The sequence below is a fragment of the Balaenoptera physalus genome (genome assembly GCF_965194825.1).
Source record: "Balaenoptera physalus genome assembly, contig: HAP1_SCAFFOLD_1612, whole genome shotgun sequence".
In the NCBI taxonomy this organism is placed as follows: Eukaryota; Metazoa; Chordata; class Mammalia; order Artiodactyla; family Balaenopteridae; genus Balaenoptera; species Balaenoptera physalus.
In genome coordinates, this window is record NW_028125187.1 from 84,834 (window position 1) to 154,517 (window position 69,684).

Genomic DNA, 69,684 nt, shown 5'->3' on the forward strand with positions numbered 1-69,684 from the left:
AGCAGAAATCCAAAGAAATCTATTCTTTGGAATTATGAGGAAGGGAAGAGTCGAAAATTTTATAGCATACTCTGTACAAGGATACACGTCACCATTCTTATCTATGTCATGCCATTCATGGAGGGTCAGTAGGTTCAGGGGATTCTGGAAGCACCAAGTTCTGTGGGGTTAATCACAGCTGCGTTCATGGGCAGTAAAAGAGAAGGGCCTTATCTTGGTCACTTTCTCAATGCTAGTAGCTACAAAAAGAAGAGGACAGCAGACATCTTAGGGAGAAGAGCCAACATTAAATGAAATGTCCTAATTACTCTAGGCAACTTCTCATGATGGACTCCCATAGCTCCTCAAATCCCTACATACTTGCACAAGGGATAGTGTAATATTACTGGAGTGTCTGACTGCATATTAACATTATTTTTGTTGAAAAAAATAAAAATAGGTTCAAGTGATAGGGTTTGAAAAGGGTTCACAGTGCGAGGGAAGCTATTGTAACAATGTGGACAGAACTCTTTGGATGGATTCATCATGTTTTGTTTTGTTTTTTTGCTGCTTCAGAATCTGTAGTAGAGATTGGTGTGTTCCATGATGCATTCCCGTTTCTTATAAGTTTTACATGGAATACCCCATTAGGAAGAAGTGCACGTAAGGAAGATTAGTGAATCAAACTCCTCTGCCCTCTGTCAGCAGTGGGTGCAAAGGGATTTAGACCAAGTGCTTTCATCCTTTTATGTGCAAAGTTTTCACTATATGAATGATGTTTTGTTTGTTTGCAGGTCAGGAGCCTTGGTCTCAATATCCCTGTTTAAAGTGTTATCACGTGTCTGCCAGAAAGAATTGCTGATGATACTGGAAAAAATTGAGAGTTATCCTTAACAATTAAGGGTTTTGTAACAACATGGATGGACCTAGAGATTGTTATACTGAGTGAAGCAACTCAGACACACAAAGACAGATATCATATGATACTGCTTATATGAGGAATCTAAAAAAAAAAGGTACAAATGAACTTATTTACACAACAGAAATAGAGTCATGGATATAGAAAACAAACTTATGGTTACCAGGGGATAAGTGGGGAAGGGATAAATTGGGAGATTGGGACTGACATATACACACTACTATATATAAAATAGATAAGTATTGATAAAGACCTGCTTTATAGCACAGGGAACTCTACTCAATGGTCTGTACTGGCATATACAGAAAAAGAATCTTAAAAAAAAACAAGGGTTTGGGGATTATATAATAAATATAAATGTGCAAACCTTTAACATGAAAGGAAAAGTCAGTTAACTCTGTGGTCCCTGTTATGGTGTAAACAATTTGTACCTCTAAATTTAAAATTTTGAAACCTAGCTCCCATGTTGATGGTATTAGGAGGAGGAGTTTTTGGGAGGTGATTAGGTCATGAGGCCAGAGACCTCAAACATGGGCTTAGTGACCTAATAAATGTAGCACACAGAATATCTTATGCCCATTCCATGATTTCATTGCCGAGCGAGAAGACCCATATTATGAACCAGAAATTGGTCGCTCGCCACACACTAAGTCAGCTGGCAACTTGTTCTTTTTTTAAAAAATTAATTAGAAAATTAATTAATTAATTTTTGGGCTGTGTTGGGTCTTTGTTGCAGTGTGCGGGCTTCTCATTGGGTGGCTTCTCTTGTTGCGGAGCACAGGCTCTAGGCGTACGGGTTTCAGTGGTTGTGGCTCACGGGCTCAGTAGTTGTGGCCTGTGGGCTCTAGAGCACAGGCTCAGTATTTGTGGTGCGTGGGCTTAGTTGTTCCATGGCATGTGGGATCTCCCCGGACCATGGCTCGAACTCTTGTCCCCTTTATTGGTAGGCAGATTCTTAACCACTGCACCACCAGGGAAGCCCCTGGTAATTTGTTCTTGAACTTTTCAGCCTCAGCAATTATGAGAAAACAAAAATATTCTGTTGTTTATAAAATACCAAGTCTCTCATATTTTGTTTTAGCAGTCAAAGAGCTGGCTGAGGAGAAATATCTGTGAGCTTGAAGAAACATCAAGAGAAACCTTTAAATCTCAAAAGAAAAGAGAAAATGGGCAGGAAAGAAATCAACAGAACAGAGTAATCAATAATTGTGGAACAATGAAAAATGCTGCGACCTATACATAATGGGTATAGCAGGAGGAGAATAAAGATAACAAAGAACAGAAAATATTTTCTAAAAATGACTGAGAATCTCCCCAAATGAATGTCTGACACTAAATCCACAACATCCAAACTTAGAGGAACATCCGAATAGTAAAGAAAACTGACCAATATCTCTCAGGAACATCAGTGCAAAAATCCTCAACAAAATATTACCAAATCGAATCCAACAATATTTTGAGAGAATTTTATATCATGAATGAGAGGGAATAATCCCAGGTATGCAAGCCTGGTTCAACATTCTAAAATCAAATAATTATAGCCATCATATCAACACCCTAAAGACAATCATTAGCATATCAATAGATTCAGAAGCCCTTTGAAAAAATCTAACACCCATTCTTCATAAAAACTCTCAGTTAAAGAAATAGACTGGAGCTTTCTCAAGTTGATAACAAAGATTTACAGGAAACTTTTATCTTACATCATGATTAATGGTCAAAAACATGAAGCTTTTCCACTAAGTTCAGGTAAAAGCAAGGATGTCCTCTTTCATGGCTCCTTTTCCATATTTTACTTCAAGTCCTTGCTAATGCAATAAGGCACAAAAATAAATAAAACAAATACAGATTGGGTAGAAAAAAATGAAAGCAACCTAAATAAAATGTGGACCAATATACTTTATGGACACCTCACCAAAGAAAATAGACACTATGCATATAAGTATACAGAAGAATAATCCAGATTACATGCTGCCATGAAAAAGCAAATTAAAAATACAATTACATACCACCATGTAACACTTAGAATGGCTAAAATGTGAACAATGACAAGAACAAATTCTGTAGGAGATGTGGAACAATAGGAAATGTCATTTGTTATTGGTGGAAATGAAAAATAATACAGCTACTTTGGTAGTCTGATTCACACTTGCTATAATATTGAACATTCCCTTACTGTACAATCCGGCAAGTGTTCTCATGGATATTTACTGAAAGTAGTTTAAAACATACTTCCAGAGGAAAACCTGCATATGGATATTTATAGCACCTAATTCAATATTGCCAAAATGTGAATGAAACTAAGGTGTCCTCCAGTAGGTGAATGAAATGATATAGTATTAATATATTCTGGGAATGGGATAATATTGAGCACTAAAAAAGTAAACTATCAAGCCATAAAAATAGATGGGGATTCTTATTTTCTTTTGAAATATAGGTGATTTTCTTTATCTTGTAATTTAAATTTTATTGGAGTATAGTTGATTTACAATGTTGTGTTCATTTCAGCTGCACAGCAAGTGATTCAGTTACACATATGCATATATTCATTCTTTTTCAGATTCTTTTCTGATAAAGGTATTCTCAGAATATTGAGTAGAGTTCCCTGTGCTATACAGTAGGTCCTTGTTGCTTATCTATGTTATATATAGTAGTATTCGTATGTTTACCCCAAGTTCCTGATTTATCCCTACCCCCCACCTTTCCCCTTTGGTAACCATAAGTTTGTTTTCCAAGTCTGTGAGTCTGCCTCTGTTTTGCAAGTTAGTTCATTTGTATCAATTTCTAGGTTCCACCTAGAAGTGATATCATACAATATTTGTCTTACTCTGTCTGACTTACTTCACTTAGTACAATCATCTCTAGGTCCATCCAAGTGACTGCAATTGGCATTATTTTCTTCTATTTTATGGCTGAGTCATATTCCATTGTATATATGTATCACATATTCTTTACCTATATTCATATGTTGATGGACATTTTGGTTGCTTCCATGTCTTCGCTATTGTAAAGAGTGTTGCAGTGAACATTGGGGAAGATGTGTCTTTTCGATTTATGCTTTCCTCCAGATATGCGCACAGGAGTGAACTTGCTGGATCATCTGGTAGCTCTATTTTATTTTATTTCATTTCATTTCATTTCAATTTCAATTTTTTTGGAGAAGAGTTGATTTACAATGTTGTGTTACTTTCTGCTGTGCAGCACAGTGAAGCAGTTATACATATATCCAATCCTTTTTGGATTCCTTTCCCATACAGGTCATTACAGAGTATTGAGTAGAGTTCCCTGTGCTATACAGTAAGCCCTTATTTGTTTTCTCTTTTATATATAGTGGTGTGTATATGTCAATCCCAATTTCCAGTTTATCCCTGCCGCCTCCCCTCACTCTGGTAACCTCCATTCTGTGCTCCATAGTGGCTATTACCAATTGACATTGCCACTGATAGCGTAGTATTGGTGGCACAGTGGTTAAGAATCTGCCTGCCATTTCAGGGGTCACAGGTTCGAGCCCTGGCCCGGGAAGACCTCACATGTCACAGAACAAGTAAGCCCGTGCACCACAACTACTGAGTCTGCACTCTAGAGCCCACGAGCCACAACTACTGAAGCCTGTGTGCCTAGAGCCTGTGCTCCACAAGAGAAGCCACCGAAAAGAGAAGGCTTTGTACCACAACGATGAGTAGCCCCCGCTTGCTGCAGCTAGAGAAAAGCCACATGCAGCAATGAAGACCCAATGCAGATTAAAAAAAATAATAATAAGTAGTAGGTTTCTCTTTTTCCCACACCATCTGAAGCATTTCGTGTTTGTAGACATTGTGATGATGGCTATTCTGAGTGGTTCCAGGTGATACTTCTTTGTACATCTGATTTGCATTTGTCTAACATAAAGCAATGGTGAGCATCTTCATATGTGCTTTTCTTTTTGAACAGTGTGAGTAAAATTTACCCCTTGAAAAAGGGTTATTGAAAGGTTGCCTTGTTTTGAAGTCTATTTCGATTACCTACCCTAAGACATTTTTTGAGGGCTGTTGTCATTTACAGCTCCCCAGGCATTTTGAATATGAAGTGCCTATAAGGTCCAGTTTTTAGAGTTGTTGTTATGGGAAACAGAAGGCGGCAGGATTTCTACTGTCCCTGTCTGGTTGCTGACACAACCTTAGATGTAGGGAAAGTCCTATTCCTGGGTTTTAAATTAGAGTGGAATGTGCCTGACCAAACATGTAAGGGCTTCTGTCCCATTCCTTCTTCCCCCTTACCCTTCATCCCCCGAACAAATACAAACCCCTGCAAAATCACCTGTTGAGGGTGCTGTCTTGCAGAGTGGGATGACCCTAACGAAGAAGTCTGGAGGTCGGAACCCAAACACCAGGATATGTTGAGACCAGGTGATTTTCCAAGTGTCATCCAGCCCAGAGAGTCCACCATCCTTTGGGTGTCAGAGGGTTGATTTAGTAGTATGAGGGCACACTTAGATCTGGAGATTGTGATCCCATGCAGAGGGGACCAGGTACTACATGTTCAAGGGGGGTGAATTAGCTGGCATATCCTCCCGAGGTCCTCAGGCCCACAACAGTCCAGTCTTGGGACCAAATTGGGTCTGTGTCCAGGGATGTGACACTAGCACGTTCACCGCGACTAAACGAATTTAGTGATCATTTTTCATTTCTGTAATTTAATTTTAAATTTATAATGGAGTATAGTTGATTTACCATATTGTGTTCATTTTTGACATACACCAACATGATGCATTTATACAGAGATGACTATATATTCTTTTTAGAATTATTTTCCCATTGAGGTTACTAAAGGGTGTTGAGAAGAGTTCCAAGTGCTCTACAGCGGGTCCATGTTGATTACAAGTTTTCTCTCTGTAAATATGTATATACTAACTCCAACCTCATGATTTATGCCTCCAACACACCTTTCCAGTTTGGTAACCATAAGTTTGTGTTCTAAGTCTGGGACTCTGTTTCTGTGTTGTAAGATAGTACCTTTCTATCAATTTTTAGATTCCCCTGATAAGTAATATCATATGATATTTTTCATTGTCTGATTTATGACACTTAGTATGAATGTATCTAGGTCCTTCCGAGTGGCTGCAAATGGCCTTATTTCATTCATTTCATGGCTGAGTAATATTCCATTGTACATATCTACCATAATTTCTTTATCCATTCTTCCTTCCAAGGACTTTTAGGTAGCTTCCAAGTAGAGGCTCTTGTAAACAGGGCTGCATAAATTTTGGAATGCCTGGGTCCTGTCAATTTACGTTTTTTCCAAGATACAGGCCCAGGAGTGGTATCGCCATATGCTCTGAAGCTCTGGTTTTTAGATTTTTAAGGAATCACCACCCACTTCTCCAGAGTGGCTGTTAGCAATTTACATTCCCACCATCAGCTTGTCAGGGTTCCCTTTTCTGCACACCCTGTCCTGCATTTCAGGTTTTACACTTTGTGAGGTTGGCCATTCTGACTGGTGCGAAGTGATATCTCTTTGTAGTATTAATTTACATTGCCCACCTGTTCTGTTGGTCAAAAATGGAGTAAGAGTTTTTCCTGAATATATTAAGGAATAACGCATGCGGCCTTTTTGGCAAACTGCATCATTGGCGATGTTCAGCAGCTTTGCATGTGCTTTAATGGCGAGTGCAAACTACCTCTTGAAATTCCTTTCCTGCAATTCTGCCTTGCTTACAAGGCCTTTAGGAATACTTGGCTGAAGAAATGGCTCCATTAGAGGTGTCAATTACAACCCTGCATGTTTGTGAATTGCAGTGCCCCTGAGCACCGGTTTTCAACTTGTTGTTTAGGGAAGCAGACACAAAGGGGCTGGATTTCTACAGACCCATTCCGGTTACTGGGGCACCTGAAGGCTAGGGAAATTCTTCTTCCAGATTAGGAAACTAGAGTGGCATATGCCTGTCCAAACATCTAAGGCTCGTGTCTCATTCCATCCCCCCATTCCCCTTCTTCACCGGAAAATTCCAAGCCGTGAAAAACTGGCTGTTGAGTGTGCTGCCTTCCCAAAGTGGGGAGACTCTAAGGAAAGGAGCTGGGGAACCCGAATACCAGGAGAAGTGGAGATGGGGTGACGTTTGCAAACTCTTCCCGATCAGACGGTGTACCATCCTCTGGATGTCCCATGAATGTTTTAGCTGTAGGAAGGGTCCCCTGCATCTGGAGATATGGGACCCATGGAATGGGGGCCAGGCAGTATTACTCTAAAAGTGTTGCATTTGCTGTCCCATCCTCACGAAGCCTCTTAGACCAACGAGTGTAGAGCCTTAGGTCCCATCCAGCTCTGTGTCTAGATGTGGTCAGTCCAGGTTGCATCACAGCCCTTGAACAAATTTTGTAAGAATTTCTCTCTCTCTCACTGTCTTTTTTTTTGTTCTTGTTATTTAATTTTATAATGGGGTATAGCTGATTTTCAATACTGTGTTTCTTCCTACTCTGCATCTATCCACTTGATTCACTTAAAGAGAGACATCAATAAATTGTTTTACAGATTCTTACCAGTCTTATATATCCTTTTCCGGTGACAACAGTGTGCTGAGTCCAGCTCGTTGAGCTATACAGTAGGTCCTGTCGAATACCTATTTTGTTTATGGAACTGTATCTATGCTAATTTCAACCTCCTGGTTTATGCATCACCCCACCCCACCTTTCTTCTTTAGCAGCCATAAGTGTGTTTTCTAAATGTGTGACTGTTTCTGTTTTGTAATTGAGTTCATGTGTAGCCATTTTTAGATACTATCTATAAGTGATACCTTATGGTAAGTCTCCTTTTATGTCTGACTTAGGTCACTTAGAATGATCATACCTCAGTCTCCACGAGTTGCTGCAATTGGCCTTATTTCATTGATTTAATTGCAGAGTAATGTTCCATTGTACAGAAGTACCACATCTTCGTTATCCATTTATTGCTTCCAAGGACATGTAAGTTGTACCCAAATCGAGGCATTTCTAAACAGAGCAGCACTAAACGTATGGGGTGCCTGTGTCCTGTCGATTTTTGGTTTTCCCAAGATATGCGGCAAAGAGTGGAAGAGATGTATGCTCTGTAGCTCTGTATTTTAGACGTTTTAGGGAACACCATAGACTTCTCCAGAGTGGCCGTTGGCTATTTACATCCCCGTCATCAGTGAAACAAAGCTCCCTCTTCTCCATGGCCTGTCCAGCATTTTTGCTGTCTACACTTTTCCAGGATGGCCTTTTGATGAATGCGAAGTGATACTTCTTTGTAGTATGGATTTGCATTGCCCGCTTGTTTGATTGGCCAAAAAGGGCGTATGCGTTTTTTTCTGAATATATTTATTTTTATAATGGGGTTTAGCTGATTTTCACTGCTGTGTTTATGCCACTTTACACCCACTTGATTCATTTACAGAGAGAAGTCAATACATAGGTTTTAAGATTCTTACTAGTCAGATATATTCTTGTGCGATGAATAGGGGGAGTTGAGTCCAGTTCACTGAGCAAGCAGTAGGTCTTGTCTATTACACATTTGGTTTATGGAACGGTATCTGTGCTAATTTCAAACCCTTGTTTTATGCATCACCCCACCTCACCTTTCCCGTTAAGCAGCCATAGTGTGTTTTCTAAATGTGTGACTCTCTTCTGTTTTGTAATACAGTTAATGTGTAGCGATTTTTACATGCCCTCTATAAGTGATATCTTATGATGTGTCTTTTTCTGTGTGACTTATTTCACTTAGAATCATCGTACTTAAATCCACTCATCATGCTGCTACTAGACTTATGACATTGATTTCATGGCTGAGTGATATTCCATTGTACATAAGTAGCACAACTTGTTTATTACATTTTTCTCTTTCCTGGGATATTTAAGGTGTACCGAAGTGGAGGTTCTTGTAAACAAAGCAGCCCTAAACTTTGGGGTGCCTGTGTCTTGTTGATATTTAGCTTTCCCTATTTATACGCCCATGAGTGGAAGTGCCCTATGCTCTCTAGCTGTGTTTTTTAGATGTTTTGGGAAACACCATACACTTCTCCAGAGTGGCCGCTGGCAATTAACATCCCGCCCATCAGCGTAACAAGGCTCCCATTTCTCCCTGGCCTGTCCTGCATTTCTCGTTTTTACACTTTTTTAGGATGGCCATTTTGACCGCTGGGAAGTGAGACTTCTTTGTAGCGCTGATTTGCATTTCCTGCTTGCTTGGTTGGCCCAAAAGCACGTATGCGTTTTTTTCTGAATATATTCGGGAAAAAACGCATACGCCCTTTTTGGCTAAGGGCATCATTGTCAACGTTTTGCCGCTTTTCATGTGCTTTTAAAGCGATTCGAATCTACCTCCTGAAATCTGTTTCCTGCAATTCTGCCTTACTTTCAAATCCTCTTCGTTGCCTTCCTTCAATATATTTTTGGATGATAGTTATCATTTATAACTCTGCAGGTTTGTGAATTACAGTGCCCCTGAGCTCCATTTTTCAACTCGCTTTTTTGGGAGCTGGCTGCAAAACCACAGGATTGCTTCAGGCCCTATTCTTGTTCTGGGGGCAGACTGAGCCTGTGGTTAATTCTTCTTCCTGATGGCAAATTAGAGTGACCTGTGCCTGTCCGAAGAGCTAGAGCTAGTCTCTCATTGGTTGTCCCTCTTCCCATTCATCCTCAGGACAAATTGCAAACTGTACGAAAGAGGAGGTTAAAGGTGCTGATTCTCCAAGTGGGGAGATTGTTAGGAAAGCGGCTGGAATGGCGAACCCGAGCACCAGGAGATGAGAAATGAGGTGCGTTTTAGAAACCTTTCCCGATCACACGGTGTCCCATCCTCTGGGTTTCCCATGCATGTTTTCGCTGTAGAAAGATTCCCTTGAACCTGGAGATTTGGGACCCATGGAATGGGTCCCACGCAGTATTACTTTAAAGGGTCTGCATTTGCTCACCCAACCTCACCAAACCTCGCAGCCCCAAGAGTGTCCAGCCTTATGTCTCATTCAGTTGAGGGTCTAGATATGGTCAATCCAGGTTGCATCACAGTCCCTGAAAGAATTTTGTAAGAATTTCTCTGACTTTCACTGTCTTTGTATTTTTTTTGTAATTTATTTTTATAATGGGGATTAGCTGATTTTCACTGCTGTGTTTATGGCACTTTACACCCACTTGATTCACTTACAGAGAGATATCAATACATAAGGTTTCAGATGCTTACTAGTCAGATATATACTTGTGCAGTGAATAGGGGGTGTTGAGTCCAGTTCACTGAGCAAGGAGTAGGTCTTGTCTATTACGTATTGGGTTTATGGAACGGTATCTGAGCTAATTTCAAACCCTTGTTTTATGCATCACCCCACCTACCTTTCCCGTTAAGCAGCCATAGTATGTTTTCTAAATGTGTGATTCTGTTCTGTTTTGTGATTCAGTCCATGAGTAGCGATTTTTACATTCCCTCTATAAGTGATATCTTATGATAATTGTCTTTTTCTGTGTGACTTATTTCACTTAGACTCATCGTACCTAAATCCACTGATCATGCTGCTGCTAGCCTTATGACATTGATTTCATGGCTGAGTGACATTCCATTGTACATAAGTACCACAACTTCTTTATCCATTTTTCTCTTTCCTGGGATATTTAAAGTGTACCGAAGTGGAGGTTCTTGTAAACAGAGCAGCCGTAAACATTGTGGTGCCTGTGTCTTGTTGATTTTTAGCTTTCCCTATTTATACGCCCATGAGTGGAAGTGCCCTATGCTCTCTAGCTGTGTTTTTCAGATGTTTTGGGAAACACCATACACTTCTCCAGAGTGGCCGTTGGCAGTTTACATCCCGCCCATCAGCGTAACAAGGCTCCCATTTCGCCCTGGCCTGTCCTGCACTTCTGGGTTTTACACTTTTTTAGGATGGCCCTTTTGACCGCTGGGAAGTGAGACTTCTTTGTAGTGCTGATTTCCATTTCCCGCTTGCTTGGTTGGCCAAAAAGGGCGTATGCGTTTTTTCCTGAATATATTCAGGAAAAAACGCATACGCCCTTTTTGGCCAAGTGCATCATTGTGAACGTTTTGCCGCTTTTCAGGTGCTTTAAAGGCGATTCGAATCTACCTCCTGAAATCTGTTTCCTGCAATTCTGCCTTACTTTCAAATCCTCTTCGTTTCCTTCCCTCAATATATTTTTGGACGATAGTTATCATTTATAACTCTGCAGGTTTGTGAATTGCAGTGCCCCTGAGCTCCATTATTCAACTCGCTTTTGGCGAACTGGCCGCAAAAACGGAGGATTGCTTCAGGCCCTATTTTGGTTCCGCGGAGCAGGCTGAGCCTGTGGTTAATTCTTCTTCCTGATGGGAAATTAGAATGACAAGTGCCTGTCCGAAGAGCTAGAGCTAGTCTCTCATTGGTTGCCCCTCTTCCCATTCATCCTCAGGACAAATTGCAACCTGTACGAAACAGGAGCTTAAAGGTGCTGATTCTCCAACTGGGGAGATTGTTAGGAAAGCAGCTGGAATGGCGAACCCGAGCACCAGGAGATAAGAAACGAGGTGCTTTTTAGAAAGCTTTCCCGATCACATGGTGTACCATTCTCTGGGTTTCCTATGCATGTTTTCGATGTAGGAAGATTCCCTTGAACCCGGAGATTTGGGACGCATGGAATGGGTACCACGCAGTATTACTTTAAAGGGTCTGCATTTGCTCACCCAACCTCACCAAACCTCGCAGCCCCAAGAGTGTCCAGCCTTATGTCTCATTCAGCTGTGAACCTCGATATGGTCAATCCAGTTTGCATCACAGCCCCTGAAAGAATTTTGTAAGAATTTCTCTCTCTTTCACTGTCTTTGTTTCTTTCTTTGTAATTTATTTTTATAATGGGGATTAGCTGATTTTCACTGCTATGTTTATGGCACTTTACACCCACTGGATTCACTTACAGAGAGATATCAATATATAGGTTTTCAGATGCTTACTAGTCAGATATATTCTTGTGTGGTGAATATGGGGTGGTGAGTCCAGTTCACTGAGCAAGGAGTAGGTCTTGTCTATTACACATTTGGTTTATGGAACGGTATCTGTGCTAATCTCAAACCCTTGTTTTATGCATCACCCCACCTCACCTTTCCCGTTAAGCAGCCATAGTGTGTTTTCTAATTGTGTGACTCTGTTCTGTTTTGTAACTCAGTTCATGAGTAGCGATTTTTACATTCCCTCTATAAGTGATATCTTATGATAAGTGTCTTTTTCTGTGTGACTTATTTCACTTAGAATCATCGTACCTAAATCCACTGATCATGCTGCTGCTAGCCTTATGACATTGATTTCATGGCTGAGTGATATTCCATTGTACATAAGTACCTCAACTTCTTTATCCATTTTTCTCTTTCCTGGGATATTTAAGTTGTACCGAAGTGGAGGTTCTTGTAAACAGAGCAGCCGTAAACATTGTGGTGCCTGTGTCTTGTTGATTTTTAGCTTTCCCTATTTATACGCCCATGAGTGGAAGTGCCCTATGCTCTCTAGCTGTGTTTTGTAGATGTTTTGGGAAACACCATACACTTCTCCAGAGTGACCGTTGGCAATTTACATCCCGCCCATCAGCGTAACAAGGCTCCTATTTCTCCCTCGCCTGTCCTGCATTTCTCGTTTTTACACTTTTTTAGGATGGCCCTTTTGCCCGCTGGGAAGTGAGACTTCTTTGTAGGGCTGATTTGCATTTCCCGCTTGCTTCCTTGGCCAAAAGGGCCTTTGCGTTTTTTCCTGAATATGTTCAGGAAAAAACGCATACGCCCTTTTTGGCCAAGTGCATCATTGTCAACGTTTTGCCGCTTTTCATGTGCTTTAAAGGACATTCGAATCTACCTCCTGAAATCTGTTTCCTGCAATTCTGCTTTACTTTCAGATCCTCTTTGTTGCCTTCCCTCAATATATTTTTGTACGATAGTTATCATTTGTAACTCTGCAGGTTTGTGCATTGTAGTGTCACTGAGCTCCATTTTTCAACTCGCTTTTTTGGGAGCTGGCTGCAAAACCGCAGGATTGCTTCAGGCCCTATTCTGGTTCGGGGAAGCAGGCTGAGCCTATGGTTAATTCTTCTTCCTGATGAGAAATTAGAGTGAGCAGTGCCTGTCCGAATAGCTAGAGCTAGTCTCTCATTGGTTCCCCCTCTTCCCATTCATCCTCAGGACAAATTGCAACCTGTAGGAAACAGGAACTTAAAGGTGGTGATACTCCAAGTGCGGAGATTGTTAGGAAAGTGGCTGGAATGGCGAACCAGAGCACCAGGAGATGAGAAATGAGGTGCGTTTTAGAAACCTTTCCCGATCACACGATGTACCATCCTCTGGGTTTCCTATACATGTTTTTGCTGCAAGAAGATTCCCTTGAACCTGGAGATTTTGGGCCCATGGAATGATTACCACGCAGTATTACTTTAACGGGTCTGCATTTGCGCACCCAACCTCACCAAACCTCGCAACCCGACGAGTGTCCAGCCTTATGTCTCATTCAGCTGTGGGTCTAGATATGGTCAATCCAGGTTGCATCACAGCCCCCGAACGAATTTTGTAAGTATGTCTCTCTCTTTCACTGTCTTTATTTTTTTGGAATTTATTTTTATAATGGGGTTTATCTGATTTTCAATGCTGTGTTTATGCTGCTTTACACCCACTTGCTTCTCTTACTTAGAGATTTCAGTACATAGGTTTTAAGATTCTTACTAGTCAGATATATTCTTGTGCGGTGAATAGAGGGTGTTGAGTCCAGTTCATTGAGCAAGGAATAGGTCTTCTCTATCACATATTTGGTTTATGGAACGGTATCTGTGCTAATTTCATACCCTTGTTTTATGCATCACCCCACCTCAGCTTTCCCATTAAGCAGCCCTAGTGTGTTTTCTAAATGTGTGAGTTTGTTCCGTTTTGTAATTCAGTTTATCTGTAGCGATTTTTACATTTCCTCTATAAGTGATATCTTTTGAAAGGTGTTTTTTTCCTTTTGACTTATTTCACTTAGAATCTTCGTGCCTAAATCCACTCATCACGCTGCTACTAGCCTTATGACATTGATTTCATGGCTGAGTGATATTCCATTGTACATAAGTACCGCAACTTCTATATCCATTTTCATCTTTCCTGGGATATCTAAGGTGTACCGAAGTGGAGGTTCTTGTAAGCAGAGCAGCCCTATACTTTGGGGTGCCTGTGTCTTGTTGATTTTTAGTTTTCCCAATTTATACGCCCATGAGTGGAAGTGCCATATGCTCTCTAGCTGTGTTTTTTAGATCTTTTAGGAAAGCCCATACTCTTCTCCAGAGTGGCCGTTGGCAATTTCCATCCCACCCATCAGCCTAACAAGGCTCCCTTTTCTACTTGGCCTGTCCTGCATTTCTGGTTTTTACACTTTTTTAGGATGGCCCTTCTGACCGTTGTGAAGTGAGACTTCTTTGTAGTGCTGATTTGCATTTCCTGCTTGCTTGAGTGGCCTAAAAGGGCCAGGAGGGAGAAGGGAAGGAGTTTCAAGGAGAAGGACAGAGAGCAGGAGAAGGAGGGGGTGAGGGAGAGAGAGGGGGGAGTGGGATAGAGGGATAGAGGGAAGGAGGGAAAGACAAAGATATCTCTCCCTCACTCCCTCTATCCGTCTCTCCCTCCCTCTATCCCTCTCCCTCGCTCCCTCTCCTCCCTCTCCCTGTCCCTCCAGCTCTCCCTCTCCCTCCGTCTCTCCATCTCCCTTACTCCCTCCCAGAGATGGAGAGATGTAGGGACAGGCAGAGACAAGGGAGAGGGAGAGAGGGAGAGAGAGAGGGGAGAGAATTAGAGAGGGAGAGAGAGAGAGGTCTCTTCCTTCCTCTCTTTCCCTCTCTCCTCCTTCTCTCCCTCTCTGGGAGCGAGTGAGGGAGCGGGAGAGACGGAGGGAGAGGGAGAGACAGAGGGAGAGGGAGAGACAGAGGGAGGGAGAGGGAGAGGGAGGGAGAGAGGAAGGGAAAATGCGAGGGAGGGAGAGGGAAGGAGGGCAAGACATCTCTCCCTCTCCCTCTCCTTCCACCTGCCTCTCTCCCTCTCCCTCCCTTCCTCTTCCTTTCCTAGAGGGAGGGAGGGAGAGGGAGAGACAGAGGAAGAGGAGAGGGAGGGAGCAAAGGAGAGGGGGAGTCGGAGAAGGAGGTAGGGAGAGGGAGAAGGACAGAGGGTGCCTGCTTCCCTCTCTGTCTCCCTCCCTCCCTCCCTCTCCGTGTCCCTCTCTCCCCTCCTCTCCCTCTCCCTCTGTCTCTCCTTCTCTGGGAGGGAGAGAGGGAGAGGAAGAGGGAGGGAGAGTGAGAAGGAGGGAAAGTGATGGAGGGAGGGAGAGGGAGAGAGGGAGGGAGAGAGGGATAGAGGGAGGGAGGGAGAGATGTCTTTCCCTCCGTCCCTCTATCACTCTCTCCCTCTACCCCCCTTTCTCTCCCTCTCCCCCTCCCTCTCCTGCTCTCTGTCCCTCTCCCTCCACCTCCTTCCCTCTCCAGAGAGGGAAGGAGGTGGAGGGAGAGGGAGAAGGAGGGAGGGAGGGAGAGGGAAAGAGGTAGAGGCAGAGCGGAACAGGGAAACAAGGACAGGGAAACAGGCACAGGGAGAGGGAGGGAGAGAGGGAGAGAGGAGAGGGAAGAGGGAGATGAAAGAAGGAGAGGAAAGAGGTAGAGGGAGAGAGGGAGAGGGAAGAGGGAAAGGGAGAGGGAGCGAGGGAGGGGAAAGAGAGAGAGGGAGAGGGAGAGAGGGAGGGAGAGAGGGAGAGACAGATGGAGAGAAAGAGAGGGAGAGGGAAAGAGGGAGAGGGAAGAGGGAGAGGGAAGAGGGAAAGGGAGAGGGAGCGAGGGAGGGGAAAGAGAGAGAGGGAGAGGGAGAGAGGGAGGGAGAGAGGGAGAGACAGATGGAGAGAAAGAGAGGGAGAGAGAGAGAGGGAGAGGGAAAGAGGGAGAGGGAGAGTGGAACAGGGAAAGAGGGACAGGGAGAGAGGGAGGGATAGAGGGAGGAGAGGAAGCAGGGAGAAAAGAGAGAAAGAACACACCATCTACACTTCTGTCAAATGACACCGGGGATCCTTACACAACCAGGAGAAAATAACACAGGGAGGCTCTTTCTCAGCTGGAACTGGAACTGCAGACGGGGCCAAACACCACCAGGCTGGCCACAAATGTCCAGCCGCTGCTCCAGCCCCGTCAGCTGTGAGTCCGGTCACCAGGGCTCTGAGTGTCTGCTCCAGGGAGCTGGGGTTCACCCTCTCACCCGGGAGGCTGGGCCAAGACAGCAGGGCCCCGGGCTGGAACATAGGTGGGAAAGCATCCCCACAGGATAGCTTGTGTAAGCAGATTCAGCTGCCAGATTCTAGAGGCCCGGGACCACCCTGTGGCCCGTGAAACCCAGGAGCCACGAGGGTCTTGCATCGTGATTCCTGTCCATTGGACTGTAAAGTTTATGTAGGGAATCTTGGAAACAGTGGTAACAAGGCTGAATTGGAACGAGCTTTAGGCTATTATGGACCACTCTGAAGTGTGTGGGGTGCTAAAAACCCTCCTGGCTTCGCTCTTGTTGAATGTGAAGATCCCCGAGATGCAGCTGATGCTGTCCGAGAACTAGATGGGAGAACACTATGTGGCTGCCGAGTAAGAGTGGACCTGTCGAATGGGGAAAAGAGAAGTCGAAATCGTGACGCCTCCTTCTTGGGGTCGTCGCCCTCGAGATGATTATCGGAGGAGGAGTCCTCCACCTCCCACACATCTCCAAGATGGAGAGCCTTCTCCGTCAGCCAGAGCAGGTCCCTTTCTAGATATAGGAGAAGAGAGAGATCCCTGTCCCAAGAGAGAAATCACAAGCCATCCCGATCTTTCTCTAGGTCTCCTAGCCGATCTAGGTCAAATGAAAGGGAAATGGAAGACCACTTTGCAAGAGGAGTGGTGTACAGGCAATAACTTCATTTGGCAGGAGTATGTACAGAATATTCAAGTTTTGTTTGAGACTTCCGAAGCTTGGTGCACTTTTTAAATGTTTTAGTTGTTCACACTTGTTTGTCTCTTGGGACAGTGACACATAAAGGTGTCATTCTCTATGGTTTGAAATGGATCCTATGAGGCATGTAATATGAAGAATTGTTACCTTACAATGTTCCCTTAAGCAAAATTGAATTTGCTTTGAATTTTTGGTCTTGCCTAGACTGATAATGAAACTCTAACTCCTGCCCACCTAAAGTGTGATGTTTACTATTATGGAAACAACACTGGCAAACATTGAAAAGACTTTCTGTAGCTGGGATATGGTATGCAGCTGTAGTTAAGCAAGCAGTCTTTAAAAGGTGCTGTGAATCCAAGCCAGCAGGTAAAAATGAAAGCCGCACCCTTACCCTAGATTAGAGGTTTAAAAATTCCACTAGTCTTCACACTGGACAAGAGGTTGTCCAGGGAGTTTAAAATCTAAGAAGTTTCAAGGAAGTTAGTTTACCTTTGAGTTAGGTCATACGTCCCCTCTGTGTTTGCTGTACATGAATACATAGCTCTTTGTAATATTCTTTGGAAATTTGAGATTATCAAGATACCAATGTCCTGCCAGATTAAGAGTATATTGTAGAGCTGAACTTTGAGTTACTGTGCAATTTTTTTTTTCATGCTGTCATTTGTAATATGTTTTGTGAGAATCCTTGGGATTAAAGTTTTGGTTGCAAAAGAAAAAAAGAAAAGAAAAGAATCCGCCTGCCAATGCAGGGGACACAGGTTCAAGCCCTGGTCCGGGAAGATCCCAGGTGCTGCAGATCAACTAAGCCCGTGGGCCACAACTACTGAGCCTGCACTCTAGATCCTGGGAGCCAGAACTACTGAGCCCCCGTGCCACAACTACAGAAGCCCACACGCAACGACGACCCAACGCAGCAAGAAAAAAAAGACGATACTGGCCAGGTGATCAAGGGTAAAATCGTTTGTCATAAGTCCCGTTGATGGTGTGTATCCTTGATGTGACCTGAGGAAAATGGCATTTTTATCTCTGTCTGGGTCTTCCGCCCCAAACCCCATAACTCCAGACCAACCATAAGAAAACATCCGAAAACAAACAGACAAACAAATTGAGGGACAAAATACCTGACCAGTCCTCCTCAAAACTTTCAAGGTATCAAAACCCAGCGACGTCTGAGAAATGTCACAGCCCAGAGGAGACTGGGACAGAAAAAGGATGTTAGGGGAACACTAGGGAAATGCTAATAAAGTTTGGACTTTAGTTAATAACAATGTATCCATCTTGGTTCCTTAGTTGGATAAACATGTCGTACTAAGGTACTAACCAGTTGGAAATAGGGGTACTGGGTCAGGGTCCACGGCACTCTGTACACTCTGTACAGATCTTTGCAACTTTTTTGTAACTCTAAGCTCTAAAATTAAGCGAGTACTGAACAGAGCTAAGAATGTTATTTCCCTGATTTGAACATGCCTGAGTTTCTTTTCATGGTCACATTTTTGCTATCTGGATGTGTCTTGGCATCAGTAGCAAAGGAGAGTTGCCAGCCCCTGGGAAGATGTGGGTGGTTTGCAGGTGGCTTGCTCTGGAGCTGAAGACCACGGTGGGAAGTCTGCAGCCTCGGGCTGCACTTAGAACCATGGGAGGGGATGGGCCAGCTCAGTTAGGGATGGAACCTATAAATAAAACTTTTTTCTTTTCCGTTATGGCTTATCACAGGATACTGAATATAGTTCCCTGTGCTAGACAGTAGGACGTTGTAGTTTATCCATCCTATATTTAATAGTTTGCATCTGCTAACCCCAAACTCCCAATCCAACCCTCCCTCACTGTTTCTCCCCCTTGGCAACCACAAGTCTGTTCTCTATGTCTGTGAGTCTGTTTTTGTTTTGTGGACGAGTTCATTTGTGTCGTATTTTAGATTTCACATATAAGTGAGATCATATGATATTTGTCTTTCTCTTCTGACTTACTTCACTTAGTATGATCATCTCTAGGTCCATCCACGTTGCTGCAAATAGCATTATTTCATTCTTTTTATGGCTGAATAATATTCCATTGTATATATGTACCACATCTTCTTTATCCATTCATCCATCAGTGGACATTTAGGTAGCTTCCATGTCTTGGCTACTGTAAATAGTGCTGCAATGAACATTGGGGTGCGTGTATCTTTTCTTTCTTTCTTCCTTCTTTCTTCCTTTCTTCTTTTCTTTCTCTCTCTCTCTTTCTCTCTTTCTTCCTTTTTTTCTCTCTCTCTTTCTTTCTTTTTTCTTTCTTCTTTTATTGTCACACGGCATGTGAGATCTTAGTTCCCTGACCAGAAATGGAACCCATGCCCCCTGCACTGAAAGCGCGGAGTCTTAACCACTGGGCAACCAGGGAAATCCCAGGGGTGTATGTATAGTTTTGAATTAGAGTTTTCTCCGGATCTATGCCCAGGAGTGGAATTGTGGGACCCTATGGCAGCTGTATCTGTTCCTGCACGCCTCACATCAACCACCTGCACTCCAATCCTTGCTCTCAACGTCATCTTCGGGGAACCCAACCTGCGACAGGGACCTTGACAAGAAGAAATGGCTCAGGGAAAAGCTACCTGCACAGGGAGGAGATAGAGGCCATCGCCCCTGGGGTGCGGCGGGGACAGTGGGCACAGAAATTTGTCATTTCACCCACCCCCGATACTCATCTCAGCCCTCCTGGCTGCCCCACTCTAGGTCACCTCGGGATACAGAGGTGACCCGGTTAGAGTCCCTGCCTGTGCAGGAATCTGGGGGCACCAGCGGGTCTGAATAATATTAGTGCAGGGTATCCCCCATGGCACTGGGTTTATTCGGAGCGGGTCATCCTCTGCTGAGGGCCTCTCCTGGTCACTGTGTGGGGTTTAGCAGCATCCCTGGCCGCACCCATTTGATTCCAGGGTCCCCTCCCCCCCAGTTGTGACAACCACAGATTTTCCACACACATCACGGAAGAACTGGGTGAGGCGGGGGCAGGATGGCTCTGGGCGAGGACAGCTGTGTTGAAGCAACCAGCCTGGCCCAGGGCAAGGTCTGTCCCAATCCCGTCAGCGCCTGAATTTAGAACTGCCCCTTTCCTCTCCCACCTCCCTTGCCCTGCAGTGGTCTCCGAGACATCATCCCCATGTAATAAATCACACCTTCTCAGTTTACTGTTTGCTGCCCTCGCTAGAACGTGAGCTCTTTGAGGACAGGGATGCTGTTATGTCCCCAGCACCTAGAATAGTGTCTGCTCTGTAGTAGATGCTTCATAAATACTTGCTGAATAAAGGAGTTGAATACAGGGATAAGTGGATGAATGAATGAAGGTTACAATGGAAGGAGGGGGGAGATTCCCTTTCTGGCTCTCGGGGGTTGGGAGATCAAGTGAAAGATCTGTTCTAAATAGGCTGACCAGCCTTCTGGGGTCCCCTGGGACTGAGGGTTTCCCCAGAATTCCAGCGCTCAAACCTGAGCGGTCCTGGGCAAACTGGGGGCGGGTGTTGGTCACCCTATCTAAACACAGTAACAATTCCAGCTGCAATAGCAATGGCCAATGACCTCTACGGTCTTATTGACCATGCACAGTTCTCTACCTGGCAGGGAAGGGTGGGCCGGGATTGGAATTCTGGTGATCCAGGGCGGGTGAGGGCACACCCCGGGCTTGTGGAGTGGAGTCCAGGAAGGTTCTGGAGGAAGTGACAGTGACACAGGAGGGAGGGAGGAGTCTAAGGAAGAACGTCCCACATGACAACATGTGCCAATGGCCCTGGGCCCAAGGTCACACCTGACCAGGGCTTGCTTTTTTTTATTTTCTAATTTACTTTTTCCCACATGGATATGCAATTGTCCTAATGCCATTTATTGAAAACTCCTTAATTTCCCCACTTTCTATCATATCAAGTTCTCATATATCTGTTTCTGGACCTTTATTCTATACCATAGAGCTATACGTCCCATCCTTGCACCACTAGGGCTGTTTCATCACTATAACTTTATTTATCCATTTTTTTGGCCGTGCCGTGCGGCATGTGGGATCTTATTTCCCTGACCAGTGATCGAACCCGCGTCCCCTGCAGTGGAAGCTCGGAGTCTTAATCACTGGACCTCCAGGGAAGTCCCCAGGGCTTGCTTTGACATCCATGGAATGGTGGCAGGTGGGCACAGGGAGCAGCTGTCTGTGAGCCATCCTGTGTAGAAATGCAGGGTGGAGGGGAGGACAGGTGGAGCTGGAGGGGGAGAAGCGGAGGAGGGAGGGAGGAAGGGAGGGAGGCCGGGTGAGAGACAGACAGAGAGTTTCCTGAGACAATAGCTCTGGCCGTGTCCTAGGGCATGAAAGCTGAAAATAGCTCCTAGTGCCGGGAGCCTTGGAGCCGGAGCCTGGGAGCCACGGTGACTGGCTCTCCTCCCTGGTGTGTGTGTGTTGCAGCGGGGGGGTGGGGGGGTTGGCTCTGGGCTTCTCAGGCTGGGAATGGGGTGCACAGAGCAGGGACGGAGCAGGGACCCTTCTCTCTGGGACCTCGTGGGCCATCCTCAGCTCACAAAGCTGAGCCACTCCTGGCCCTACGAGTGGGGGGCTTATCCTCCCTGTCCCCTGGATCATACCCCCTCACACACAACTTCCCCATGTGTGTTCCCAGCAACCAAGAGAATCTGTTTTTAAAAGATTTGGGGGAGGGGGGTAACCATACAAACAAGAGCAGAATGGATACTTTTTCAGAATATGAATGGCTCTGTGTAAGCCCACCCCCAGGGTAACCACAGTCCTGACCTCTAACACTCTTGACGAGTCAGCCTTGGTCTGGGCTTGCGGACCCACGGAAGCTTCCTCATCCCCTCCTTCAGATCCCGACTCTCCCTCGGCGTCTTTGTGAGAAGCACCCGGGGAAGTGGGACTGCTAGGCTGTACTGCTGCTAGAACTCCACCTGGGCTCCACCAGGCTCCAGCCCCCTGCCCTGTCCACCTAACTGATCCTGAGGCACCTCAACTGGTAGGAGCAGCATCACCTTCCCTCCTGGGACTTGTGACACTTAAGGGAGACCCCGAAAGACAAGCCTTTGGCTCCCTGGCTGGCAAAGAGCAGGTACTCAATTGTCATAAGTGTCCGTATCAGTGAGGGTTCTCCAGACAAACAGAATCCATACGGGGTGTGTGTGTATATACACACACACGTACATATGTACAAGCATACAAAAATATACAGCTGTGTACATATGCAGTATGCGTACACACATATACACATATAGTATATACAATAAACACATACATATATACACACATAAAATGCAGTTTGTATATATACAGTATGTATACACACATATACACATAATATATACAATACACACATACATATACACTATACATACACACATATAAAATGCATAGTTTGTATATATACAGTATGTACACATACGTATAACATATGCAATATACACACCTAGGTACATATATATCATACATATATACACACATACAAAGATATTTAGGTGTGCATATAGACAGTATACATACATACACATATAATATATGCAATACATACACGTACATACATATAGACACACATATACACCTACATATAAAAGCATATAGCATAAAAATATATATGTACTGTATATAGAAATTCATCGTATATATACATACATATATCATATATATAAGATATATACACATACATATATACAATGTATACACACACACACACACCTATATGTAAATATGCGCATGGACATACACATATAAATTCATACGCAAGTGTGTATATAATAGTATATTCATATATACATATAATACCTAGAAACATATACACATGCAGGTATACAACAGATATACACACCTATATATAAATATACACTGTATACATACATACATACAGTGTACATACACTGTCTATATACACACACCCATAAATCAATATATGGGTGTGTGTATATATACAGCACGTTCACATTTATAATATGTATACTATATATATATATACACATACATACATGTATACAATATATACACACAAATATATAGGCTTGTATGTATACTGTATATAGTACTTACACATATACTACAAACGCACGCACATATAAACATATGTGTATACATATATATAATATGTATACACACATATACAAATTAATAGGCTTGTATATATTCAGTATTTTTACATATATAGTTTTGTTTTAAGGAGTTGACTCATGTGACCGTGAGGCAGGCAAGTCAGGGCAGGACTCTGGGCTGGAGACACAGGGAAGAGCTGATGTGCCAAGGCCATTGGAGGAACAGTTCCCTCTTTCTACGGAACCTCATTTTTCTCTCCAGTCCTTCAACTGATGGACGAGGCCCACCCACGCCACGGCATTGACAATCTCCTTTATGCAAAGTGGTCCAATTTCAGTGTTCATCTCTTCTGAAAAATACCTTCCTGGCCACATCTGGAATAATGTTTGTGGTTGCCGGGGCCCCACGCAGTGCGCACATGAGATTAACCATCCCCGTGGCGATGACACTTTATTTTCTCCCTTGACCATTGTCACTACTATTCCAATTAAAATGGCAGCGCCATGAGGGCAGGGCATTTCCTTTTTTGCTAGTACTGAGCGTCCAGGTCTGGTGCCTAGCATAGGCTAAATACACAGCATTTTTGTGAACAGAAGCCAGGATTCCGGCTGCCATATTTAATGAGGAATTATAGTCTTATTATTGGGGGGGAGGTGTCACGGTACGTCAAGGGCGGGAGTCGAACCCGCCACCCCAGGCCCCGAGGGGTCTCCCCGGGTCTCCACTTCGGGCCGGTGGGTGTGGCCGGGGGCAGCTGAAGACGTGCGTGCGTGCTTGCGTGCGTACGTGCGTGCGTGCGTGCGTGCGTGCGAGGGGGCGGGTCCACGGGGCGGGAGGCGCTCGCCGCGAGTGAGTGGTTCAGCTGGCCCCCGGCTCATTGTGCTTGCCTCACGCCGGCCCCAGTTGGCAGCAGCGCTGGAGGCCCCGGGCCTGTGACCACAAAGAGGGAGCCGGGGGCCGGACGGGAGCAGGCCGCCGGCGGCGGCGGCGGCGGCGGCGGCGGCGGCGGCGGCGGCGCGGCGGCGGCGCCGGCTGAGGCCCAGGCCAGGCTCCCTCCCCTCAGCCTCCCGCCCGCCCGCCTGTCCCGCCCCCGCCGGCGGCGCCCCGCCCCTCCCCCAACCGCCAGACTAGCCTGGTGCGGGGGCCGCGCGCGAAAACGTGGGGGAGAAGCTGAGGCTGGAGTCGCCCGTGGTGGCCGAGCCCGCCGTCTACCCATGGCTGCTGCTGGTCTACGTGAGTGCCGCCCGTCCCCTCTTCCTGGACCTCCACCTCTCTTCCCCCAGGGCGCGCGCTGAGCCCACCGAGAAACGGAGCGACTCGAGTCGCCAGACCCTCTTTGGAGCCCCCCTTCCCGCCCTGCCTGCTTCTCCGCGGCCGTTTCCAGCCCCCGTGCGCAGGGTGGGCAGAGGGGAGCCGGGGCCGGCCGGGGGCACAGACTCGGCCGCGGGGACCCCGCGCTTCCGAGGGTCGCCCGAGCCGGTCTGCCGTTGGCCCTGTAGGGCTGGGGACCCCGGTCCCCCCCCACCGGCCTGAACTGCTGGCGGGCTTGCCCTTCCGTACTTTATGATCTGACACGTCGGGTTTCTTTTTCCTGGCCAGCTTTACCATTACCTGCCCAGCTTTCCCAGCATCCCCTGATAATGTGTTAGATATTCAAGTTTTAGGGCCCGGTCCCAGCCCTATGGAATCAGCAACTCTGGTGGGGCTCAGTGATCTCTGTTACAACAGACCCTCCAGATGATTTTTATTCACCTTAAAGTTTGAAAATATCTGCATTGTCAGCTGGCCAAAGCATCCACCAGCAGGTGAAGGGGAGTGGCGCCTGGAAAAGATAGGGACTAGCCAAGGTAAGTACAGTAGCATTTGCCATGGTAGTAATGGAGAATGCCTTTTCTCCACTGGTTGGCACAGACTAGTAGTATCTGGGAGCAGTGGCAGGGTTATTTCGGATGCTTTACATTGCAATGTAGAGTGACCGCTGTCCTGGTTTGCCAGGGACTTCCCCTGTGTGAGCACTTAAAATCTCATCCTGGCAAACCCCTTAGCCTTGGGTTTGAAAAACTTAGGGAATAACATGAAATTTAGGGGAAACATGATCTAGGTTTTGGGCAAGTCACAAGTGCTAATTAAAGCTAAGCAAGTATGGACAACATCTAGCCTCCTTTACCCCTTTGCGGGGAGGTAAATCTTGATTGGGTGAGAGGACTTATTGTTAAGAGATCTTTGTAGAAACATCCCCTTCTGCTTAGTCCGCTGGTTCTCGGTTCTGGCTAGACATTGGCATCGTCTGAGGAGAGTTAAAATGATTGTATTGGTCTAGCATGACCAACCGTCGGTGTGAGGGTTTTTAAAAAGTGCTTCAGAGGATTCTAATGTGCAGCCAAATTTAGGTGCCACTGCTTAAGCTTTTGAACCGCTGCTACGTATTTTCACCTCATCTTGCTGTGAGAATATCCAACTGTAGTTGAGGTTTGTTTTTTTTTCTTTTTCTTTTTTTAACTGTCTTATTATAAGATTTACTGTCTTAAATAAGATTGAATGTACAGAAACTCCTGCTAGTCCATCTGGTATAGCTGGATACCCGGAGTAATATCGTTAAGATATGTACCATTTAAGTATTGTGACTGGCCTTTTAAAAATTAACATATGCATTAAATTAGTATTGATAGTATAGATCTCTTTCGAAGTTGTCATGTTGGGGAGCTATACCTCTAATCTGCTGCCATTGCTAAATATCTGGACACCTCTTATTAGGAATTGCTTTAAAAAATCTTTAGGGATTAAAACCAAGATTGCTGTATTATTTGTACTGGGACCACAAAAACCTCACGAAGTTCCCCTGCTGTACCTTCTACCCCCATCTCTAACCCTTGGCAACTTCTAATCTGTTCTCCATCTCCACAGTTTTGTTATTTTAAGAATAATATGTAAACATAATCATGAATTACTTAATCTTCGGAGATTGGCTTTTAAAAAATTTTCCCTCGGCATCATTCCCTTGAAGTTCATTTCAATTTTTGCATATATTAATAATTTGTTCCTTGTTGTTGCTCGGTAGTATTCTATCATAAGATTTTATCACAATTTGTTTCAACATTCACCCATTGAAAGACATTTGGGTAGTTGCCAGTTTTCGGCTATTAGAAATAAAACTGCTATGAACATTTATGTGTAAGTTTCTGTGGGAACTTCATTAAGTTTTTGTTTCTTTTGGATAAATGCTCAAGAGTACAATTACTGCATTGTAGGGTGAATCTACTTTTAGGATTAAAAGAGACTGTCAAGCTGTTTCTCAGAGTGGCTAAACCATTTTATTTTCCCACCAGTGATGTGATATAATTTTTCTACGTACTCGCTAGCATTTGATGTTGTCACTATACTTTAATTTTAGTTATTCTCTGATATCTCATTATGGTCTTAATTTGCATTTCCCTGACGGCTAACGATGTTGAACATCTTTTCATGTGCTTCTTTGCCATGTGTATATTCTCTTCCATGAAATGTCTGTTCCTGTCTTCTGACTATTTTCTAGTTGGATTTTTTTAAGTTGTTTGGAGAGTTCTTTGTATATTATAGATACAAGTCATTTGTCTCCTATGGGGTTTTCAAATATGTTTTCCCACTGTGTAATTTGAGTTTTCATCCACTTAAAAGGATCTTCTATGAAGCATTTTTAACTTATTTTGATGAGATCCAATTTATCAGTTTTTGCTTTTATTGATCATACTTTCGGTGTCAAGTCTAAGAATTATTCACCTAGTTCTAGATGCCAAAGATTTTCTCCTATTTTTTTTTTCTAAAACTGTCCTGCTTTTACATTTAAGATTATGATCCACTTTGATTTAATTTTTGTGTAAGATGTGTAAGGTTTAGGTTAAGGTTCATTGTTTGTTTGTTTGTTTTTGTCGAGGGATGTCCAACTGTTTCAGTACCATTTTTTGAAAAGTCTATTCTTCCCTGATAGCTTTTGCACTGCTGTCAAAACCAAGTTAAATGTATTTGTGTCGGTCTATTTCTGGGTTCTCTGTTCCATTCCATTGATCTGTGTATCTACCCTCCATCATTATGGCGAAATCTTGAAATTGGGTAGATTAATTCCTCCCATTTTAATCTTCCTTTACAAATTGTTTTAGCTATTCTTCAGCCTCTTCCTACCATATAAATCTTAGAATAAGCTTGTCTATATCCACAAAAACCTTGAGGGCATTTTAAGAGTAATTGTGTTAAGCCTGTTAACTTGGGGAGAATTGACATCTTTATTATGTTGTGTTTTCTAATCCATGAACAAGGTATGTCTCCCTATTTGTTTGGGACTTTTAAAATTTTCTTCATCAGCATTTTGTAATTTTCAGTATAGAGGTCCTATAAATGTCTTATTGGGCTTCTATTTAAGTATTTATTTAGGTCAGTTGTAAATGGCATCACATATTTTTATTTAAGCTTCTACACATTTGTTATTAATATGTAATTTGATAAAATTGTGTGGATCTTGTACTCTAAAACATTTACAAACGAATATTATTTCTCAAGCTTTTTGTGGATTCCTTGGTATTTTCTCCATTTAGATTATCATCTCATCTTCAGATATAGACAGTTTTAGTTTTCCTTATTCAATATAATAGGATATATTACTATTCAACATTCAGTAGGATATATTCCTTCCTATTCAACATAGTAGGAATAGTTCTTTCATCTTTTAAATAAACTTTTTAAAAATTTAACTGTTAAATTTATCTATTTATTTATTTTTGCTTTATTTTCTTACTAGAACCTCCAGTAATATATTTAATAAAAGTGGTGAGAGCAGATATCGGTGCCTTGTTTCTGATCTTACAGAGAAAGCGTTCAGTCTTTCACAGTTAAATATAATGTCGGTATAGGTTGTTTGTAGATCATCTTTATGAGTTTCAGTATGTTCCTTTTCTATTCCTAGTTTGCTTGGAGTTTTTTTTCTTCTTTTTTTAAAATCATGAATGGGATTGGATTTTATCAAATGCTTTCTCTGCATTAATGATTAGGATCACATGACTTTTCCCCCTTAATCTGTTGGATATGGTAGATTACATTGTTTGATTTTCAAATATTTAACCAACTTTGCATAACTGGAATAAATACCGCTTGGTCATGGTATATTATTCTTTTTATATATTTCTGGATTTAATTTGCTAATATTTGGCTGAGGATTTTTACAGCCAATTTCATAAAAAATACTGGGCTGTAGTTTTCTTCTTTCTATACTGTCCCAGTCTGGTTTTGGTATCAAGGTAATACTGGCTTCATAAAATTAATTAGGAACTGTTCCCTCTACTTCCGTTTCTTATCAAGTCATGTAAAATTGGTGTTAATGCTTTAAGTCTTGGGTAAAAGTGAAACATCTAAGCCTGAATATTTCTTTTGGGAGTTTTTAAATGAAAAATCAGTGTTTCTCATAGTTACAGGAAAATTGAGATTGTCTCTTTCATCTTGGCTGAGTTTTGGTAGTTTTGGGTGTAGACGCATTGGTCCATTTCATCCACAGTTTTGAATTTATAGTGTAGACTTGTTCATAATAACGTGTCCCTTATTAACCTGCAGGATATGTCATGGTATCCCTGGTTGCATTTCTGATATCTGTGATTTGTGCCATCTCTCTTTTTATCTTTATCAGTCTTGCTACATCTTTCTTGATTAGATTGTTTATTTTGAAGAACCAGGCTTTTGTTTCATTGATTTCCTCCCCCCCCCCATTTTCCTGTTTTTAGTTTCATGGATTTTTGTTTCATCTTTATTATTTCCTTCTTTCTGCTTGTTTAGTGTTTTTTCCTCTTCCGTTTTTACTATTTTAATATAGAAAATTAGACTATTTCTTTGAAATATTTTCTTTCCCAATTTAGTGCTATAAACTTGCCTTTCAGCATTGCTTTCACTTCATTCCACAAACGTTGATCTGTTATATCTCCATTTTCTTTTATTCTATGCATTTAAAATTTTTTCCTTGACTTTTTACCCATGAGTTATTTGGAATTGTGATGTTTAGTTTTCATGTGATTGAAGATTTTCCTGTTGTCTTTCTGTTATTGATTTCTAGTCTGGTTCCATTATGGCTAGAGAACATACTCTCTCTGATTTTAATTCTTTTAAATCTGCTAATGTTTTTTTATCACCCAGTGTATGGTATATGAGTGAATGTTCCATGGACACTTGAATATGTATTCTGCTTTTATTGAGTGTGTTCTTTAAATGTCAGTTATATCCTGTTGATTGATGATGTTTTCAGTTCTTCCATACCCTTGCTGATTTTTCTCTCTGGGAGTTCTATAAATTGCTGTGTTGAAGTCTCAAATAATAATTGTGGATTTGAAATTTTCTCCTTTTACCTTTTTCAGTGTTTGCTTCATGTGTTTTGAAGTTCTGTTGTTTGGTGCACACGCATTTAGTATCACTAGGTCATCTAGGTGGATTATTCCTGTTATCTTTATGTAATGACCCTCTTTGCCCCTAATAATTTCCTTTGCTCTGAAATCTACTTTATCTGATATTAATATAGCCATTTCTGCTTTTTCTGATGAATGTTCACATGATATACCTTTTTCATCCTTTTACTCTGAACTACCAATATCATGATGTTTAAAGTAAGCTTCTTATAGACAGTATATAGTTGGATCATGCTTGTGATTTTTTCATCTACTCTTCCAATGTCTGTCTTTGACTTGGCTATTTAGATCATTTACAGTTAATGTAACGATTGCTATGTTAAAGATGAGGTCTAGCATTTTATTTTTTTTATGTTTATTTTTTATTTTATTTTTTTCACACACACACACACTGTATTTTATTTTTACAAGAGATAAATAGACTGACAACAAGCATTCTACATGGATGACCACAACAAAAGCAACAATGATTGCAATTACCAAACATGAAACACACTCATGCTATGTCATAATATTGACATTCAGTCCAGTAATCCTCCACTGTAACAGCTCCTTTACTTTGCAGTGAAAATTGATTTGTATATTCTTTGCCTCTGAGTCCTTGTGAGATTTTTTTTTTAATTCAGACGGAAAGTCACAAAAATTATACTCATCCTCATCAGTTCACTCAGTCCCATGTAATTAAATTTTTTTTCATCTTGATCTTTTGTTAGCACTTTTATGAGTTCATCAGTTTTTCATTAGAGTTCTGAAAATGCTTATTCATTCAGTTCAGTAGTACAGTCAGTTACCAGAAACCTGTACTTGTCAGAGTCTTTTCCATGAATTTCTTGAAGATGAAACCCTTTTATAGGAACATATTTGCCAAAGCATCAGAGTACACCCAGAACTGTCTGTAAATGAGAAAAGACTTAAAAATGACCACAGTTAAAGATTTGATGAAAGTTCATAATAATGCAGTTGACAAGAAAATTAGTTATTTCTGAGATATACATTTTAAAGTAATAACTAGGATTATTACTTATAACATTATACCAGAACATATAAGATTTTTAGAAATTTCATGTAATGTCTGAAACATTTATATTAACATATTTCCATACATATTTCAATACAAATACAAATATAAGATTTTTAGAAATTTCATGTAATGTCTGAAACATTTATATTAACATATTTCCATACAAATAACCCAATGAAAGTTTAGTATTAGTTGTTTTGTTTGTTTGTTTTTTTATACTGCAGGTTCTTATTAGGCATCAATTTTATACACATCAGTGTATACATGTCAATCCCAATCGCCCAATTCAGCACACCACCATCCCCACCCCACCGCAGTTTACCATTTTATTTTTTGTTTTGTCTTTTACCTCAGTTTCTCAATCCTGTGTTTCTCTTATTTTGCCTTCTTGTGGGTTACTTAAACATTTTTTAATAAGTCCATTTTAATCTAATTTATTTATAATCGTTTGTGGATACTGTTTGTATAGTTTTCTTAGTGGTTGCTTTTGGCATTACACTATACATATGTAACTTATCATAGCCTACTGGAATCAGTGGTTTATTACTTCAAGTGAAGTTTCAAAATTTTACTTCCATTTAGGTCTCTTAATAGTCCCCAGTTTTAAAGTATGATTTTCTGTAGTATTTCCTTTATATACATTGAGAACCACATCAGATGGTGTCATAATTTTTGCTTTGACCATCAGAGGGAATTTAAGAAACTCATGAGGCTAATGATAGTCTCTTATATTTATCCCACTTGTTTTCACCCATTCCATTGTTCCCCTTTTCTTTCTGAAGTTGCCAGTCTTCTGTTATTTTTTTTTATGTTTGCATAACAGTAGGTGATATCTGGGCTTTCCAGTGCCATTGGATATGAGTTTCAGGAAACACTGAGCCTGGCTCACTTAATGCTACTGAGTTGGAGGGTTTGTATACGTTGGGCCTGTTGGCACAGCAGATGCTAGCAGATTAGACTAATGCTGATGGGACTAGTGCCACAGGAGGATGCATTCCCATTCAGGCTATGCTGCTGCTACAGTAGATCAAATCCCCCTCTACCCCAAGTGTGGGGCAGTGACCTGCTGCTGTCACTGCTTCTTTATTAGGCTGCTTTCGCCTCAGGTGTGTGGTGGGATCCCTTGGAAGCTGCTGCTGCTGTCAATCACAGGGTTAAATTCATTTTAGAAATACTTAAATATAAATATATAGCCTGGCTCTTGTAGGACCTCTGTATTTGTTTTTTTATTGCTTTCATACGAATTACCACAAATTGAGTGACTCAAAACATCGTAAATTTATTACCTTACAAGTCTGACATTGGTCTCAATTGAGTAAAGTAAAAGTGTTGGCAGGATCGACAGATGAATGGATAAAGCTGTGGCACGTATATACAATGGAATATTACTCAGCCATAAAAAGAAATGAAATTGAGTTATTTGTAGTGAGGGGGATTGACCTAGAGACTGTCATACAGAGTGAAGTAAGTCAGAAAGAGAAAAACAAATACCGTATGCTAACACATATATATGGAATCTAAAAAAAAAAGAAAAAAATGGTTATGAAGAACCTAGGGGCAGGACAGGAATAAAGACTCAGCCATAGAGAATGGACTTGAGGACACAGGGAGGGGGAAGGGTAATCTGGGATGAAGTGAGAGAGTGGCATGGACATATATATACTACCAAATGTAAAATAAATAGCTAGTGGGAAGCAGCCACAAAGCACAGGGAGTGGAATCCTGCAGTGTTTGCTGATGGGTCATTTTGGAAGAGCTGACTTTCAGTCTGAAGCTCTGCCTGTTTGCATCTGAAGAATCTGCATTTAAGGAGAGGGTGTATGAGGAAGGGGGTGTATGAGGGACAAAGGTGTCCTGGGTGCAGATGAGCCAGGACCTGACCAGCTGCCTTTTGGGTCCTCTGGTCCCATCTCTTGGTCTGTGCCTCATCTGCATCATCACTGTCCCCGCTGGCACCCCTGGGGTGTTGTTGTCTGAGTGAGATTTCCCTGGTGCCCCTGCTCTCCTCCCCTCCTCCTGCTGGTTGGGGAGGGAACTGCTTGTTGTGTGGTCTGTACTCCTGAGGCACGAAGGACCCTGTAGCATGGACCTGCAGAGTGTGGGATGTGGTCCCAAGAGCATGGGGCCCACATAGGACACAACATCGGGGCATGACCAGTATTAGGGCTGCCTCATCACTGACAGGGAATGTTGTCCAGATCGTGCTCGGGAGGGTGTGGTGGGTGGCCTGGGACCCTAGAGGCCCCATTCCTATCCTGGAGCTTGGAGAGTGCATCCCCATGGGCTCCAGATTCACCCCATATCTCAGCCATATCCCTCTGTCCTGTCTTTGAACTCAGGAAAACGAGTTCTCTTGTCCACAACATAGGCCTGGTCCTGTTGGTATTAGGATTCTTTAAGTTAGGCATCCTGGGATAGCTCTTTTTAGGCCTGAGAAGGAACAACTCAGGAGTGTACAACAATTTCAGATGAAACTAATATTCAATGACTATCTCTAACTACTCGGTTGTTGACTTCTATTAGTCATTATTCTCCTGGTTTTAGCTCTGATGTGGGGATTACAGAGGAGTCAACATTTAAATCTTCATAATCTGTGTATTTGTAGCTTCAGTATCATTACTGACCCATAGTTTTTTATGGTTTGGGAAGAGTTATTGATTTCATGTGTCATGTAAAGGATTCACAATGATGATAGGGCAATTAAGATTACAATAATGGCTAGTAAATTGTTCACATTTTCTCTACCTGTGCATCTATTGTATGCAAGTGAGTTAGTTTAGATGTCAATATTAGTGAAATGATATAGAGGACTAGAGAACTTATTTTAAAAATCACTATTCATGTGTGATGATGAAAATGTAAAAGTTCTTCCATAATCGGTGATGTTGTATCTTGAGAGCCTAGATGAAAGTGATATGCCTTAGTAATATACAGGATTTTAGCCTATGATTTAACTTTGACAAAGCTACATCACTTTTTACTTTTATCTCATTTATTGAGAAAGACATAATTGTTATGGTGTTGGCTTGAAACTGGTTGAAAAGGACTTGAGTCCTTCCTTATTTCACATTTACATAGGTAGGATCTTGAAACATAGGATATGGTGGAGGGCATTCGTGTAACCATTCTAGGTTAGGAGTAGCAATTTCCACTGCTAAGACTTCTTGTTTAGATGCAAATGCTTTTCAAAGTATGAAGATTATTAGCATTACTGCTGCTACGGAGATGAATGAGCCTAAAGATAAAATATTTCATGTTGTGTGTGCCTCAGGGTACTCAGACTAACGTAGTGACATCCCTGAGAGGCCAAGAAAGTGCTGCAGGAAGTCATATTTACTACTACAAATATACTTGTGAAGTGAATTTTTGCTCATGCTGAGTTAACTGTATAACCTGAGAATAGTGGGAATCAGTGTAGGAAGCCTCCTATAATAGTGAAGACTGCTCCCATGGACATTAGGTCACGGAAGTGTGCTACTACATAGTATGTATCCTGGAGGACAATGTCTGGGGATGAGTTGGCTAAGATGATTCCTGTCAAACCACCTACTGTAAAAAGAAAAACTAAAGCCTAAAACTCATAGTATAGTGGGAGGTCATATAATATTACCTCCGTGAACAGTTGCTAACCAGGGACTTCCCTGGTGACGCAGTGGTTATGAATTCGCCTGCCAATGCAGGGGACATGGGTTCGAGCCCTCGTCTGGGAAGATGACGCATGGCGCGGAGCAAAAAGCCCATGCACCACAACTACTGAGCTGCCCTCTAGAGCCTGCAAGCCACAACTACTGAAGCCCACGCGCCTAGAGGCCGTGCTCTGCAACAAGAGAAGCCACTGCAATGAAAAGGCCGTGCACCGCAACCAGAGAAAGCCCACGTGCAGCAACCAAGACCCAACGCAGCCAAAAAAAAAAAGAAACGAGAAAGAAAACTTAAATAAAGAGTTGCTAATCAGCTAGATACTTTTACTCCTGTAGGGATAGAAGTAATTACGGTAGCTGATGCAAAGTATGCTCCTGAGTCGACAGCTATCCCTATGGTAAACATATGATGGGCCCACAAGAGAAATCCTAAAAAGCCAGTGGACGTGACTCATACTAGTCCCAAATAGCTGAAAGGCACTTTTTGTCCTAAATAGTATGTAATGATATGTGAGATTATAACAAAGCCTGGTAGGCCATGAATACAGACTTCAGGGTGACCAAAGAGTCAGAATAGGTGTTGGTATAGGATTCAGTCTCCTCCTGCAGGGTCAAAGAAAGTAGTGTTTAGATTTCTGTCTCTTAACAATATGGCAATTCTGGCTGCTCAGACTGAGAGTGGTAATTATAGTAATATGGCTATAGTTGGGAAAGATTAAACAAATACTGGTGTTTGGTATTGGGATATGACTGATAGTTTTGTATTAAAGACTATAGTAATAAAAGTAATAGCACCAAGCATTGAAGAGACACCTGCTAAATGTAAGGAGAAAATGGTTAGATCGACAGAGGCTCCTTCATGGGCCAGATTGCAGGCTAGAGCTGAATATAGGGTTCCACTTGTACCAGAACCAGCTTCTACTATTGGTGATATGAGTAAGAGTAAGAATGATGGGGGAAGTAGTCAAAAGTTTATATGATGTACTGGGGGAAATGCTACCTCAGGTGCCCCAGTTATTAGTGGCCCAAGTCAGTTTTCAAATTCTGAAATCATAATGGGTACAACTATAAAGAAAATTATTACAAGTGCAGGGACTGTTATGACTACCTTACAGATTTGGGCATCTCCAAGTAGCGCTCCAGGTTAGCATAGGTCAGCCAGGATTAATATACTTAAGGCGCTGCCTGCTACTCCAGCTCAAGCACCAAATAGTAAAGATAAAATGCCGATATCTTTGTGATTTGTTGAAAATAATCAGCAGTGTATGAACAGAGGTAAAATGACTGAGCTAGCATTCGACTGTAAATCTAAAGACAGAGATTGAGCCCTCTTTCTGGCAAACCCTGTGGTGAATCAACAGATTGAATTGTAACTTGAGAGAAGCAGCTTCAATTCTGCCGGTGATTTTCCTGCCTTTTTTTTTCTTCTTTTTTCTTTCCCAAAGGGAGGAGAAGTAGATTGAAGCCAGTTGACTAGAGGATTTGCCTGTTAACTAAAATTTCCTGGGGTTAAAACTCATCAATCTCGTAAGGATTTGGCTTAATTACAGTGTTTGCTTTGCATTCAATTGATATAGGAGAAAGTCCTGCAGTCCTTATTTTTAGAAATTAAGTAAATTGTACTTGTTTAGGGTTTTGAAAGCTCTTGGTCTAAGCTAACCTAAATTCCTAGTCCAGCACTGATAGGATGGGTGTTATGGGTAGTAATCGTGTGGCTATTATGATGAGTAATGATAGGAAAGTTATTTGATTTGTATGTTCAAATTGTTGTACTTTTGTGTTGTTTAATGAAGGGAATATAGTTAGTGATGTGGGTTATGTTAGCTGCAAGTAGAAATATATGCTGAGGACTGCTGTGATGGCTATTAGTGTTGGTAGAATGATGTTATCATTTTTGTTATCTCTTGGATAATTATTCATTTGGGTCAAAACCCTGATAATGGTGGGCGACCTCCTAATGACACTATAATGCTGAGGATAAGGATCCTGATGGGAGGTGTTTTATCTCATGTGTGTGATAATGATACCCTTGTAGTACATCTGGGTATAAATAGGAAGAAGATAGTGTTGTTATGATATAAATTAGTATGTTTAGGATTGTTATACTTGGAATATACATTATAATAGCTGTTATTCATCCTATATGGGCAACTGATGAGGAGGCTGTAATTTTTTCCAGGTGAGTATGGCTAAGTCTGCCTCAGCGTCCAACTATGATTTATAATATCACTATGATTAACAGTATGTTTAGGTTGATGGATGGTGACATGTGGTATAAAACTGATAGGGGTGCAATTTTGTCATGTTGATAGCATCAGGCCTGCTGTTCATGGAATGCCTTGAGTTACTTCGGGCACTCAGAAGTGAAATGGGGAATGTCCTACTTTTGTGACAAGGACGATTGTCATGATAGTGGATGCTGCTGGATTAAAGATTTTTGTAATCCATTGTGTTCTTTGACCAGAGTATATTAGATTAATGATAATAGCCATTATAAGTAGTATTGATGTGGTGGATTGTTTTAGAAAATATTTGTTGGATGCTTCTGTAGCTTATGGGTTCATGTTTTTTATTAGAATGGGGATACCATTAACCAGTGTGAGCTTGTTATACAATTATATTTCCTGAAATAATGGTCAGTAGAATGATAGTAAAAAACAATGAGAGTTTATTAGTACAGGAAGGATATACAACAATATTTTGGGGGTATGGGCCTTGAAGCTTTCTTAGAGAACCTTACTATATAGCATTGTGGTGTAATGTGGTAGCATGGAGAATGTAAAATTCTTAGAAATAAGTTCAATTCCAGGAATAAGCGCATTTAAACCTCTATCATTTACTTTATCAAAGTAACTCTTTAGTCAAACATATTTCTTAAGTTTGCTGTGGGTTGCCTGGTATGATGACAGGTAGTGAAAACTCTCATATACATAGGGCTAATGTTAGTAGTAAAAAGATTTTTTATAAGAGATGTATACGTTGATCATATCAAAATTGTGGGTAGGATGCTCGAATTCATCGAAAGGAGATTGTTAGATGTGTTTTAATGATGACTTGGGCTGTATATAATTCTGGCACGTAGGGATTGTCGAATGCTCCTAAAAATAGAATGTTGTGGAAATGTTTATTATAAGGAAATTGACATATTCTCTAGGAAGGACGGGGTGAATGGGCCTGCTACATTTTCTACATTGAAGACATATACAGGTTTTGATTCTACTTCTGTTAAATCAAGTGGGGCTTCATTGGATTTCTGCTACTGCGGAGATAATCAAATTCTGGGTAGGGGTCAGGAGAAAATTAGTCATAGGTGTTCTTGTGTAATAATTACTGTTGAAAGTGTAAATGATCCATTTAGCATTAGGACTGAGAATAGAATAACTGCCAGCAAGACTTCATATGAGATTGTCTGTGCTACTGTCCGTAGAGCTCCAGTGAGTGAGTATTTTGAATCTGAAGCTCAACCAGATCAGAGGATGGAATAAATGGCTAGGCTTGATATGGCTAATATAAATAGTATGCCTACATTTATATCAATTAGTGGATAAGATATGGGAAGAGGAATTCATGTTGTGAGAGCCAGGGTTAAGGCTAGCATTGGGGCAATAATATATAAATTGATGATGTTGATGGTCATGGTGGTTCTTTAATAAATAATTTGAATGTCTCAGTAATGGGTTGTAATAATCCATAGGGGCTGATGACTTTTGGCCCTTTCTGGATTTGTATATAGCCTAGGATTCTCCATTTAGTTAATATGAGGAATGCTATGGTGAATTAAATTGGGTACTTTGTGAAAGAATGTTGATTATAAATATATTCTTAGGAAGAGAACTTGAACCACTGCAGATAAAGGTTTCAGTTTTACCTAATTACCGGGCTCTGCCACCGTAACAAACCCTGTTCTACAGTAGGGTATGTATAAATTAACTGAATGTAGATTATATCATCATTTAGTTTGAAGACATTTTGTAAAGTAAGCCGTATTGCTCTTGTCCTTTCATACTGGAAGAAATCTGCAATAGACAGAAACCAACCAGGATGACTCCAGTCTGAACTCAGATCACGTGAGACTTTAATCGTTGAACAAACAGACAATTAATAGCAGTTATACCATTGAAATGTCGTGATCCAGCATCAAGGTCATAAAACATATTGCTGATATGAACTCCAGAATACAATTACTCTGTTATCCCTAGTAAAACTTGTTCCGTTGATCAGTGGTTTAGAAGAACAGGTGATAAAGCATTTTGACTAGCTGGTCTAGATTTTAATCACTCAGAGGCAGTTTTATTCTCCAAAAAATAAATGGCGCACGGGCTCAAGGCACACCGGCTTCAGTACTTGTGGCACGCAGGCTCAGTAGTTGTGGCCCACTGGCTTAGTTTCTCCGTGGCACGTGGGAAATTCCTAGACCGGGGATCGAACAGGGTCCCCTGCATTGGCAGGCGAAATCCTAACCACTGCATCACCAGGGAAGTCCCAGAATCGCAGTCTCCCTTTTAATATACCTTAAGCCCAAAGAATCCATGGAAAATTGTTACAGAAAATAAGACAAAAAAATATTGTAAGGACTATAACAGAAGCATATAATACACAGTTCATATAGACACATCCCAAGCAGTTACAAAGTATATTAAAAGGGAGGCTGCGATTTTAAAAGAATAAGATAAATTATACCCACAAACTCCCAGTCTTTCCTGAAACATTGCAATCTGAAACCCTATTGTAGGAAGCAGAAGATTCCAGGAGACATTCTACAAATGAAGGACTCTAAACCCTGTGGTTGGAAAAGGAATTCTGGAAGGAAGGTATCCTCACCCAAGGAGAGCAGGTTCCTATACTTCTCTAACATCACACCCCTGTAGAATTCCCATTGATCTTGGTCCAGGCATTGTCACTCCTCTTGAGAGAAATCTATGGCCACATCCTGGAATGGCAGCAGTCCCTGAAATTAAAAGTACACATGCCATGTGGCCATGGGAAGAGTTCATAATGTGACCCAAGAAGAAAACAGCAAGTTAAGAGAACTGGTTTTAATTATAGAAGACTGTCTTCAATTATCCACTAATATATATATATTTACAAAGTAACTTTCTCTACCTTATTTGTAACTACAAGAAAAGAGTATGGCATGTGATCCACAAAACCAGTGTAGAGACTATACTTATCTGGAAAAGAAATGATAGAATGATGGTTTCAACACAGGCATATGCATTTTTGAGTGTTTTATTTATATCAAACTGGATAAAATGTGTGTATTTCTCAGACAGAAAAGACATGTCGAGGTAGAAATGTACCTTTCAACTATTCATGGGTACACAAGTACACTGGGGAGATTTTAAAAGTGCAGATCGTGATTCAGTAGGTCTGGTGGGCCTGAGTTCTGTTTTTTCCTCAAGCTCATTTTTAACTAGTGATGCCACAGTCTCTGATTCATTAACCACAGTTGGGAATAGCAGAGACATAATTAGAAAGGTAAAAATTCATATTTAACTTTGAACTTAAAGTGTTTTATGGATTTTACACCTTTAATAGAATAGTAAGCACAGCAGCAACAATCATTTGTGAATATTTACTATAGACTGTGTATCTTTCTTTCTTGTGTAGGATTCCAGGAAAAAGGCCTGGGCTGCGGCCACAGTGGGCGGGGCCCCCAGGCCGGGCCGCCCCTCCAGGACCCCCAGAAGGGCTCCTGGAGGCTCCAGGCGGCTTCTCCCCCGGCGCCGCCCTCCCTCCCGGAAGGCCTGGGGGCAGAGCGGTCCCACCTCCTCGCCCAGAACGGATCCCGCGTTTCCGCAGAGCTGGAACTCCCGGCTCGGGGTCTCTTCCCTCCGCCGTCACTGAAGTGCCCCGGAGCCCGAAGGGAGGGCGGCCTCACTGAGGCTGCCGGCTCTGGAGGGGCCCCGGCGGCCAAAGCCGCGACAGTCCTGGGGATCGCGGGCCGGGTAAGTGGGCGCCAACCCTCCTCCTGGTCTGGTGCCCGGGCGTCAGTGCAAGACCAGCTTCTGAGGGGCAGGGGTTCGCTGCCACCCGCCGCTGCTGTGCAGAAAGAGCGGCCCCCAGCGTTCTGGTCCCGGGGAACTTCGGTCCCTCCTCTCGCCCCTGCCCTCGGCCTGGCTCGCGGGGCCTGGTGGGCGTGGGGAGTGGGTCGGCCTGAGCGTCCTGAGGGGAAACGGGGAAAGGGAGGCGCAGGGTCCGGTTGGAGCGTCAGCGCCCCTCCTCCTGACTGCGGGGAAAGCAGCTGAAAACGCATCCCCAGGCTCGGAGGTCCCTTGTTCAGCCGAGTCTCTCTGCGCTCCTTCCTCCCTGAGCTAAAGTACTGGGGGGAGGGGACAGGGGAGGGGAATGGCGCAGGTAATGGGGAACATCAAAAGGTGATTGTTAACTAAGGAAAACCAGCTCTCCCAAGGTGAGGAATGTAGCGCTTTTCTTTGTATGGGAAGATGCAAGCGTCTGGGCTCACTGAAATCATTCCTTTGATATGCACCTCAGCTCGCTGGGGCCAGCATTCTGTATTTGCATATCCTGAGTTCCTCAGGGCCTGCTGGCTCACACTGGAGGGCTGCAAGTGCTGATGTCTGTGACATCCTTTTTTTACTGATATGGCAAGAAATATTCCATTTCTTACAGGCTTGAGGGGCAGAGAGTGAAAAAGAGTAGGAGAATCTCACTCAGCATGTAATTTGGCATATATATATATATATATATATATATATATATATATATATATATATAAATATTTATATTTAACTGTGCTAATAGAGACTCTCAATTCCAATCAATTTGTACTACTGCCCTCTATGTATTAATTTCATCAGTATCATATAAAAAATGCCTATAAAGTTGACATAATCCATTTAAACAGGATAATTATTTTTAAAGGAAACATAATAGAAATATAACAACAAAACCCTTACCACCAAAGGCTGTGTGTGGAACAACCTAAATATATGTTCCATTGTTAAAATATTGAAAGATGTATTCAGTAGAAATATCAACAAAATGAAAAATAATAAGGGCAGCGGAATGCTGAAATATTGTATCTTTATCATTAAAGTGGCAGAAAATCATTTATTAGTAGGCAGTGAGGGCAGAGGATGCCTGATTTTTATATCTTTTTCATATTTGTGCAGTTGTTTCAGCAAGTAACTTAAAGAAAAGATGGAAAAACAAGGAGGTTTGTGCCTGAGATCATGTTGATGTGAAACCAGGGATGGCCACCTTGTGCCAGGTGCGTGAAGTTTACCTGGCCAGGTAGACCGCAGAGCTCCTGAGAAGCCAGGGTTGGAATTCTTCTGCTGGTTGCCCCTTAGCTTCTGTGACTTGATTGATTTTGAGTCATGTTGGGGGATAGACCTGATCACAGGAAATGGGTGGAAATAGAGTGATTTGGGGAGCAGCTAACGACATTCATCACAGCTCATGGCCTGATTGAATTTTAAAAAACAGGAAAACAAATGCTTCTTATGGAATCAGAGAATGTGAGGGGTGGACAATCCCAGAAAATGAGAAACACCCATCCCATTTTCCAGATGAGAAAACAGAGGCCCAGCAAGGTGAAATCCCTCACCCAAGTTGCACCTCTCTCTCCTCCCCACTACATGGTTCATGAAAGTAGGACTCTTCCTGTCTTGATCACTGCTGAACTCCAAACAGGGCCAGGCATCTAGCAGCTGCTTCAAAAATTTTGGTTGGGCTTCCCTGGTGGTGCGGTGGTTGAGAATCTGCCTGCCAATGCAGGGGACACGGGTTCGAGCCCTGGTCTGGGAAGATCCCACATGCCGCAGAGCAACTCGGCCTGTGAGCCACAATTACTGAGCCTGCGTGTCTGGAGCCTGTGCTTGGCAACGAGAGGCCACGATAGTGAGAGGCCCGTGCACCGCGATGAAGAGTGGCCCCCGCTTGCCACAACTAGAGAAAGCCCTCGCACAGAAACGAAGACCCAACACAGCCATACATACATACATACATACATAAATAAAAAGAATGTAAGCAGACAAGAATAGCATTAAAAAAAAAATTTGGTTGACTGGATGAACAACGCTATTTCTTTCTTTCTCACTCTTATTCAGGACTGTGCCAAGAACTCCCCAGGTTGCAATGTAATTCGATAAATGTAAATATTAATTGAGTTTTGGTGTGATGAGGGCTTAGGCTTTGAAGGTTACAGATTTGGTTCAGATCCTGGTTCTGCCACTCAATAGCTGTTTGGCTTTGGGAAAATTACTAAAGCTCTCTGAGCTTACTTCCTCCTTTGTAAAGTGGGGATAAAACTATCTGAGCCAGCAGAGCACCTGCATCAGGGATGTGCACTAAGTATTGGTCTTTCTCACTCTCCCACTCCTTCCCTCTGTTCTTCCCCAAGAAGATGTATAGAAGGATATAGTAGTTTTAAAAAAAATTAATTTAATTATTTTTGGCTGCGTTTGGTCTTCGTTGCTGCGTGTGGGCTTTCTCTAGTTGCAGGGATCGGGGGTTATTGTTTGTTGCGGTGCGTGGGCTTCTCATTGCGGTGGATTCTCTTGTTGCGCTTGTTGTGGAGCACCAGCTTTAGGCGCGCAGGCTTCAGTAGTTGTGGCCTCCAGGCTCAGTAGTTGTGGCGCATGGGCTTAGCTGCTCCGCAGCATTTGGGATCTTCCCTGACCAGGACTCGAGCCCAGGTCCCCTGCCTTGGCAGGCAGATTCTTAACCACTGCGCCACCAGGGAAGTCCGATACGGTACTTTTTAAAAAGGGGTTTTAATTTATTTCAGAAAATATACATTTTTCTTGTAGAAAAGTTTATTCCCCTATAGAAACATAAACACGCAAACCACTCCAAATGCTGTATTCTATGGGTTAGATATTATCAGTCACATTTTATAAGTAATTGGGCAAATGCCAAAGCACTAGCTACTGGGGAGTAAGAAGACTCAAATCTGGGGTGCCCCCCACCCCAATTTCAAGAGCATGGTGTGTTTTTCAAATCCATGTTTCATCTGGTCTTTGTTTCTCATCCATATTCTGTGTCTGCCTTTCACCAGAAGGCTCAGATCCTCCGCTTTCACACCCTCCCGGCTGGCTGTGCCCCAGCTCCCGCCCTGGAACCTCTGCATGCCTGGGTGTGCCTGCTCCCCCTGTGCATCACCAGCTTTGCCAGGGAGCTGCTGTATCGTGCACTGCTTGCTGTGCCCAGAGTACCTGGACCCTTCTGGTACATGAAGTACACCCTCATCACCATGTGTGCACGCCCATCCCCTTACCTTATATCCTGCCTCTAAGCCAGGGTTGGGGGTGACTACAGTGTGCATTCAGCTGTGTGTGAGGTGCTGGGATCAAAGTGAAGTTCCCAACTTTTGAAGTTGCTGGCTTGAGGGGCACACAGGGATTTAAAATCAGGTCACCTGACTTAAAGGGGGGACTGATTGATTTAAAGCCAAGGCAGCTGACTTAAAGCCTGCGTCCCTCAGCTGCAGGACGAGACCAGCTTTGGCGGTACACGGGTTCGCTCCAAGGCAGGACTGCTTTTCAGGAAGAGCTTCCAGTAGTGCCTTAGTGCAGGGGGACTTGGTCCGTGGTCTTGCCCCTGCCCTCAGAGGGGGGCCACCTGCTCTTCTGGAGAATCAGGGAGGGGGAAGTGCAGAGTCCCAGCTGGAGTTGCGTCACCCTTGTCTGATGGCAAGGAAAGGGGGGCAGGGCTGTGTGGTGTCCTGGGGCTGGACTCACCAGGTCGACTCAGCCTCTCAGCCCCCTAACCTCCCCTCACACACCCCACAAGAGTTTTCAGTAATATGTAATTGCGCCTTAGGTTCTCGGTCTTCAAACTCATACCCAGGCTCCCAGATCCCTTGATTCAGCCTATTCCTCTGTGCTCTTTCTTCTGTTACATACAGTCCGAGAGGGAGGGGCTGGGGGATGGGACTGGAGGGATCCCGGCAGCACTGGCCTCAGCTGACTAAAGAGATCCGGGGCCTGCGCTATCACACATGTGCGAGGACCCTTAAGGCGGAATCGAGGGGGCCAGTTAGAGGCAGTGCTTGCTGCCTCAAGTGAGTATGGATCACCATCGGGTGGGGAGCATGCTGACCCCTGAGAAGTACTGTTAGGAGGATGTGTTCCTCCCTCGGCTTCAAGGACGTGGGTGGGCTTCAGGGCTCCAGTTCCTCTCCAGGCCTCCAGGTCCGACTGCACCACAGCGGGCTTGCAGACCTGTCTTCCTGTCCCAGAACTTGCCAGGCTCCAGGAAGAATCCAGACTGCAGAAATGGTGCCTGAGCACTCCAGCGTAAGAAGTGCTGTCCCTGGGGACCCAACAGTGGAGGGAGGAAGGGTGAAGGGACTGGGGGTTAGGGTAGGGAGGGGTGGCTGCCCTGGGAGACATTGAGAGAAATATCGCCCCCCACACCCCTGCCCCTGCAACTGACGCATTGATGCCATAGGATCTCAGGGCCTTTTAGTCAGAGATGCCTCTGCTTCTTTACTCCTGTGTTCAAAACTATGCAAAACCAACTCTTCATCCTCTTGCTGCCTTGCCAGGACTTCTAAAGCACTGTTCTTTTGAAGCACTCGTTCCCTAAACTGCAGTTTGGAGCTGTCCCAGCTATTTAAAAGTGTTCTCCTTAAACTGAGACTAAATCCTACTCTTTTGGAAAAATGTCCTTAACTTCATTGGAGATCATCTTTTCTGCCCATTCCTTCCTTCTACTGCCCTCTTAAGAACCCCTGTGCTCAAAGAGCTTGGTGATTTATTTTTTGCTTGATGTCTAAAAGAAACCTTCCCCATGCACCCCAAAAAGCTTTCCTGGATCATAGGTGTTTCAAAACCATGACAGTGTTTTGCAGTTAGTATACACTGTGTAGATTGCCTAGCAATCCCTCCAAGAGCCAGAGGTGAGCAACACTTTTGCTTATTTGATGGGATGTCCTTCAAGTTTAGGAAGGTACCATTCTTATGACCCAGGAGATAAGACAGAGCCCTGGATGGCTGTGGCTGTGATTAGATAACTTCTGATGATTTTATTTCCCTTACTGAGCTGCTGCTTCTAGGTCAATTTCATTTCATTACCTGTCCATTTTTAAAGAAAGACTGACAAAGTCACTGGAATAGGTCAGGAGTCTGAGCTCAGGGTTGGTCAAAGGTACTCACAGGGAGGAAGGTGGATAAAAATAGGTGGGTAAATAGGAGGGTTGGCAAGTACAGCCAGGACACCCGTGTTCATCGTGCATACTAATAAAGGCCAGAATCTCCTCATTTATCTCTGGTGGGAAGTTCTGATGGTTTCACAGGATCAAACTCAAATCATATTCAAACTAGGGGATTTCCTTGAGCATAAAAGGAAGTATCCATCCCTAGCAGGAGTCGCTGCAGAGGAATAAAGACGTAGATGTAGAGAATGGACTTAAGGACACAGGGAGGGGTAAGGGTAAGCTGGGATGAAGTGAGAGAGTGGCATGGACATATATACACTACCAAAGGTGAAATAGATAGCTATTGGGAAGCAGCTGCATATAGCACAGGGAGATCAGCTCAGTGCTTTGTGACCACCTAGAGGGGTGGGTTAGGGAAGGTGGGAGGGAGACACAAGAGGGAGAGGATATGGGAATATATGTATACGAATAGTTGATTCACTTTGTTATACAGCAGAAGCTAACACAACAAGGTAAAGTAATTATACTCCAAGAAATATGTTAACAATAGCAACAACAAAAAAACCCAAATCTAAGTCAATCAAGCCAACGGAGACATTGTATGTGTTTACAGTTCAAGAAATCCACAAGAGAATCCTTTATTCTGTAGGCAATGAATGGTCCATTCGAAAAGAAAAAAACTTTCTAAAATGTTGTTTTTCCATTTATTGTTCAGAACATCCTTTTTATACCTCTGCATTTCTTACTATTCAAAGCCAAGTCACGTGAGTTACAGGGAAGCAGCTGATTGATTTAAAGTTGGGTCATGTGATTTAAAATCCAGTGGCAGTTGTTTGATTTAAATCCCAGTTAAATGACATGAGGAAGGGGTGCTAGAAACTGCTTTTTCATCTCTGGCTCAGAATATCATATTTACCTTGGTTCTTCTTATGATTTAGAAAACTTGTGCTGTCTCTCCTTGGAATCATCAGGAGAAAAATACAGTATTTCAGGTTCATTCTTGATACCAACTTCTCACAGTTAAGGTGTATTGACTAAAAGATCTTCCTTCTTCAAGAGATTCCAAACTTCTGTAAGACACTTCATTGTAATTGGAGAAAAAAGAAGAATGAAATCAGGCCAGCAGCTGCAGGAGACCAAGGCAGCCCCCATGACTAGGGAAGGAGAAGGAAGGGCTGAGAGTTGCCTTTAGAGCAGACAACCTCCAGAGGGCGCTGAAGCACGGGCAGAGCCCACCTGCCACTCCCAGTTTGGCACTCCAGGGTCAGATTTGGGTTTGGAGATGGGGTTGCTGTAACCCCAAGGAGGTGAGCAGAGAGGAGGAGTTGATTACCTCTGATTGTCCTCTGACTCTCTGATTTGATTATCCTCTGACTCTCTGGCCCAAATTGCCTGACGTCACAGGGGGGGGGACAGAGTTTTGCTTTCAGCAGCTGATGGGACCCTTCCAGGCTGGTCCGGTCGCCCAGTGGCCCGACAGCCTGACAGGCTGACTGCGGTATGATCGCCCTTCTTTTCTCCAGAATCTGTACATCAGGAGGTGCATGGGTGTGGGAGCCCATTCACCGCCACCCCCCACCCCCAGGGGGGATGGCACCTTCCCTGGCTGTACCCTATGATCACCAGGTGCTTGAAATGAATGCAAGATTTTTGACTTCAAGGAAACGCTCACGTAACCACTTCTGCCTCATAATGTGTGGGATTTACTATAATGGAAGGACATTATAAAGAACAGGTAGAAAACTCACCTGTTGGTCTCCATGTAGGAGTTAATTTTGCATGAATCCCTCCTACATGAGTAGATAGCAGAGGTTTATTTTTGTTCCCGTGTGTGTAGTTGTGTCAGAGGATGTAGGTATGGTGATTTGAAGCCGTCAAAGAAATATTCTCAGAACTCTCAAGACTTCTCTTGATTGGAACCGAAAGAGACCTGGAAAAGGAGGAAAAGAAAAGGAGGAGGGAGAACGAATGACTGTTTCTCAGTAAATTCACCTTCCTGGTTGATTGTTCTGTCTTCTCATTTCTTTTAACTTCCATGTATGTCTAGTGGTATAATGTAGAAAGGCTGATTTTTATGCTTTAAAAGATTTTACATCACAAAGAAACTAGAAGTGGCTAACAGAACTTATTCAAATCAATTTTACCTAGAGACTTTGATATTAAATTTGTATACTAAAATGGGTTTATCCAAATTTTCTCTTTCTTTTTGAGTGAATATTTGTAACATATTTTTGTAGATAATAATTTATCCTAGATATACAAAATTGTGAGAATGGGTACCATTTTTTACCACTTAAATGATTTCTTTTAAATGAATAGATTGTACACTTTAAATGCCAATGTTGTGTCTTACATGTTGTGTTTTAATTCCTGATTTCCAAAACTTGTGTTTATTTAATTGATTTCTATCTAATAATCTGTCTCCCCTTTATTGTTTCTTACTTTATATTTTATTGATCTATAGTTAATTTACATTATTATATTAGTTTCAGAGGTACAACAGTGATTCATAAATGTTTAGCTTCTTCTCCATTTATAGTTATTATAAAAGAGTGGCTATATTCCCCATGCTATACAGTACACCACTGTAGATTATTGATTTTATACATAGTGGATTGTACCTCAAAATCTCCTACCACTATTTTGCTCCTCCACCCTATCTCTCCCTGCTGGTAACCACTAGTCTGTTTTTTAATCTGTGAGTCTGTTTTTTGGTTGTTGTTGTTGTATTCAATTTTTCAGATGCCATGTGTAAGTGATAACATACCATGCTTGTTTTCTCATAACATACCATGCTTGTTTTCTCTGCAGCTTATTTTACTAAGCATAATACCCTCCAAGTCCATCCATGTTATTGCAAATGGCAAAATTTTATTTTTTGCTGAAGTCATCATAAAAAATCTTTTTTATCCACTAAGCTATTGATGAACACTTAGTTTGACTCTATATCTTGGCTATGGCAAATAACACTGTTTTGAACATTGGGGTGCAGTTATTTTTTTGAAATAGTGTTTTTGTTTTCTTCTGATATACCCAAGAGTGAAACTGCTGGATATTATGGTAGTTCTATTTTTAGTTTTTTGTGGAACCTCCATTCTGCTTTCCACAGTAGCTGCACTAATTCACATTCACATCAAGAGTGTACAAGAGTTTCCCTTTCTCCACATCCTCACTAACCTTTGTTATTTGTGATCTTTTTGATGACAGCCATTCTGACAAGACTGAGGTGATATATCTCATAGTTTTGATTTGCATTTTACTGCCGATTAGCTATGTTTAGCATCTTTGTGAGTTCTGGCTGTCTATCTGTATATTTTCCTTGGAAAAGTGTCTATTTAGGTCTTCTCATTTTTTAAAAAAAAAGATTTTGGGTGTTTTTTTGATATTGAGTTGTATGTGCTCTTTCTGTAGTTTAGCTATGAACCCTTGCTTAGTCATCTTTTTGGTGTTAACCTCTTATCATGTGCAAATATTTTCTCTCCTTCAGCAGGTTGTCTTTTCATTTTGTCTTTGGTTTCCTTTGCTGTGCAAAATCTTTTAAGTTTAGTGAAGTCCCATTTGTTTATTTTTGCTTTTGTTTCATTTGCCTTAGTAGATTGAACCTAAAACTGTTGCTATCATTTATGTTGAAGAATGTTCTATATTTTCCTTTAGGGGTTTTATGGTTTCTGGTCCTACATTTAGGTGTCTATTCAGTTTTGCATTTATTTTATATATGGTGTTCTAAAATAATCTAATTTTATTCTTTTCCATGTAGCTGACCAGTTTTCCTAGTACCACTTATTGAAGAGACAGTTTTTTCTCCATATTGCCTGCTTTGTCATAAATCAATTAAATATAAGTGTGTGGGCTTATTTATGGGATCGCTGTTCTCTTCCAGTGATCTTTGTGTCTGTTTTTGCTCTGGTACGATTCTCTCTGATTACTGTCACTTTGCAGTATAGTCTGAAGTCAAGGTGCGTGATGCCTCCAGCTCTGTTCTTTCTCAAGATTGTTTGGCTATTTGGGGCCTTTGTGTTTCTATACAAATTTTAAAATTACTTTTTCAAGTTCTGTGCAAATGCTTTGGTATTCTGATAGGGATTGCATTAAATCTGTAGACTGTCTTTGGTAGTATGGTTATTTTAAGAGTATTAATTCTTCCAGTCCATGCACATGCTATGTTTTTCCATCTTTTTGTGTTGCCTTCAACTTCTTTCACCAATGGCTGATAGATTTCTGAGCACGTCTTTTTTTTTATAGTGATTTCTTTAATTTATTTATTACTTATTTATTATTTATATTTTGGCTGTGTTGGGTCTTCGTTTCTGTGCGAGGGCTTTCTCCAGCCGCGGCAAGCGGGGGCCACTCTTCATCACGATGCGTGGGCCTCTCACTATTGCGGCCTCTCCTGTTGCGGAGCACAGGCTCCAGACGCGCAGGCTCAGTAGTTGTGGCTCACGGGCCCAGCTGTTCCGCGGAATGTGGGATCTTCCCAGACCAGGGCTCGAACCCGTGTCCCCTGCATTGGCAGGCAGACTCTTAACCACTGCGCCACCAGGGAAGCCCTGAGCACATGTCTTTTACCTGCTTAGGTGTGTTTATTCCTAGGTATCTTATTCTTTTTTTAAAGAAATTCACGTTCTTTTATTTATTTATTTATTTATTTATTTATTTATTTATTTATGACTGTGTTGAGTCTTCGTTTCTGTGCGAGGGCTTTCTCTAGTTGCGGCAAGTGGGGACCACTCTTCATTGTGGTGCGCGGGCCTCTCACCATCGCTGCCTCCCTTGTTGCGGAGCACAGGCTCCAGACGCGCAGGCTCAGTAATTGTGGCTCACGGGCCCAGTTGCTCCATGGCATGTGGGATCTTCCCAGACCAGGGCTCGAACCCGTGTCCCCTGCATTGGCAGGCAGATTCTCAACCACTGCGCCACCAGGGAAGCCCTCTTATTCTTTTCGATGTGATTGCATATGGTATAGTTTTCTTAATTTTTCTTTCTGACAACTTTGGGTTTTGTTTTTTCTTCTTTTTCTAATTCCTTCAGGTGTAGTGTTAGGTTGTTTATTTGATATTTTTCTTGTTTCCTAAGAATAAGCTTGTATCACTGTAACTTCCCCCGTGAACTGCGTTGGCTGTGTCCCATAGATTTTGGATCATTGTGTGTTCATTTTCATTTGTCTTGGGTATTTTTAGAATCCCTCTTTAATTTCTTCAGTGTTCCTTTCTTCCCCGTTTATTCCCTTCATCTGTGACGTGAGGACTATCTTTAATATTATGTTTGGATTTCTTTCAGTTTTGTGTGAGTGTGTATGTGTGTGATTATTTAAGTTGCTGAGCTCTTAATTTCACATGGACACTACCAACCATGCATTGTTACCCTCCTCCCCCACAGTTACTGAATTTGACCTTATATTTTACATCTACTTGTTTTGTGTGTCCCTTAACTTCTTATTGTGAATATAGATGGTTTTATTTCTGTTTTCTTTCATCCTTCCTATTAGCTGTGTACATGGTTGATTTACTACCTCTGTTGAATATTTGCCTTAAGCAATGAGGTTTTTCCTTTAGTAAATTTCCTTTCCTAATTTTTATGTTTCAGTCGTGGCCTTTTCTTTTTCACTTAGAAAAGCCCCCTTAAGATTTCTCATAAAGCTGGTTTGGCGATGCTGAGCTCTTTTAGTTTTGCTTCTCTGTAAAACTTTAGATCTCTCCATCAAGTCTGAAGGAGAGCCTTGCTGGGTAGAGTATTTTTGGTTATGGGCTTTTCCCTTCCATGACTTTAAATATACCGTGCCACTCCCTTCTGGCATGCAGAGGTTATCCTGAAATGTCAGCTGATAACTTTATGCAAGTTCCCATGTTTGTAACTTGTTGCTTTTCCTTTGCTCCTTTTAATAGTGTCTTTTTATCTTTATTTTTTTTGCCATTTTAATTACAGTGAGTCTTGGTGTGGTCCTCTTTGGGTTGATCCTGTTTTGGCCTTACTGTGTTTACTGGCCTTGGATGTCTGTTTTCTTTCCCAGGTTATGGAAGGTTTCAGCTCGTATGTCTTCAGGTAGATTCTACACTGCTTTCTCTTCCCTTTTGCTTCTGGGACCTGTATAATGCAAATATTAGTACACTTGATGTTGTTTCACAAGTCTGTTCAACTTTCCTCTTTTCATTTTAATCTATTGTTTTACCGTTCATCTTCAGTGATTGCCAGTACTCTGTCCTTCAGTTTTCTGATTCATTCCTCTGTATCATTTAGTCTACAGTAGTTTCCTTTTAGTGTATTTTTCATTTCAGTTATTGCATTCGTCATCTCTGTTTTGTTGTTCTTTAATGGTCTAACTCTTTTTAAAAAAACTTCTAACTTCTTGCTCTGGTCGTCCATTCTTCTCCTGAGTTCTCTGATCATCTTTACCGTCATTACCTTGAACTCTTTCTTGAGCAGATTGGCTATCTCCACTTCACTTAGATCTTCTTCTGAGTTCTTATCTTGTTCCTTCATTTGGATCGTGTTTCTGTGTCACCTCATTTTTCTTAACTTGCTGTTTTTATTGCTATGTATGTAGTAGGTTCGTTACATTTCCTGACCTTGGAGAAGTGGCCTTTTGTAGGAGAGGTCCTATGTGTCCCAGCAACCCAGTGTCCCCTGGTCACTAGAACTATATGTTCTAGGTGTACCCCCTATGTGGGCTGCTTGGGCTCTTCTGTTGTGGTGGGCTGACTACTGTGGGTGGTCTGGTAGGCTTGGCTGCCCCCAGGCTGCTTGTTTGCCAGGCTCTGCCTTGTATGGAGGCTGTCTGTGCTGCTTGGTGAGACTAAATCATAAGGCAGCTGGCTGCACAACTCTGGGGGACACCAAATCTAGTGCTGGTTCACTTATGGGTAGAACTGCAGTCCATGTGATATCAGGGTTAGTGCCCAGTCACTGGTCCTGGGGCTATGCTGGCTACTGGGAGGAAGAGACAGGTCCTGAGTTCTGGCTGCAGGGCCCAGGAGTTGCAGAGTTGGTGTTGGATCACTGTTCCTGACACAGCTATCTGCAGGGTCTGGGGTGTCCCTAATCTTGTGTTGGCATTCTGATGGGCAGGGTCAGGACCCAGCTGAGTCCATGGCTGCTTCTGGCCTGCAAGTGAGTGTTCTGGTCACACAGGCTGCTGGGCTGTGGTATTCCTGGAGCTGGTGTGTGCCTGTTGGTGTATGAGGCTGATCCCAATGCTAGAGCAGGTTTGCTGTTGGGTAGGTCCAAGCTCCATCCAGTCCCTGTGCAGTTATCACCTGCCAATGGTGAGGCTGACTCCAAGGCCAGAGTAGACTCACTTGTCAGAGGGGCCAGGGACTCTGGGGCTGGTGCCTGTCCACTGAGGAGGCTGGTCCTGGGGCTTTTGGTGGCTGGGCCCATGTCCAGGGGCAGCTGTGCATTGAGAGGGTCTGAAGGCAGCCTGTTTGCCGGTGGGTGGCGCTATGCCCCTGCTCAGTTAGTTGCTTGGCCTGCAGCATCCTAGTACTTGTGTCTCTAGTTTGGTGGAAATGGGTAGGGGTAGGTCCTGAGGCTAAAAAGATAGAGAGAAGATTCTCAAATTATGCTTGCTGGTACCAGTGTCCACGAGGTAGAAGGAGCTCCCCCGAATGGCTGCTGCCAGTGTCTCTGTCCCTGAGGCTGTGCTGTAGTTGCCTCTTGCCTCTCTGGGAGACTCTCCAAGATCAGGAGGTAGGTGTGACCCGGGATCCTTTCAAATGACTGACTGCTTCTGTTCTGATTCTCGGATCATGTGGGATTTTGTGAGCATCTTTTAAGAGTGGAATCTCTATTTCCCACAACCCTCTGGCTCTCTGGAAAATAAGCACTACTGGTCTTCAAAGCCCAACTTTCTAGGAACTCTTCTTTCCAGAACAGGATCCCTGGGCTTGGGAGCCTGATGTTGGCTTCATATCCCTTGCTACCTGGGAGCACCTCTGCAATTGTAATTATTCTCCCATTTGTGGGCCACCCACCTGGTGGTATGGGTCTTGACTCTATTGAGATTTTGCCCTTCCTTCCTGTCTTGTCGAGGTGCCGTCCTTATGTCTTTAGCTGTAAAACATCTTTTACGGTAGGTCCCGGTCTTTTTCATCAATTGCTGTTCTGTAAACTGTTGTGACTTTGGTGTCCCCATGAGAGGCATCAAGCTCTGGGTCTTTGAATGCTACCATATTGGACAATCTGTCCACTTCTTTCTTAAATCACATTATTTAATTTTTCTTAGTATCTTATTTGATTAGCGACAGTTTGAAATTTATTATCACTCATGTTTACTTCGCCTGTTTAAAGAAATTGAATAGTGCATTCATTCATTTTGAAATGAAGGTAGTGGCCGGTGAATTTCCATACCTCAAAAATCAAGGATAGGACAAAAGCCTTTTCGACCTGTGTTACCCTCAAACTCTGCACCCCACCCCAGCCTGGGGATTAACCTCTTGCACCCATGCTCACTTTCTGTTTTTGGACCGTTAACCATCATTGCATCTGTATGTGTGTTGACAAAGTGAACTCTAGTCTTTCCAGTTTTTGAGTTTTGTTTTTTGGTTTAGGGAAGAGTCCTAGTATGAATGTACATTTACTGGTCTGCTGGAGTTCATATATAAACCTGTCAAGCACATTACTAGAATTGGTATTGCTTGTATATACACTTTCATAAATTTTAGAGACAATGGTAGAACAGAAGTGAATTGTATTTCAAATCCCACAATATTTTCACACCATGAAAACCCTTCCCTGTTTAATATATTTGTGTGTAGTTTATCTTTATGCCCATACTATATTTCCCAGAGATGGGTAAGTGTTATGTTTCTTGCTAGCACATTTACCGTATTGTTCAAAGTCAGGCGTTTAGTGGTTTTAGCATGATCCTATTTCCATGAACTCGCAAATACAAGATCTTCTCTCACACTGTCTTTTACTCCCTGCTGTTTTATATTGCCCTCCTAATTCTCAGTCCTGGTCTTTCTTTATGTTCTTCATCAACCTGGATAGGTTATACTATTTTCTCCCTTATTCAAGACCAACAGAATAGAATAGAACACCCAGAAATAAACCCTGATATATGGCCATATGATTTTTGACACGTTGCCAAGGCTTTTCAAAGTAGAAAGGATAGTATTTTCAACAAATGGTGCTGAGAAGTCATGTTGTCAACATGCAAAAGTAGGAAGATGGACCCATACCTAACATCATATGCAAAAATTAATGAAAACGTATCAAGAAACTAACTATAAGACCTAATAAAATAAAAAGTCTTATTAGAAGATACAGGACAAGGGCTTTATGACATTGGATTTGGCAGTGTTTTCCTCAATATGAAACAACAGAACAACAAAGGTACAGCTAACAAAACAATTAAAAATGTGCAGTACATAATTTAAAAAAAATGTGTATCAAAGAAATGTAAACGGAATAAAATGGCAACCCACAAGATGGGAGAAAATATTTGAAAGCCATGTATCTGACAAGAGATTTCTATTCAGAATATACAGAGAATTCCTATACCTCAATAAAAAGCAAACACCCTGTTTCAAAAATGGATAAAAGACTTGAATAGATGGTTCTTCAGAAAGATGTACAAATGACTAAGCACTTGAATAGATGCTCCATATCACTAAATGCATGTTTATATATTTGTGTGCATGCACACACACACAAATACACAAGCAGAAAACAAGTACTGGTGAGGATGTGAGGGAGTTGGAACCATTGTGCTATGACAGTGGGCATGTAGAATGATACAGCTGCTTTGCAAAAGAGTATGGCAATTTTTCAGATATTGAAAAATAGAATTACTACATGATCCAAGAATTTTACTATGAGGTATACCCAAAGGAATTGAAATCAGGGTCTTAAAGAAATATTTGTACTCCAGTGTTTAGAGGAGTAATAATCACAGTAGCTAAAATATGAAAGCAACCTAAGTGTTCATCCACTAGTTCCTGGATAAGCAAAGTGTGGTATACCCATGTAACACAATATTATTCAGCCTTAAGAAGGAAAAGATCTAGGAATATGCTACAACATGGATGAATCTTGAGGAAATTGAGCTACCAAAAATGCCATTTTTTGTGACTTTAAGTGAGTCATAACAATACAACTACTTATTTCAATTATATGGGGTACTTAGTGTAGTCAAAATCATAGAAATTGGGAGGGTAATGATGCTTTTCAGGTGGTTATGGAACAAAAAGGAAAGTTATGTTGAAAGGATACAGAGTTACAGTTTTAAAACGTAGAAAAGAATTAGAAAGATAAATGGTGATGTTGATCGCCCAATAATATGAATGTATTTAATATCACTGAATGGTGCACTTTATAATAATTAACATGTTATATTTTATGTTATTTGATTTTACCAACATACACAATTGGGAAAGAATGTAATATCAGGAAAGGGAGTGGACCTGGGGTAGAGCAGAGAGTAATCAGAAGGGTGAGACCCTGCATATGTTGAAGAAGAAGAACTGAGAGTCTTCATTGGCCAGAAGAGACTTTATAAAAAAAAATTACTCTGAGGGTGTATTAAATAGATATCTATGGGTGTACTGCTATCTCCCATGGGTTATCTTAAAGAGTCTTTAATAAAGTCCATAAGGCTTGCTGAGGCTTTTTTAAAAACTGGATTCCCTAGGAGATATTTAGATGGTGGTACTTAAGTCTATGTCTAGGTTGACAGATTTTGCAGGGAAGACGAACTTGAGAACAGTGGAGGTCCTGAGAGTGTAAGTACATGGAAATTAGAAAAAAATAATAAAGGGAATTAGGAAAACTGTGGACTTCGAAGGTCATGTATTAGTGAGTCAGTCCTGAGGTTTCTAAGGATTTATATACACAGTTGCTATTTGGATTACTTGTTGATAAAGATAAGTGGAAAAACTAGAGTCGTTTCCAAGTGTAGGTAAGATATAATGAGAGGATGGAGGTAGAAAGTAGGGAGGCCCAGAGAGAAGTGGGAATGTCATATTGGGCCAAGATGGTGGTAATATCCAGCAGAACAGATGGTAGGGCAGACTATGGATTCATCTTTTTTATTTCGGCTCCCCCCCTCATCCTTAATAATTCTTTGGGAATATTTCATGGCTCTGTGATGCAGGTACAGAATTCGAGTGAGGAGACTGCACCCTCAGTGTCCAGCTGTCTGAGTCCTCAGTGTGCTTCAAATGATGGAGAACTATTGCTTCTTTATGAGAAGAGTTAGTACCTCGTAGCTAAGCTTAAGCTGGAGCTTATGCAATATTGATTCCATTTTATATATACTGTTGGCATGGAGGTTCCTCCTCCTCTTTTCTTGACCATTATGAAATGAATCTATATTTCTCAATATTTGGGTATATCAGGTAAATACATTAAATAAAGGAATCTTATATATTGCTCCCTGCATAGTTTGCTCTTTCTTGTTTCTCTTTTCTCTTTACTAAATTAGCACAGGGAGAGACCTTGAAATGTTCTAATCAGGAGAGATTAGAACATCATATTTCTAGAGAGGTTGGTTGGACAGAGCAGGGGTCCCAGTGAAAATCAAAGCTTCTGTTTCTACTTGGAAGTGTACCTGTATAGAGTAGAGGGCTCCAGGAAATATCCTAGAATATTCCAATGTCCCTGCAGGAGATCATTAAGAGAGGTAGGATCTGGTACCAGATCAGTGTACTATGCCATGTTTGTCAGTCATCTGATGTGAGATTCTCAGAGCCAATCCCATATGGTAGGGCTGAGTGCAGAGTGATGAAGAACCTGTGAAAGCCTTTGACTTCATGTTAAAGATGAAGCTCTGATTTCGGGGAGAATTTTCTTACCTGACTGAATGTCACCCTTCTGTGGTGATGAGATTCTGTGCTTTACCTCCGTTGATGACCACTGACTGAAAATCATTAGAGAGTCATGTCTAGAAAGCATTCTTTATTTAATTCCTTAAAGAAGAAAACATAGAAAATATTTTTATCCACTTTCAAATTGAGGATCAAGGGGAATGACATCAGTGAAAATGTCAGAGTAAGGAGCTCTGGCTTGTGTCCATCCCCAGAAACACTGACATACGTGGTGCAACCTGTCAAAATGATCTTATCAACACATGTAAGTTTTCTTTTCTTTTCGCCCTGTAGATTTATCTTTCATTGAAACTCTGCTTACTACAGGATGTGGAGAATAAACAGGGAAGTAGAAACTGTATTTCCTGATGAGAGAATCACTAAGTCACATTAGCTATTCTGAGCTACGTCTTACTCACCGTGACTGTAATTAAAACAAACAAACAAACACTTTTTTTTTGATAAGTCAGTTCTGACATTTCCTCGTTAAAGACATGGTAACATGGTAACAGATACAGACTTAGACATTTGCCTGCCTCTGTCTTTCCGATTCTTGTGGTCTTAGGTTATAGGCCCAAAAGGTGCCCTGCCGCATCATCTGGTAGCTCAATTTTTACCTTTTCAAGCAGGTCCATTCAGTTTTCGTTAGTGCTGTTACCACTTTACATTCCACCAGCAGCTAGAAGGTACAGAGTTCTCTAAAAGCCCTTTAGCATTTATCGTTTGTAGACTTTGTGCTGATGGTCATTTGACTGGTGTGAGCTGAAACTTTTTGGAAGTTGGATTTGTATGTGGCTAATAATTCCTTATACTGAGTTTTAGGCATGTCCTTTTTTTTCTTTTCGTTTTTTATTTAAAGAGTGACTACAACTTCCCTCTTCATATTGACTTCTTGAAACATTTGTCATGTGTTGAATTTTCTTACCTATTCCCGACACCAGGGCATTTTTTGAGGACAGGTGTCATTTACAGCCCTGCAGTCCTTGTGACTATTAAGCAACCATTAGCACTTGGTTTAAAGCTGCTGTTGTGGGGAACAGCCACAAGGCGGCAGCATTATTACGTTCTCAACTCTTGTTACTAGTGCAAAAGAGTCTTCCTGGAGGTAGTGTTCCAAGGCTGTCAATTAGAGAGGAATGTGCTGAGACAAGTCCCCAGAAGTTTATGTCTCTTTACTTCTGTTTGTTTTTTAAATTTAATTTCTATTTCTTATAGTACTAAATTTGATTAGAGTGTTGTGGTTTTCTGGCTGTACAGAATCTGCTCAATGATTCACACATATGTCTGTTCATCTTCAGATCCTGTTACCATGTATGTTGTTAGTGAATGTTGAGTAGACCTCCCTTGGTATTTGGTAGGTGTTTTGTCATTATATATTTTATATGTATTGGTGACTATATAATTCATATAGTTTATATACATTTAACATACATTAGTATATGTATGTTAGCCCCATAGTCCTAATTTATCCATCCTCCCACCTTTCATTTTGGCTAACCATTACTTTGTTTTATAAGTCTGTGAGTGTCTTTTTCTGTGGAAATGTGTTCATTGGTAACAATCTTAAGATAACATGTATACGTGATATCATAGGATATTTGTCATTCCCTCTTGACTTACTTAACCTAATATGATTATTTCTAGGCTCATCTGTAGTCCTGAAAACAGCATTGTTCATTGTTTTCACGAAGCTACTATTCCGTTCTGTCCATATACCACATTTTCTTTGTCCATTCATCTGTTTATGGACCTTTTTTTTGCTTCCATGTCTTGGCTATTTCAGTATTGCTGCACTGCACATTTGCCAGTCTCCGTCTTTCCGATTCTGGTGGTCTTAGGTTATAGGCCCAAAAGGTGCCCTGCCGCATCATATGGTAGCTCAGTTTTTACCTTTTAAAGCAGCTCCATTCAGTTTTTGTTAGTGCTGTTACCACTTTACATCCCACCAGCAGCTAGAAGGTACAGAGTTCTCTAAAACCCCTTCAGCATTTATAGTGTGTAGACTTTTTGCTGATGGTCATTTGACTGGTGTGAGCTGAAACCTTTTTGGACATTGGATTTGCATATGGCTAATAATTCCTTACACTAAGCTTTAGGCATGTCCTTTTTTTTCTTTTCCTTTTTTTTTAAAGAGTGACTACAACTTCCCTCTTCTTATTGAGTTCTTGAAAAATTTGTCATGTGTTGAATTTTCTTGCGTATTCCCTACCGCAGAGCATTTTTTGAGGGCAGGTGTCATTTACAGCCCTGCAGTCCTTCTGACTATTAAGCAAACATTAGCACTTGGTTTAAAGCTGCTGTTGTGGGAAACAGCCACAGGGCGGCAGCATCATTATGTTCTCAACTCTTGTTACTAGTGCAAAAGAGTCTTCCTGGAGGTAGTGTTCCAAGGTTGTAGATTAGAGTGGAATGTGCTGGGACAAGCCCCCAGAAGTTTATTTCTCCTTAGTTATGTTTGCTCTTTAAATTGAATTTCTATTTCTTATTGGAGTAAATTTGATTAGAGTGTTGTGATTGTCTGGCTGTACAGAATCGGCTCAATGATTCATACATATGTCTGTTCATGTTCGGATCCTGTTACCAGGTATGTTATTACAGAATGTTGAGTAGACCTCCCTTGGTATTTGGTAGGTGTTTTGTCATTATATATTTTATATATATTGGTGACTATATAATTCATATAGTTTATATGTTACAAGTTTATATACATTTAACATACATTAATATATCTATGTTAGCCCCATAGTCTTAAGTTATCCATCATCCCACCTTTCATTTGGCTAACCATTAGTTTGTTGTATAAGTCTGTGAGTGTCTGTTTCTGTGGAAATATGTTCATTGGTAGCAATCTTAGGATAACATGTACACATGATATCATAGGATATTTGTCATTCCCTTTTGACTTACTTAACCTAATATGATTATTTCTAGGCTCATCTGTAGTCCTGAAAACGGCATTGTTCATTTTTTTCCCGAGGCTACTATTCCATTCGGTATGTATACCTCTTCTTCTTTGTCCATTTATCTGTTGATGGACATTTTGTTTGCTTCCATGTCTTGGCTATTGTAAATACTGCTGCAGTACACGATTTTCCATCCTGTGTCTTTTTTTTTTTTAAGATTTTTTTTAAATTAATTAATTAATTAATTTATTTATTTTTGGCTGTGCTGGTTCCTTGTTTCTGTGCGAGGGCTTTCTCCAGTTGCGGCAAGTGGGGGCCACTCCTCATCACGGTGCGCGGGCCTCCCACCATAGCGGCCTATCCCGCTGCGGAGCACAGGCTCCAGACCCGCAGGCTCAGCAGCTGTGGCTCACGGCTCCAAATGCTCCGCGGCATGCGGGATCCTCCCACACCAGGGATCGAACCCGTGGCCCCTGCATTGGCAGGCATACTCTCAACCACTGCGCCACCAGGGAATCCCCATCCCGTGTCTTTTTGATTCTGACTTTCACAGGTGAAAAGCCCAATAGTGGGACTTCCGGATCATATGGTGACTCAATTTTTACCTTTAAACGCGCTGCCATTCTGTTCCTATTATTGGCCGTTACCAGTTTACATCCCACTTAGACCGAGAGGTTTCGCTATTCTCCACAACTTCTTCAACATCTATTGTTTGTAGACTTTTGGCTGATGGTCATTCTGACTGGTGTGAGGTGATACCTTTGTGTAGATTGGATTTGCATGCGTCTCACATTTCCTGATGTCTTGCGTTTATCAATGTCCTTTTCACTTTTTTTTAAGATTGAGCGAAACTTACAACTTCTAACTGCCTTCTTGAAAGATTTGCTGCGTTTGGAATTTTTTGGCCATTCCCTTCCCCAGGACATTTTTTGAGGGCATGAGTCATTTACAGCCCTGCAGTCCTTGTGAATATTAGTGACCATTAGCAGTAGATTTAAAGCTGCTGTTTGAGGAAACGGCTTTAGGGTGGCAGCATTTCTACGTTGCCAACTCTGCTTGCTAGGGAAGCAGAACCTCGCTGCAAGTTGTGGTTTTAGGTTGCAGATTAGAGTGGAATGTGCCAGGACAAACCCCCATAAGTTTAACCTCCGTAATTCTTGTCTGTCTCTTTAAGTTGTAGTTTTTATCAGAGCAAATTTGATTGAAAAATGTCTTTTTTTCTAGGTGTACAGAATCTTGTTCATTTACACATATACCTATATCTATTGATCTTTGGGTCCTTTTCCATGTAGGTTGTTACAGAGTGTTGAGTAGACCACTCTTGGTATTCCATAGGTCTTTGGGGATTATATATTTTATATGTATTAGTATATGTGTGTTAACCCCAATATCCTAATTTATCCATTCCTCACACCTTTTCTTTGGCTTAACCATAAGTTTGTCTTCTCAATCTGAGATTGCCTTTCTCTATGGAGATATGTTCATTTTTATGAATTTTCAGATAACATAAGGGACATCATAGGGCATTTGTCTTTCGCATTCTGACTTACTTCACGTTGTGTGATTATCTCTAGGCTCATCTGTGGTGCTGCATATGCCATTCTTTTATTTTTTTCCGTGACGGATATTCCATTCTGTCCATATACCACTTCTTCTTTTTCCATTCATCTGTTTATGGACCTTTTTTTTGCTTCCATGTCTTGGCTCTTTCAGTATTGCTGCACTGCACATTTGCCTGACTCTGTCTTTCCGATTCTGGTGGTCTTAGGTTATAGGCCCAAAAGGTGCCCTGCTGCATCATATGGTAGCTCAATTTTTACCTTTTAAAGCAGCTCCATTCAGTTTTCGTTAGTGCTGTTACCACTTTACATCCCACCAGCAGCTAGAAGGATGAGAGGTCTCTAAAAGCCCTTCAGCATTTATAGTTTGTAGACTTTTTGCTGATGGTCATTTGACTGGTGTGAGCTGAAACCTTTTTCACGTTGCCTTTGCATGTGGCTAATAATTCCTTATACTGAGCTTTAGGCATCTCCTTTTTTTTCTTTTCCTTTTTTTTTAAAGAGTGATTACAACTTCCCTCTTCCTATTGACTTCTTGAAAAATTTGTCATGTGTTGAATTTTCTTGCCTATTCCCTATCCCAGGGCATTTTTTGAGGACAGGTGTCATTTACAGCCCTTCAGTCCTTGTGACTATTAAGCAACCATTAGCACTTGGTTTAAAGCTGCTGTTGTGGGATACAGCCACAAGGCAGCAGCATTATTACGTTCTCAGCTCTTGTTACTAGTGCAAAAGAATCTTCCTGGAGGTAGATTTCCAAGGTTGTATATTAGAGTGGAATGTGCTGGGACAAGCCCCCAGAACTTTATGTCGCCTTACTTATGTTTGCTTTTTAAATTTAATTTCTATTTCTTCTCGGAGTAAATTTGATTAGAGTGTTGTGGTTTTCTGGCTGTACAGAATCTGCTCAATGATTCATACGTATGTCTGTTCATCTTCGGATTCTGTTACCTTGTATGTTATTACAGAATGTTGAGTAGACCTCCCTTGGTATTTGGTAGGTGTTTTGTCATTATATATTTTATATGTATTGGTGACTAAATAATTCATATAGTTTATATGTTATATGTTTATATACATTTAACATACATTACTATATCTATGTTATCCCCATAGTCCTTATTTATCCATCCTCCCACCTTTCATTTTGGCTAACACTTAGTTTGTTTTATAAGTCTGTGAGTGTCTTTTTCTGTGGAAATATGTTGATTGGTAGCAATCTTAGGATAACATGTATACATGATATCATAGGATATTTGTCATTCCCTCTTGACTTACTTAAGCTAATATGATTATTTCTAGGCTCATGTGTAGTCCTGAAAACGGCATTGTTCATTTTTTTCCCGAGGCTACTCTTCCATTCGGTATGTGTACAACTTCTTCTTTGTCCATTTATCTGTTGATGGACATTTTGTTTGCTTCCATGTTTTGGCTATTGTAAGTACTGCTGCAATACACGGTTTTCCATCCCGTGCCTTTTTGATTCTGGCTTTCACAGGTGACAGGCCCAGATCATATGGTGACTCAATTTTTACCTTTAAACGCACTGCCGTCCTGTTCCTATTATTTGGCCATTACCAGTTTACATCCCACTTAGACCGAGAGGTTACGCTTTTCTCCACAACTGCTTCAGCACCTATTGTTTGTTGACATTTTTTTTCACACACACACAGTGTATTTTATTTTTACAAGAGATAAATAGACTGACACTAAGCATTGTACATGGATGACCACAACAAAAGCAACAATGATTGCAGTTACCAAACCTGAAACACACTCATACTATGTCATAATATTGACATTCAGTCCAGTAATCCTCCACTGTAACAGCTCCTTTACTTTGCAGTGAAAATTGATTTGTATATTCTTTGCCTCTGAGTCCTTGTGGGATTTTTTTTAAATTCAGACAGAAAGTCACAAAAATTATACTCATCCTCATCAGTTCACTCAGTCCCATGTAATTAATTTTTGTTTTCATCTTGATCTTTCGTTAGCACTTTTTTGAGTTCATCAGTTTTTCATTAGAGTTCTGAAAATGCTTATTCATTCAGTTCAGCAGTGCAGTCAGTTACCAGAAACTTGTACTTGTCAGAGTCTTTTCCATGAATTTCTTAAAGATGAAACCCTTTAATAGGAACATATTTGCCAAAGCATCAGAGTACACCCAGAACTGTCTGTAAATGAGAAAAGACTTAAAAATGACCACAGTTAAAGATTTGATGAAAGTTCATAATAATGCAGTTGACAAGAAAATTAGTTATTTCTGAGATATACATTTTAAAGTAATAACTAGGATTATTACTTATAACATTATACCAGAACATATAAGATTTTTAGAAATTTCATGTAATGTCTGAAACATTTATATTAACATATTTCCATACATATTTCCATACAAATACAAATATAAGATTTTTAGAAATTTCATGTAATGTCTGAAACATTTATATTAACCTATTTCCATACAAATAACCCAATGAAAGTTTAGTATTAGTTGTTTTGTTTGTTTGTTTTTTTATACTGCAGGTTCTTATTAGGCATCAATTTTATACACATCAGTGTATACATGTCAATCCCAATCGCCCAATTCAGCACACCACCATCCCCACCCCACCGCAGTTTTCCCCCCTTGGTGTCCATATGTCCATTCTCTACATCTGTGTCTCAACTTCTGCCCTGCAAACCGGCTCATCTGTACCATTTTTCTGGGTTCCACATACATGCATTAATATACGATATTTGTTTTTCTCTTTGTGACTTACTTCACTCTGTATGACAGTCTCTAGATCCATCCACTTCTCAACAAATGACTCAATTTCGTTCCTTTTTATGGCTGAGTAATATTCCATTGTATATATGTACCACAACTTCTTTATCCATTCGTCTGTTGATGGGCATTTAGGTTGCTTCCATGACCTGGCTATTGTAAATAGTGCTGCAATGAACATTCGGGTGCATGTGTCTTTTTGAATTACGGTTTTCTCTGGGTATATGCTCAGTAGTGGGATTGCTGGGTCATATGGTAATTCTATTTTTAGTTTTTTAAGGAACCTCCATATTGTTCTCCATAGTGGCTGTATCAATTTACATTCCCACCAACAGTGCAAGAGGGTTCCCTTTTCTCCACACCCTCTCCAGCATTTGTTGTTTGTAGATTTTCTGATGATGCCCATTCTAACAGGAGTGAGGTGATACCTCATCGTAGTTTTGATTTGCATTTCTCTAATAATTAGCGATGTTGAGCATCTTTTCATGTGCTTCGTGGCCGTCTGTATGTCTTCTTTGGAGAAATGTCTACTTAGGTCTTCTGCCCATTTTTGGATTGGGGTGTTTGTTTCTTTAATATTGAGCTGAATGAGCTGTTTATATATTTTGGAGATTAATCCTTTGTCCGTTGATTCGTTTGCAAATATTTTCTCCCATTCCGAGGGTTGTCTTTTCGTCTTGTTTATGGTTTCCTTTGCTGTGCAAAAGCTTTGAGGTTTCATTAGGTCCCATTTGTTTATTTTTGTTTTTATTTCCATTACTCTAGGAGGTGGATCAAAAAAGATCTTGCTGTGATTTATGTCAAAGAGTGTTCTTCCTATGTTTTCCTCTAAGGGTTTTATAGTGTCCAGTCTTATATTTAGGTCTCTAATCCATTTTGAGTTTATTTTTGTGTGTGGTGTTAGGGAGTATTCTAATTTCATTCTTTTGCATGTAGCTGTCCAGTTTTCCCAGCACCACTTATTGAAGAGACTGTCTTTTCTCCATTGTATATCTTTGCCTCCTTTGTCATAGATTAGTTGACCATAGGTGCGTGGGTTAATCTGTGGGCTTGCTATCTTGTTCCATTGATCTATGTTTCTGTTTTTGTGCCAGTACCATATTGTCTTGATTACTGTAGCTTTGTAGTATAGTCTGAAGTCAGGGAGTCTGATTCCTCCAGCTCCATTTTTTTCCCTCAAGACTGCTTTGGCTATTCGGGGTCTTTTGTGACTCCATACAAATTTTAAGATGATTTGTTCTAGCTCCGTAAAAAATGCCATTGGTAATTTGATAGGGATTGCGTTGAATCTGTATATTGCTTTGGGTAGTATACTCATTATCACAATGTTGATTCTTCCAATCCAAGAACATGGTATATCTCTCCATCTGTTGGTATCATCTTTAATTTCTTTCATCAGTGTCTTATAGTTTTCTGCATACAGGTCTTTTGTCTCCCTAGGTAGGTTTACTCCTAGGTATTTTATTCTTTTTGTTGCAATGGTAAATGGGAGTGTTTCCATAATTTCTCTTTCAGATTTTTCATCATTAGTGTATAGGAATGCAAGAGATTTCTGTGCATTCATTTTGTATCCTGCAACTTTACCATATTCATTCATTAGCTCTAGCAGTTTTCTGGTGGCAGTTTTAGGATTCTCTATGTATAGTATCATGTCATCCGCAAACAGTGACAGTTTTACCTCCTCTTTTCCAATTTGTATTCCTTTTATTTCTTTTTCTTCTCTGATTGCCGTGCATAGGACTTCCAGAACTATGTTGAATAATAGCGGTGAGAGTGGACATCCTTGTCTCGTTCCTGATCTTAGAGGAAATGCTTTCAGTTTTTCACCTTTGAGAATGATGTTTGCTGTGGGTTTGTCATATATGGCCTTTATTATGTTGAGGTAGGTTCCCTCTATGCCCACTTTCTGGAGAGTTTTTATCATAAATGGGTGTTGAATTTTGTCAAAAGCTTTTTCTGCATCTATTGAGATGATCATATGGTTTTTATTCTTCAATTTGTTAAGATGGTGTATCACATTGATTGATTTGCGTATATTGACGAATCCTTGCATCCCTGGGATAAATCCCACTTGATCGTGGTGTATGATCCTTTTAATGTGTTGTTGGATTCTGTTTGCTAGTGTTTTGTTGAGGATTTTTGCATCTATATTCATCAGTGATATTGGTCTGTAATTTTCTTTTTTTGTAGTGTCTTTGTCTGGTTTTGGTATCAGGGTGATGGTGGCCTCATAGAATGAGTTTGGGAGTGTTCCTTCCTCTGCAATTTTTGGAAGAGTTTGAGAAGGATAGGTCTTAGCTCTTCTCTAAATGTTTGATAGAATTCACCTGTGAAGCCATCTGGTCCTGGACTTTGGTTTGTTGGAAGATTTTTAATCACAGTTTCAATTTCATTACTTGTGATTGGTCTGTTCATATTTTCTGTTTCTTCCTGGTTCAGTCTTGGAAGGTTATACCTTTCTAAAAATGTGTCCATTTCTTCCAGGTTGTCCATTTTATTGGCGTAAAGTTGCTCGTAGTAGTCTCTTAGGATGCTTTGTATTTCTGCGGTGTCTGTTGTAACTTCTCCTTTTTCATTTCTGATTTTATTGATTTGAGTCCTCTCCCTCTTTTTCTTGATGAGTCTGGGCTAATGGCTTATCAATTTTGTTTATCTTCTCAAAGAACCAACTTTTAGTTTTATTGATCTTTGCTATTGTTTTCTTTGTTTCTATTTCATTTATTTCTGCTCTGATCTTTATGATTTCTTTCCTTCTGCTAACTTTGGGTTTTGTTTGTTCTTCTTTCTCTAGTTTCTTTAGGTGTAAGGTTAGATTGTTTACTTGAGATTTTTCTTGTTTCCTGAGATAGGCTTGTATAGCTATCAACTTCCCTCTTAGAACTGCTTTTGCTGCATCCCATAGGTTTTGGGTCGTCGTGTTTTCATTGTCATTTGTCTCTAGGTATTTTTTGATTTCCTCTCTGATTTCTTCAGTGATCTCTTGGTTATTTAGTAACGTATTGTTTAGCCTCCACGTGTTTGTCTGTTTTACGTTTTTTTCCCTGTAATTCATTTCTAATCTCATAGCGTTGTGGTCCGAAAAGATGCTTGATATGATTTCAATTTTCTTAAATTTACTGAGGCTTGATTTGTGACCCAAGATGTGATCTATCCTGGAGAATGTTCCGTGCGCACTTGAGAAGAACGTGTAATCTGCTGGTTTTGGATGGAATGTCCTATATATACCAGTTAAATCTAACTGGTCTGTTGTGTCATTTAAAGCTTCTGTTTCCTTATTCATTTTCATTTTGGATGATCTGTCCATTGGTGGAAGTGAGGTGTTAAAGTCCCCCACTATGATTGTGTTACTGTCGATCTCCTCTTTTATAGCTGTTAGCAGTTGCCTTATGTATTGAGGTGCTCCTATGTTGGGTGCATATATATTTATAATTGTTATATCTTCTTCTTGGATTGATCCCTTGATCATTATGTAGTGTCCTTCCTTGTCTCTTGTAACATTCTTTATTTTAAAGTCTATTTTATCTGATATGAGTATAGCTACTCCAGCTTTCTTTTGATTTCCATTTGCATGGAATATCCTTTTCCATCGCCTCACTTTCAGTCTGTATGTGTCCCTAGGTCTAAAGTGGGTCTCTTGTAGATAGCATATATATGGGTCTTGTTTTTGTATCCATTCAGCCAGTCTATGTCTTTTGGTTGGGGCATTTAATCCATTCACGTTTAAGGTAATTATCGATATGTATGTTCCTATGACCATTTTCTTAATTGTTTTGGGTTTGTTTTTGTAGGTCCTTTTCTTCTCTTGTGTTTCCCACTTAGAGAAGTTCCTTTAGCATTTGTTGTAGAGCTGGTTTGGTGGTGCTGAATTCTCGTAGCTTTTGCTTGTCTGTAAAGCTTTTGATTTCTCCATCAAATCTAGATGAGATCCTTGCCGGGTAGAGTAATCTTGGTTGTAGGTTCTTCCCTTTCATCACTTTAAGTATATCATGCCACTCCCTTCTGGCTTGTAGAGTTTCTGCTGAGAAATCAGCTGTTAACCTTATGGGAGTTCCCTTGTATGTTATTTGTCGTTTTTCCCTTGCTGCTTTCAATAATTTTTCTTTGTCTTTAATTTTTGCCACTTTGATTACTATGTGTCTCGGCGTGTTTCTCCTTGGGTTTATCCTGTATGGGACTCTCTGCGCTTCCTGGACTTGGGTGGCTATTTCCTTTCCCATGTTAGGGAAGTTTTCGACTATAATCTCTTCAAATATTTTCTCTGGTCCTTTCTCTCTCTCTTCTCCTTCTGGGACCCCTATAATGCGAATGTTGTTGCATTTAATGTTGTCCCAGAGGTCTCTTAGGCTGTCTTCATTTCTTTTCATTTTTTTTTTCTTTATTCTGTTCCGCAGCAGTGAATTCCACCATTCTGTCTTCCAGGTCACTTATCCGTTCTTCTGCCTCAGTTATTCTGCTATTGATTCCTTCTAGCGTAGTTTTCATTTCACTTATTGTATTGGTCATCTCTGTTTGTTTGTTCTTTAATTCTTCTAGGTCTTTGTTAATCATTTCTTGCATCTTCTCAATCTTTGCCTCCATTCTTATTCCGAGGTCCTGGATCATCTTCACTATCATTATTCTGAATTCTTTTTCTGGAAGGTTGCCTATCTCCACTTCATTTAGTTGTTTTTCTGGGGTTTTTTCTTGTTCCTTCATCTGGTACATAGCCCTCTGCCTTTTCATCTTGTCTATCTTTCTGTAACTGTGGTTTTTGGTCCACAGGCTGCAGGATTGTCGTTTTTCTTGTTTCTGCTGTCTGCCCTCTGGTGGTTGAGGCTATCTAAGAGGCTTGATGGGAGGCTCTGGTGGTGGGTAGAGCTGACTGTTGCTGTGGCGGTCAGAGCTCAGTAAAACTTTAATCCACTTGACTGTTGATGGGTGGGGCTGGGTTCCCTCCCTGTTGGTTGTTTTGCCTGAGGCAACCCAACACTGGAGCCTACCTGGGCTCTTTGGTGGGGTTAATGGCAGACTCTGGGAGGGCTCACGCCAAGGAGCACTTCCCAGAACCTCCGCTGCCAGTGTCCTTGTCCCCACGGTGAAACAGAGCCACGCCCCGCCTCTGCAGGAGACCCCCAAACACCAGCAGGTAGGTCTGGTTCAGTCTCCCCCAGGGTCACTGCTCCTTCCCCTGGGTCCCGATGTGCACACTACTTTGTGTGTGCCCTCCAAGAGTGGGGTCTCTGTTTCCCCCAGTCCTGTAGGAGTCCTGCAATCAATTCCCACTAGGCTTCAAAGTCTGATTCTCTAGGAATTCCTCCTCCCGTTGCAGGACCCCCAGGTTGGGAAGCCTGACGTGGGGCTCAGAACCTTCACTCCAGTGGGTGGACTTCTGTGGTATAAGTGTTCGCCAGTCTGTGAGTCACCCACCCAGCAGTTATGGGATTTGATTTTACTCTGATTGCGCCCTCCTACCGTCTCACTGTGGCTTCTCCTCTGTCCTTGGACGTGCGGTATCCTCCTTGGTGTAGTCCAGGGTCTTCCTGTCAGTGATTGTCCAGCAGCCAGTTGTGATTCTGGTGCTCTCGCAAGAGGGAGTGAGAGCACGTCCTTC

At 41.7% G+C, this 69,684-nt stretch overlaps 1 long non-coding RNA gene and 1 pseudogene across 2 annotated transcripts; both read left to right on the forward strand.

The window, feature by feature from the left end:
* The first annotated feature begins 16,233 nt into the window (after nucleotides 1-16,233).
* LOC309653992 (serine/arginine-rich splicing factor 3 pseudogene) lies at nucleotides 16,234-16,782 on the forward strand (annotated as a pseudogene). Its single transcript has one exon. The product of its transcript is annotated as a serine/arginine-rich splicing factor 3 pseudogene (transcript).
* Nucleotides 16,783-38,399: 21,617 nt separating this feature from the next.
* LOC309653994 lies at nucleotides 38,400-41,215 on the forward strand. Its single transcript, XR_014259708.1, has 3 exons — nucleotides 38,400-38,770; nucleotides 39,547-39,884; nucleotides 41,073-41,215. It is a non-coding gene; the product is annotated as an uncharacterized lncRNA (long non-coding RNA).
* Nucleotides 41,216-69,684: the final 28,469 nt, after the last annotated feature.